Raw genomic sequence first — 52,139 nt, forward strand, 5'->3', positions numbered from 1 at the left:
TTTTAAATACATATTTTATAAAGGAAACATTTATTTATCAAAAGATGTAATAGTGAACATATATAATTTGGCAGCCATTTGTCTTTTAGGAGCTTTGCAAATTTGCACTATTTGCTAATAATGTTAATAAATCTGTCATCAATACATGAAGCAACTGAAATAAGAAAAAAAAGGTTCGAATCTTTAAGAATCGTTAGATTCAACGAATGATAAACTATATTATGATGTTGTCATATTTTCTTGATCGCAAATAACCTTCTTAGAATATAAAGAGTAATTTGGAATTGAAAGTTGAATATGACTTTTTACATACAATTTATTCTCTTTATTATATTATTTAGGAATTAAATTTGACTAAGAATCAATATTAATGTTAAGAAATCTACATGAATCATTTTAAATGAGACCAACAAACACCCGAATCTTTAGATTCAACGAATGGTAAAATATGGCATTTGTACCAAATTTGAAGTGGTAAACAATTTTCTTAGACAAGAGTATTAAAGGGTTTGACAGTTTTATCGTAGTATTCGGTTGTGAATCGTAGTGGTGTTTTACAATAATCACAAAAAAATGTAAACTGCTTTAAATTGTTTAAAACTTTTCAAAATAAAAATTAATTAGTTTACGTTAATGTTTGCAGTTAAAAGCGATTACATATAAATAATAAAATAAAATTATGTTTAAAATATTTAAATATTAGAGCAAAAAATTTAAAGTCAAAATTTATAAATAAAAATATAGAAAATATTTCATATTTTAATTTATATCCACTAAAACTATCATAATTTATATTAAAAACTTTAAACCAAAGCTATTCACTATAACTTTTTAGACACTAATGTATATACATATATAAATATATATCCATATATACATATATTAATAAATTTAAAAAAAAAATCTAATATAAATGTTCACAATTTCATTGAGATTATCTTTTATCTAATAAAAATAACAATAAAAATAAAAGAAACATAAGATTGTTATTAATTATATTAAATGAATAATTTTATATATTATCATAATAATATGATTTTAATATTTTATAATATATTAATATTATTAATTTATTATTAAACTACTACATCATCTTATATTTAATGAGTCATACGTATTTTACAAATGTACCAATTTATAACTAAGTTTCAGTCTTACAAATCATTTAATAATACTTGAAATAACATTCTGTTACATCCGCAAACTTCTACAACCGAAACTCATAATTGATGCATTAAAACCAGTCAGATCCTAAAATCAACATAGAGGTTCAATTGGAGTTACAACATACAGTATATTATAATGTTCATTTATTTGGAAAGTATTTTTGAATAAAAATCAGTTTTAGGTTGGGTGATTACTATCATTAATAAAATGATTTATTAAAAAAATCAAAATACAAAAATAATTATTTAAACAAATAAGTCAAATAAAAGAATAAATATAATATATTAAAAAGAATATTTTAGACTAAAATATGCAAATTGTTTTGAAACTTATACAGTGATTTAATAGTAGATTACTTGATAATAAAACGATTTTATTTTTTAATTTTTTTATCAAGGTAATCAAATTAAAAATAAAGAAAAATAAAAATAGAATATTATAATTTTTCAGAAACCCATTTTAGTTTTTTTAATATTTTTATTTTCACAATTCTTATAAATGTGAGAGTCTTATAGTTTCTTATAAATGACTACATTTTTTAATATGCTTATATATACTATCTGTACACTAACACTTTATTTTACCTTTTAATAAACTAAAAAGAGTAAATAATATTTTTTTATAAATATATGTTTTTCAAATTCTAATATTTCACGCATGTGTCCTTCTTGAAACTTTTAGATATATGCATCTTAAACATTAAATTATTTAAATAAACATAACCTAATTTCAAATAAATGTGAATTTTTTAAAAAAATAATATAACATGCTTTACATAATTTTTTTTATTTTTACTTATGTGATCAGTATAATCATATTTAAACTATTTTGAATGAACTAAATAAACCATAAAAGAAACTTAAAAAGTTATTCACAAATTAAGAAATTCTTCTGCTATCCCTGCAAACGGTATGTTCGCGAATATTAACTGTTGTTGGCATTTTATATCAATTACAAAAACTGTCAGAAATATCTTCAAGTTGCTCAAATATTTTCATAATTAGAAGATGGCTTCCACTAATGTTTGCGATTGCAGACGGTTTCGAATAAATAAATAAAAATAAAACTAATATTTCAAATTATTAAATTAAAATTGAAATATTATGAATGAAATATATAAATATATTTTATATTTTAATTTATATTCACTACAAATATCATAATTTATATTATACTTTTTTTAAACCAACTGTATTCATATAGAAACTATATTTTTAATAAAAAAAAAAATCTAATAGAAATCTGCACAAAAATAATTTTTCATTGAAATTATAACTTGCATCTAAATTATATAAGATAAAACCAAATCTTATATCTTTTACTGAAACTAACTTTAATTTAATCCATAAAATTATTTTGTTCACCGAAAATTTGCAAAGTATGTTAATGGCTTGTTATTCATAAAACACAATTGTTTTTCAATCATTTATTTTAGATGCTAAACGATGATGGATTCGGTTTATATGATATGCATATCCGGATAACTTATTCAACAGCCGGATAATACACAGATAATCCGGACTGTAACAATAATAAGAGAAAAAGACAAAAATAACACTAAATAAAGTTTTTGTTCTCAAACTAGCACTCAAAGTTAAAAGTCACAAAAATAACATTTAATGTTTTATCAAAAGTCACAAACTTAGGGTTCAGAGTTAAAGGGTGGGGTTTAGGATTTAGGGTTTAGGGTTTAGAGTTTAGGGTTTAGGGTTTAGGGTTTAAGGTTTAGAATTTAGGGTTTAGGGTTTAGAGTTGAGAAATGAAGTTTTGGAGATAAGATTTCAAATTTTGAAAAATAAAAAAATTAAAATATTCAAAGGATAAACTTAGAAAGGTGTTATTTTAGTCATTTTAGTTTTTGAGTGCTATTTTTGTGATATAAACTTAGAAATGTGCTATTTTGGAGATTTGCCCCAATAATAACGAGGAAATGATTTTTGTTTATATTAATATGAATGTGCATTATTACCGGCTAATGCATCGTGGGTTTGAATTAGGTTATTGTAAGATATAAAGTAATATGTACGCGTGAACCTTAACTGGATATTTGAATTTTAATCCAGATAAATCTTGTAATAACCATAAATATGATTTTTTTAGCCGATATTTAAAATGTTGAGTGCTTCTAAATAAACTGGTATCTGCATCATGGGTTTGAATTCTGTTATTATAAGAGATAGAGTAATATGTATGCATGTGCCTTAACCGTATATTAGAAAGTTAAACCGGGTAAATCTCGTAATAGCCATCAATATCATTTTGTTTGCCGAGATTTAAAATGTTTAGTGCCTCCAAATAAACCGGTATTAATTTGGAACATGAATGTGTATTAAAACAGGATAGTAAATCATAAGTTCGAGTTGAGTTATAATAAAAAATGAAGTAATATGTACACATGATTTTTAAACTGAAATTACAAAGTATTACAGATAAATTAATGGACATTAAACCTCATAAAAAGGCTTCTTAGAGGCCAAAATCAATAACTGAAAAAAATCAAACATCGTCTCCACCATGACTGTTATGAAAAAACCTTCGTCGAGCTTAAACTTGGATCTGCACGCGAATGATGTTAAAATCAAAACTATGGGTATTCAAATTCGAATCTTCATATTTCAAAGAGATATTTCACCATAACTTTGTTGGATCAAGCTCCTCATTTCACCAAACAAACCACAAAATGAAATCATAGGTGGTAAAAATGGTACCACAGTATTGTATGCAATCCGAGGTGGTGAAAATCATACCACTGTTGTGATTCAAGAGATATGTTCGCGAGTATACATTGTTTAATCTACGGTTATGAGTTCCAGGCGTGTATACAATAGATTTTCTTTTATGTACATATAGATCTGAAGCTAAATCTTCTTTTTCTTCAATGAAATATGTTTTTCGATGAAACCAGTGTGAGAGAAGGCAAATTAAAAATGAAAAAATGAAAAATGATCACAATAAAGAGAATATGAAAAAATGTAAAAGGAGAATCTTTAATAAAAAAAAAACATTTAAGACGATATTTATGAGAAGAAAGAGATATCTAAAAAAAGCATCGTACTCCACAATCTTGTCTTTTTTCATAGACTTATCGCTAGAGAAATAAGTCTTAGGCATCTGTCTTCAACAAAAAAAAACAGGAAGGAGCGAAGGAAAAACAGGAAAAAGAAAGAGTGACGAAGTGAGAGAGCCATTAGGGTCGTAGTTTTTTTCCATAAATCAGTGAAAAAATTATTAATTGAATACTTTTTTAACTATGAACCCTTCACCATGTTTAGTTGGTAATGACTAATGCCTCTTTGGCATTACTCGAACACCTAGAATAATTTTGAGGTTTTATAACAATTAATGCAGTCTGCTCTTGTTGCTCACAATCATGCAACCTTTTGTGTTGTACACATTTTTTTTCTTTGCCACATGTGTAAGAAGGATTGGAAACTAAGATGGAACAGAAAATAATTAAGTAAATTAAGTCATGTAATAATGTAATAGCAAGTATCCAGTAACATTTAGGGAGTGTTATTCAATTAGTGATTTAAAATTAATTATTAATGTTTTGTAATCTATCAAATTTAATTTCTTTAAGATATTTTGAGTTGATGGATTCTAAAATCTATTCAGTGTGCATTGAATTTTGAGTTCAATCATTTATTCATGAGACTCCATAAAAAATGATTTGAAATCAATCCAAAATATAAAAAATTTTAAAATTCTTAGTAGTTGAATAACACTAGATTTCAAAGACTGGATTTAAATCATTCATTGAATAACACTAGATTTTAATATTGAATGTATAATTATCATTTGAATAACAATGGATTGTCTTTAGATTTAAACTCTATTAAAATACATGATTGAATGACACCACTTTGAGATTTCTTGTTAATTCCATCTATTCAACTTTTTCAATTATTTTTAACTATAAGATTTAAGGTTTCTGATTTATTTATAAATTGACTAACTTGAAATTTCCGCTTATGCTTCAAGCGAATGAAAGTCTCAAATACTTTTTCCAAGAGTTCTGTAACTTGGCACTAATTGTTAATGTCGATAAATTCATTCAGGAAGCATTCTAACTAATAAAAATAAGTATTTAGGTTCGGTGAATTGTAAATAATATATGTTAAATTCTTTGAGTCAAGACAATATTCTTAGCAAATAAATAAGTTTTAAAATCAATGAGTTGAATGGAAACCATCTATTATATTATTTTGAAAATAATTTTTGATTAAGAATAAATTTTAAATGAATGATTACAAATTTTTATAATAATATTATTTATTTATTTTAAATACATATTTTATAAAGGAAACCGTTATTTATCAAAAGATGTAATAGTGAGCATATATAATTTGGCCGCCATTTGTCTTTTAGGAGCTTTGCAAATTTGCACTATTTGCTAATAATGTTAATAAATCTGTCATCAATGCATGAAACAACTGAAATAAGAAAAAAAAGGTTTGAATCTTTAAGAATCGTTAGATTCAACGAATGATAAACTATATTATGATGTTGTCATATTTTTTGGATCGCAAATAACCTTCTTAGAATATAAAGAGTAATTTGGAATTGAAAGTTGAATATGACTTTTTACATACAATTTATTCTCTTTATTATACGATTTAGGAATTAATTTTGACTAAGAATCAATATTAATGTTAAGAAATCTACATGAATCATTTTAAATGAGACCAACAAACACCCGGATCTTTAGATTCAACTAATGGTAAAATATGGCATTTGTACCAAATTGGAAGTGGTAAACAATTTTCTTAGACAAGAGTATTAAAGAATTTGACAGTTTTATCGTAGTATTCGGTTGTGAATCGTAGTGGTGTTTTACAATAATCACAAAAGACTGTAAACCGCTTTAAATTGTTTAAAACTTTTCAAAATAAAAATTAATTAGTTTACGTTAATGTTTGCAGTTAAAAGCGATTACATATAAATAATAAAATAAAATTATGTTTAAAATATTTAAATATTAAAGCAAAAAATTTAAAGTCAAAATTTATAAATAAAAATATAGAAAATATTTCATATTTTAATTTATATCCACTAAAACTATCATAATTTATATTAAAAACTTTAAACCAAAGCTATTCACTATAACTTTTTAGACACTAATGTATATACATATATAAATATATATCCATATATACATATATTAATAAATTTAAAAAAAAAATCTAATATAAATGTTCACAATTTCATTGAGATTATCTTTTATCTAATAAAAATAACAATAAAAATAAAAGAAACATAAGATTGTTATTAATTATATTAAATGAATAATTTTATATATTATCATAATAATATGATTTTAATATTTTATAATATATTAATATTATTAATTTATTATTAAACTGCTACATCATCTTATATTTAATGAGTCATAAGTATTTTACAAATGTACCAATTTATAACTAAGTATCAGTCTTACAAATCGTTTAATAATACTTGAAATAACATTTTCTTACATCCGCAAACTTCTACAACCGAACTCATAATTGATGCGTTAAAACCAGTCAGATCCTAAAATCAACATAGAGGTTCAATTGGAATTACAACATACAGTATATTATAAAGTTCATTTATTTGGAAAGTAATTTTGAATAAAAATCAGTTTTAGATTGGGTGATTACTAAGTTATCATTAATAAAATGATTTATTAAAAAATCAAATTACAAAAATAATTATTTAAACAAATAAGTCATATAAAAGAATAAATATAATATATTCAAAAAAAATATTTTAGACTAAAATATGCAAATTGTTTTGAAACCTATACAGTGATTTAATAGTAGATTACTTTATAATAAAACTATTTTATTTTTAATTTTTTTATCAAGGTAATCAATTTAAAAATAAAGAAAAATAAAAATAGAATATTATAATTTTTCAGAAACCCATTTTAGTTTTTTTAATATTTTTATTTTCACAATTCTTATAAATGTGAGAGTCTTATAGTTTCTTATAAATGACTACATTTTTTAATATGCTTATATATACTATCTGTACACTAACACTTTATTTTACCTTTTAATAAACTAAAAAGAGTAAATAATATTTTTTTATAAATATATGTTTTTCAAATGCTAATATTTCACGCATGTGTCATTCTTGAAACTTTTAGATATATGCATCTTAAAAATTAAATTATTTAAATAAATATAACCTAATTTCAAATAAATGTGATTTAAAAAAAAAACTAAGATAACATGCTTTATATAATTTTTTTTGTTTTTACTTATGTGATCAGTATAATCATATTTAAACTATTTTGAATAAACTAAATAAACCATAAAAGAAAATTAAAAAGTTATTCACAAATTAAGAAATTCTTCTGCTATCCCTGCAAACGGTTTGTTCGCGAATATTAGTGGTTGTTGGCATTTTATATCAATTACAAAAACTGTCAGAAACTGCTTCAAGTTGCTCAAAATTTTTCATAATTAGAAGATGGCTTTCACTAATGTTTGCGATTGCAGACGGTTTCGAATAAATAAATAAAAATAAAACTAATATTTCAAATTATTAAATTAAAATTGAAATATTATGAATAAAATATATATAAATATATTTTATATTTTAATTTATATTCACTACAAATATCATAATTTATATTATACTTTTTTTAAACCACCTGTATTCATATAGAAACTATATAATTTTTTTAAAAAAATAAGATAAAACCAAATCTTATATCTTTTACTGAAACTAACTTTAATTTAATCCATAAAATTATTTTGTTCACCGAAAATTTGCAAAGTATGTTAATGGCTTGTTATTCATAAAACACAATTGTTTTTCAATCATTTATTTTAGATGCTAAACGATGATGGATTCGGTTTATATGATATGCATATCCGGATAACTTATTCAACAGCCGGTAATACATAGATAATCCGGACTGTAACAATAATAGCGAGGAAATGATTTTTTATATATTAATATGAATGTGCATTATAACCGGCTAATGCATCATGGGTTTGAATTAGGTTATTACAAGATATAAAGTAATATGTACGCGTGAACCTTAACCGGATATTTGAATTTTAATCCAGATAAATCTTGTAATAGCCATAAATATGATTTTGTTAGCCGATATTTAAAATGCTGAGTGCTTTTAAATAAACTGGTATCTGCATCATGGATTTGAATTATGTTATTATAAGAGATAGAGTAATATGTTTGCATGTGCCTTAACCGTATATTAGTTAGTTAAACCGGGTAAATCTTGTAATAGCCATCAATATCACTTTGTTTGCCGAGATTTAAAATGTTTAGTGCCTCCAAATAAACCAGTATTTGGAACATGAATGTGTATTAAAACAGGATAGTAAATCATAAGTTCGAGTTAAGTTATAATAAAAAATGAAGTAATATGTACACATGATTTTTAACCTGAAATTACAAAGTATTACAGATAAATTAATGTACATTAAACCTCATAAAAAGGCTTCTTAGAGGCCAAAATCAATAACTGAAAAAAATCAAACATCGTCTCCACCATGACTGTTATGAAAAAACCTTCGTCGAGCTTAAACTTGGATCTGCACGCGAATGATGTTAAAATCAAAACTATGGGTATTCAAATTCGAATCTTCATATTTCAAAGAGATATTTCACCATAACTTTGTTGGATCAAGCTCCTCATTTCACCAAACAAAAACCACAAAATGAAAACATAGGTGGTAAAAATGGTACCACAATATTGTATGCAATCCGAGGTGGTGAAAATCATACCACTGCTGTGATTCAAGAGATATGTTCGCGAGTATACACTGTTTAATCTACGGTTATGAGTTCCTGGCGTGTATACAATAGATTTTCTCTTATGTACATATAGATCTGAAGCTAAATCTTCTTTTTCTTCAATGAAATATGTTTTTCGATGAAACCAGTGTGAGAAAAGGCAAACTAAAAATGAAAAAAATGAAAAATGAACACAGTAAAGAGAAAATGAAAAAATGTAAAGGAGAATCTGAAAAATAAAAAAATATTTAAGACGATATTTATGAGAAGAAAGAGATATCTAAATAAAGCATCGTACTCTACAATCTTGTCTTTTTTTTCATAGACTTATCGCTAGAGAAATAAGTCTTAGGCATCTGTCTTCAACAAAAAAAACAGGAAGGAGCGAAGAAAAAACATGAAAAAGAAAGAGTGACGAAGTGAGAGAGCCATTAGGGTCGTAGTTGTTCCCGTACATGTAGGGGCAACAATTGGTCCGGTCAGCTCTATCTACATGCTTAAGAGTAGGGTCACTTTTGGGATAAGTTTCAACAGTATCTTATCCGATTACCAAATTATATTTCTTATTATGGTTATCTACTGCAAATTCCTATTATATAATGTTTTTGTATTATTATTTTGTTATTATATAGGTGTTGCATTTGGTAGTCAACTAATCATAAATATCCTCTAAATTCACTAATTTCTTATAGTTGTGTCATTTGCACAAACAGATAAATAACCTTATGTGTTGCTTGTCTTCAGTTTAATCTAGAAAATTGATATTGTTTTTTTTTTTTAACTTAGAAAATTGATATTGTTCTCATATATATATATTTTTTTTTTGTAAAAACGTAAAGAATATTCTTTTGTTCTGTACTGTAAAATATGCTGTTTATTTCAAGAGAGTTTCGCGGTTAGAGGAGATAATCCCAACACTAGAGACCTCTGACGTGCTAGCTCACCCAGTGGCGGAGGCAGGAAAACATTTTACCGGGGTCAATTTCATAACTTGTATATTTAAAAGGGGTCAACAAACCAATTACAACATATTTTCTTTAGAAAGTACAAGTAAAATATTTTTTAACAGGAATCCACATGGGTCACTTGACCACCGTGGTATAACGGTAGTTCCGCCACTGAGCTCACCTCGAGAAGCTATGTCCGACGTTACCAAACGGAACCAGAGTCGTATTGAACTTCATTGGAAGAGGAGATGAAGATGTTGAAACGTTGGCTAAATGTCTTTTTTTTTCTGTTTTCTTATTTTTTGTCACCTTCTGTTTTCTACTGAAACACAATTTGCATATACAGGCAAGCATGATATAATTGTCTGCTATTGTCATGTGTAGCTTGTGATCTTGACTAATTTAAAACAAAATGGTGGCGACTTTGATGCATAAATATTACAAAGATAAGCGAAATTAACCGAGTGGTCTTGGTTTAGTGTAACCAAGTAGTCTTGCAATAGTTGTAAAAGTCTCACAGCTCTGAGTAGCGTTTTGGGTTCGATTCTTTTTGGTCATTCGGGGCGTCTTAAGTGGTAAGGTCATGTTTATCCTTAAGAAACCTATTTTTTTTTTAAAAAAAAGTTAAAAAGTAAACCAATCGCGGATCGCCACGAGTCAGTGGAGCCCGTGAACAGTGTAAGAAACTCACTAAAATCGATTTTTAATTAGTAGTTTTTGTAACCGATCCTTAAGGGTTTTGTGGAGGCTCACGCACTAAGAACTTCACTAAGGACCCCGGATAATCATACTCTAAAAAAACGCAGATCCTACGGGTCTCGTAGTGATTAGTCATTGGACCTAGAAACCCTCTGGGATACACCGTGGTTATAAAAAAAAAAAAAGAAGAAGCTAAATGCGAATTCAGATAGAGAGTTCTTTTAGTATAATTCTTTTCTGAAATCCTAAGAGACATCTTTTTTTTTTCTTTCTATCTCTGCCATCGAACCAAATCTAAAATATCTAAAGCCTCTGCTTTATTCCCAAGCGTCAACATAAAACAAAATACGTCACTAATAATTATTGTTTCTTTGGATTTCTTTCTTTTGGAATTTTCCTTTTTACAAATGAAAATTATACTTATACGGTAACTTCGGAAGAACTAACAAGCTACTTAAATAAAATTATGGTGCTTATTCATGTAACTTCAACGGATAAGATCAAGAACCAGGAAGATTTTTTTTTTTTTTTTTTTTCGCCATCTGAAATTTCCATTTATCTTAAAAGTATCACAACAAAAAGATACAACACCATAAGGATCTAAGCCCAGCATAAAGCCCAAACGTATTAAACAGAAAGCCCAAAACACAAGGACAATTAAGTTCAAAAAAGAAAACCCGATCGGCGCCATACGTTACCACGCATCGGGAAATTCACTTGGACGTACACGTGTTGAGACCTCGCCATCAAGGGACACGCGTCACTAGGTCACCACATCTTGACTCAAACTACGAGTCATCACCGGAGAAAGACGAAACGAACACGTGTTTCACCGGAATACACCGTAACCACCGCACACCGAACCCATCGAACCACCGAACGGATGAAGAAAAACCAGAGACTACAACATCTCCTCCTTCATCGCTTTAGCACATCATCGGAGAGTTTCATCGCCTATCGAGATCTCATCCGATTATCAAGCCATCAAACGTGAAGACAAGAGAACATTCACCAAGCACCCATTCAAAGGAAACACCGCGACCAATCTCTCCAAACTGAAAGACGTCGACGGATCCTAATCATCAACCACCGGGGCTTTCGAGAAACAGAACCACAAGCAAAGAAACCCACTAGCTTCAAGCATACACAACGATGCCTAAGCTCCACCAACAGAGATCGTCCTCGACCCAGTCGAGATCTCCTCCGACTCCCAGAGAATCAAAGCTATAGACCCATCGATCGCATCACAAAGGAAAATAAATTTCTATTGTCGGCGGCGCAGAGCTTCGGAAGCCTCTACTTCTCCGAGATCAAAAGCCGACGACGACGAAGCTGAAATAGCCTCCGCCTCCCGGAATCAAAACACCCTGGTAGAGCACCAGAGAAAGCTTCGTCTCATCTCAGAACCAGGAAGATATATGAGCTCGAATAAAATTATTATTCTATATATATATATATTTGAAATAGTTCTCTTATATTTTGAAATAGTCTTATTCTCTCTCTCAAGGGGTAATTGATGTCCCGCTTTAGTTACAAAGAGGCAATCTTTCTCGTTTCCCCTAAATTCAAACAATTAAACCCAAGAAGCTCAATTTAAGAAACTGCCTAACACACTAACATTGTCGTCTCCAGTCTCATCATTATTGAGGACAAATATCTACATCTTCCCCCCTGGTTAAAACCGAAATCACGAGTTCAGCATCGGACCGGAACACTCCATGCATTGCCCAATCAAAGTTTTGCCTGCAAGACGCGCAAAAAACCGTGATAAAGTAACATGAGGATGACATTTAAGATATTGATTCATGATGATGATGAACAAGCCAAGAAGTGAAGCCAAGAGACGCTTATTTATCATAGTGGAATATGGATAACATGGGTATATTGGTCATTTCACAGACTATGTGCGGTGTGGTTTACCTGGGAATACAAGAAGGTTCCGAGGATAGCAATGGCAGCTCCAAGAGCGTTAACGGGCTGCACTGGAGTGCGGAAGATAATAATGGAGGAGACTATTACTGAGATACGCTTCATGGTGTTACCCACACTAAACGTCAAGGGAGAGATTTGGTCTAAAGACATGTAAGACACTTGGTTGTAGAGATGATAAAACACACTCTGCGCAGCCACCCACCTACAAAATTTGATAGAAACAATGTATTCATTGACATAATCACTAAAGGCGTCTTAATAATTCGGATAAAAACAGATATTCTGAGAGATAAAGACAAGAACTTGATAAATGGGTCTTTTCACAACGGAGTATAGGAACAGGACAAGGATACATCTAACAGGACCAAAACATTACCAGACAAACTGAGGTCCGATGTCGGAGAGAGCCTTTTGCCAGCCATCGATCCACATCTGAGGTCCTTCAACCGCAAATGCAAAGGGAGTGAGGATCAAGAGTGATAACATTGAGAGACAAGCGTAGTAGTTCATTCCGCTCACAGACTTTCCCTTCATTCCCTTCTTTGAGAATATGTTACGGAACACGAATGCCAAATTCGAAATCATCGCTCCCATGAAACCTAAGAGACGAAACAGAAACATTATTATAGAAAAATACACAATGGCTTATAGAAGCTAGCTAACCAGAACTGCAATACATTACCAATCATGTTGAAGTTAAGCTCAGTAAGGGCAGAGAGAGCACAACCACCGATGATGGGAATGAGGGAGAGGTAAACCGAAGAAGGGAACGTTTCGCCTAATAGGAACCTGGAGACAAGAACGCTAAACGCTGGCTCGCCACTCTTGATGATGTGTGTGAATGAAACAGCAACCTTTGACATGCTCACCGTTGCGGCCACATGACCAATTGTGTGCGCCACAGCAACCTATAATCAACCCAACCAACAAAAAAAAAAACACTTTAGTACAACCAATTATTAAAAAAAAAAAGTATACTTTAAATCTGTATTCTCGTATTCCAACTCTTGAATTCTCAGAATTTAGCTATAAAAGTTAATATATTATAACAAAATAACAAAATTCAGCAGCTTATGAACAAACACAGCCAAAAAGAAACATCACTTTCTTCTCTCTCTCTCTACTTGGTAACAAACAAAACTATGCATATCGCTCAGGTAACAAAACAACAATCAATTTGACCATAAACTTCAATACCCATCACCGTATACATCGATATCTAACCTAAAGTTTCCACCTTTACTTACACCCAAAAAAAAAAAAGTTTCCACCTTTACATCTCTAAGCAAAGACCCACCAACCCACTTACCGGGAAAAGAGTTTTCCAGAAATCGAAATCCGTTTTGGGAGTCTCAACGATGCCAACAGCCCAAGAGATGAGCATCATCAACGAACCGGCGGCGAGAGAGAGCGTGGAGGTAAGCCATGGATAAGGGTAAGCGTTCAAGACCTTCTTGTTGTAGATGTTGAAGACAACGTTCAAAGCCCACCAAGTAGCGAAGTATACTCCGATCTTCAGTTTCTTCGCCGCCTCGGACTTCGTGTCGTCGATCGGCTGAGGAGGCTCTGACTTGTCGGCTTCGTAGGCCGAGCGTCTCACTGGAGACTTTGCTCTCAGAGAAGAGAGGTGCAAGGGCTTAGAGAGGGTTAAAACGGTGCGTTTTGGAAGCGCCGGCGACGGAAAGGAGAGGGAGAGAGGAAGTCGTTGGAGTGAGGAAGACGGGTTCCGTCGGGGAAGTGGAGCGGAGAATCCGATCTTAGCGGAGAGAGTCTGCTTCGCAGCTAAAACCATCGCCGGAATATTAGAAAAAAAGAAGCTTTTCGTCGAATTAAAATAAAAAGAATATAAAACGCTTAGCTGTCGGAGAACTTTGTTAAGTAGGAAGAGGATCAAAGTGTTTGACCTGGAAAGATCTTGTTCGCAATGTTTATAGAAACTATGCAGTATATTAGTACACGAATGCTACTGTCTTTTTCTTTTATTATTTGATTTCCTACTTTTTTGAGGAAATTTGTTATTTGTTGACAAATACAATTCAAAAAAAAAGTTATTTGCTTATATTTCAAATTACTACAGTTCTACGATTTGTTTTCTTTTAATTTGCGTCAATCTTACGATTAGGTTAGGGGCGGCTTTGAACTATATCAGTAACGTGGAATTTACACATTAAAAAATAGACATCGAATCTAAAAATTTGAAGGGGAATATGCTATTTTTTCAACAACTAATTATTGAATTAATAAGAAGTTTAAATAACAAAAAATATCACTAATGGATCAGAAATCACATTAATGGTTTGTTGATGGAGAATAGCATAGCACTAATGCTCCCTCATTTTAAGTGGTATTCGGAGAGAAATTTTTTTATTTCATTTTAAGTGATGTTTTCAAGTTTTCATGTAAAAAATAAATACAATTTTATGTTTTTTACTATTTGTATTTTGTAGTATAATTTTTTATTGGTTGAATTATCTGTATTTATTGTTGTTTTATACAAACGAGTAAAATTGAATAAAATTTTGTAATTCCTTAACAGATATGCAAAAACCTTAAGATCCATTTATTTTGATACAGAGAAGGAGTACTATTCAATTTAATATTTGAAATAATTTAATTTTATTGAGATTTAATACGCAACTAAAAACAAATTTAACGTGTTTAGAGTTTATGAAAGAAAAAGGGAAACCAGAAATAAAAATAGTTTTCTCTTCTACTTCGATCAACTTAACTATTCTTTAAGAAAACAAAAAAAAAAGAATAAGAGAGAATTAGAATTCGTGACAAAAAAAGAAGAAGAGAGAATTAGAATATCAAGTTTGGTCTAAACCAAATTAAACCGACTCAAATAAAACCAAAATCAACTTTGGGTTGGGCCTAACATTTAACGGTACGTCAACAAACAACACAAACTCCTCTCTCTTGTCTCGAACTCGTTTACTAATTAGGGATGATTAGAAGATAATTAAAGATAGAGATCAACGAGCTTTGACCAAACGATCCAACCTCATATCCACCATCAAAAGTCATTGCTTCTCCAAACACCACCCAATTGAAAAAACCAAAAAATAATGTAAAGAGGAAACAAATGATTACGTAACACATTGCAACCCAAACAAGAAAAGTTATTTTGTCTTTGATCTTTTCTCCAAAACTGGAACCTCCCTCTTAAGATCTCTCATTTGTTTTCTTCTGAGAGAATCGATCTTTTGAGAGGGTGCCAGTTTTTTCTTTTCTTCCAAACTTATTTTCTTGATTTTTTCTCTGTTTTTCATATTTTCAATATCTTTTGGGATTGAAAAACTTGCACAAAAATGTGGGGAGCCCCGGCAGAACCAGCAGATTCTTATTACCAGATTCGCCCTGAGAGCACTGATGTCCCCAATACCAGATTCAAGATCAAAGTATCTTCCTTTCCCCTAATGTCTCATCTTATTAAATGTTGTTTAGCATTTGGATTGGTTTCTGTTATCTTTGAGATTGGCGATTGCAGTTTCAGAATCTTTGCTGACTTTATTTTATTTTATTTTATATCATTAGGACATTCTGGTGTTGTTTTATGTTTCATTCCCTTCTCCTGTGTGTGTTAATATTGTATCAGTGTTTTATTTTTATGTTGGAAAATTTTACCATTATTAAGTGTTGTCATGTGTTTGATGATGAAACAAGCAAATTGAGCATTACATGTTCTTATTTGTGCTTGTTAATTAAGTTGATCTTCTCATGATTGTGTTTAGAGAAATGTAGATTCCTCATTGTATTTGGAGTGTGCTCTTAATTTTTTTTTTTTAATAACAAGAAAGGATGATAGCATTCATTACTAGTTATGTAGTTTCGTAATCAATAATGCTATGTTATGCTATTTTAATTAATTTTGAACCAAACTAAACATAGGTAGATTCTTCGTTGTATTTGGTGATTTTGTTTGCCTTTGTTAGGTTTATGCAGGTGGGAATGTGCTCTTAATTTATTTATTTTTAATAACAAGAGAGGATAGCATTCATTACTATATTATTGATGTCAGTGCTATTTTAGTTTCACTTACACATGATTAGGTTTAGAGAATGGCAGAGTCTCATTGCTGACAGTACTTTTCTTTTTCTTTAATTATGTTTGTTGCAGCCTGGTAAAACTCTAAGTGTAAGAAAATGGCAAGCTGCATTTACACAGGAAGGGTTCCTAGATATGGGAAAGACTCTAAATCGAATCCAACAAGGGGTAAAGTCTCAAAAAAACATTGTTTGCAAACACAAATGAATACCTGATAGTTAGCTTATATACCAGAACACCATTTGCTTGCTTTCTTGACTGGGTATCTAGGGGATCCATCCAACGATTAGAGGAGAAGTCTGGGAGTTCTTACTTGGTTGTTATGATCCAAAGAGCACATTTGAAGAAAGAGAGCAAATCCGACAACGTAGAAGGTATATTGTCTTCTTGCATTCTCTTTGCTACTGTTATATCTTTCTACTTAAAAATCATTAGTACTTTCCCTTTTCAGAACCCAGTATGCCTCTTGGAAACAGGAATGCAAACAAATGTTTCCAGTCATCGGAAGTGGTGGTTTCATTACCGCACCTGTCATCACCGAGAAGGGTCAACCCATTCTCGATCCTCTTGTACTCCAAGAAACAAACTTAGGTAACACAAGTCTGTAGGACGTAGTTGAGCATCATGATATGGTAAAACTAAGCATTTTAAGATGATTATTGATAGGTGAAGATTCTGATTTCTTCAAAGAGCTTGAAAGCAGAGGACCTTTAGACAAGAAAGTTATCCAATGGATGCTTACACTTCACCAGATAGGTCTTGATGTAAACCGCACGGATAGGACGTTGGTATTCTACGAGAAGAAGGAGAATTTGTCTAAGCTTTGGGACATTCTAGCTCTTTACGCCTGGATAGACGATGACGTTGGGTATTGCCAAGGTAAAAAGCCTTTAGATTTAGAGACCGAACAGAGTATAAGTTGGTTGGTTCTAATGTTTTCTTGTGAGCAGGAATGAGTGATCTTTGTTCTCCTATGATTATGCTTCTTGAAGATGAAGCTGATGCTTTTTGGTGTTTTGAAAGATTGATGCGAAGATTGGTACGTTTACATATGTTGTTTTGCGGTTCATGTATGTTTTGTCTTGAGTCTTGACTCTCTCTCTCTGTCTGTGTAAAGAGAGGAAACTTCAGGAGCACGGGAAGATCAGTTGGAGTTGAAGCACAGCTTACTCATTTGGCTTCAATCACTCAGATCATTGACCCCAAACTTCACCACCACTTAGGTAAAAGCTTTCTCACCCTCACTTGTTGCATATAATTAGGCCTGGGATTTTGAACCGAACCAAACCCGCCGAATTTTTGATTAGTTGGGTTCAGTTCAGCAGGTTTATAAAAAAGATTTGGTTTTCGGTTCGGTAATTGGTTAGTTCAGTTTTCCAAACAAAAAAAAATTGTTAACAAAATTTCGAATCAAACTAAACGAATTAACTAAAATTTCGAACCAAACTAACCAAAACTACCTGAATTTAACCGAATTTTTAACCGAAATATAACTGAAACAAAAAATTCCGGTTAATTTCGGTAAAAAACTTAAATACCGAATACCGAACCAAACTACCAGAATTCCGAACTATCCGACCTGAACTACCCGAACCCCATGCCTATATATAATAATCGTAATATGTTGAGCTTAAAGAGATCTTATTTTGAAATGCAGAGAACTTGGGAGGAGGTGACTATCTCTTTGCTATCCGTATGATAATGGTACAGTTCAGAAGAGAATTCTCTTTCTGCGACTCCTTGTATCTCTGGGAGGTAACGGTTTAGTTCCTCTTTCTATAAGCTCAGAATCATCTATCTTGGACCGCACGCTAATATAGACTGATATTATTTCTGAGCAGATGATGTGGGCATTAGAGTATGATCCGGAGATGTATTCTCTCTACGAGGAGCCTGAGTTCGAGGGAGAGAAAACTGAAGGCTCCTCCAAAGGCAAACCGAAGTCGATAAAACAATGTGGGAAGTACGAGAGGGAGAACATTAAGAACGGTGGGAATAGCGCAGAAGGTCCTTTGCCTATTTCGGTTTTCTTAGTGGCTAGTGTTTTGAAAGACAAGAGTTCTAAGCTTATGACCGAAGCTCGAGGACTTGATGATGTTGTTAAGGTAATGATCAGAGATCTTACTGTGTTTTTGTCTCTTTTAACACCTAATCTGTTTGTTTTGCTTAGATCTTAAATGACATAACGGGAAACTTGGATGCTAAGAAAGCTTGTACTGGTGCAATGAAACTTCACAAGAAATATCTAAAAAAGGTTTTAAAGTTTTTCCCTTGTCTCTTAGACTCTTAGATTTGTTTCTGTCACAAGTTTGTACTGATCTTACTCACAATGTAAATTCTTTAGCTGTATTTTAAGTCTCTCTAATCGTTTTCCATTTTGTTATTATAGCAGGCCAAGAAATAGCATTGGAGAAGATTCATGAGTGGAGCCTTTTTTGTATATTGTTTTTTTACGTATCTGATAACTCACAAAACCCGGCGACAAAAAGTTATTTACTGGTCAGAGATATATGATCCCTTGGGTGGCAAGCATTCCCTAACTTACACAGCACACAACAACTTTTCGTTCTAAAGTCTTCATACAATGATACAAACCCATGTTGTAATATTTGATGTGACAAATCCTGTGTTCTTTTTTGATTTTGTATTAACAACACAAAGGGAAAAGGTAAAAGCACAGCAAATTTATCTTCCTCCTGGATAACCTCTTTGTATTTATAAGTCGGATTATGTAAATAAAGATGATTTTTTGTCGTCTTCAGAGAGAACGCTTGAGCCGTCACGTTTTTGTCAGTTATGAGTGAGCTGCTTGTACTAACAAAACCAATAAAGGATCGGAGAAGAACACAACATAACGAGTGAACATAATTAACGCAATTTGACACCAAAGAAACATTTTCATTACAAAGAAGCAAAGACACCAGAAAAGTTCAAAAACATAAATAAGTTTTTAAAACATCTAAACTCCTCCTTTATTGCAACCCCTTCCACATCAGAAGGATCAAGGGAAATTTTCTTACCTTGCACTTAAGCATCTACGGTTTCAGCTGAATCAGCAGCTGCTAACACCAGCTCCGGGCTTAGGTCTCCGACATAGGTTCCATCCAAAGCATTGGGCTGTCCCAAAGCTTTCAGTGCGAGGTGTCCCGCCTTCTGTCCCGATATCATCATAGCTCCAAAGGTTGGTCCCTGCATCACCAATTCATCAACTCAGAACATGATCTTAAAATTATGGATATTACTATTATTATTATTATTTTATTATTATTTTTTTGAACTAATTATTTAACATCCATTATTTTTATTTTTTTAAACTATGGATATTAGATCATAAATTAGTCAAGGAAAGGGACAAACTCACCATTCTTGGTGCGCCATCAATCTCTGCAACTTCCATACCGGTCACAATCATACCAGGAACAACCTCCCTGGTCAATCTCACAATCGCATCTTCAGCCGTGTTCATGTCGAGAGCTTTCATCCCAGGAACATGGTCGATCAACCCAATGCTCTTCAGCCTCTTCACACCAGTGGCTCCAAAGGGACCGTCGTGACCGCACGAGCTGACAACAATCTTGGCTTCCATGACGTTTGGGTCCATGCAAGACTGTGTGTCGTGGTTCATCGACACAAGAGCCCAGTTAGTCACCACACCACCGACTCTGTTTCCTTTCACAATCAGATCCTCGGCTGCGACGGCGTTGAAGAGCTTGACGTTGGGACGAGCCAAAAGCTTGCTCATGATGGTGGACGTGAAGAGAGCAGCGTGCTTGATAACGACGTAGTTGTCTTGCTCATCGTAAGGTACACCAATCTCATCAAGGAACAAGTGAGCTGGTTTGCGCACAATCTGTCAAATACGAATACACAATTTTCAGAAAATCTGGCATTTTGAGTTTTGGTTTTCAATTCTAGAGATATACGATCCATCCATCCATTCGTTCTTTATAAAATTCGGTGGTTTTAATTTGATTATTTTTGTTTTCGGTCCGGATTTGAGAACGGTTAATATCCGAGAAAATTTTCAGGTTTAATTTGGTTTTCTGGATAATTTCGGTTAATTGGATAAATTTTATGGATAATTTTTAATTTCTTAAAAAAAAATTGGGTAATTCAAAATTTTCGAATAAAATATAGTTTGGATCATTTGAAATATTTTGGACAAAAAAACATTTGGATAATTCATTTTTGGAATAAATAATTATTATTAGGATATTTGGTTATTGCAAAACTAAATATAATTAGTATTTTTAGATATGTAAACTATATTCTAAAATTTGGATATCTATTGTTCGGTTCTGGTTCAAAAAAGTTCTGGTTCGGCTTTTCGGTTCCAGAAATAAAAGATCCATGCATAAAATTCTGTTCGGTTTGGATTCCCATTTTTCGGTTTGATACAGTACGGCTCATTGTTCCAAGTTAATGTGTTAACTCTTAAGAGAGAGAGAGAGCATTACCATGGCGGAGAAAAGCTGACCACCGAGCCACGCGCCACCACCGGGACTGACAGATTGTTCGATGATTGCGACCTGAACGTTAGGGTTCTTGCTGATCTCGTAAGCGCATGATAAACCAGCGGACCCAGCGCCAACAACGACAACATCAGTCTCGGCGTATGTGATCATATCCGTCATGTACCTCCTCGTCATCTCGCGAGACACGATCGACTCCTTGATCGGAGCGAAAGTGAAGGCGTTCAGATCGTAACCAGCAGTGGCGCGAACAGAGACGGTAGAGAAAGATCGTGGTTTGAGACCGACGGAGACAGGTGAGGCGGAGATGGATGAGCCATGGAAAGAGGAGTCGAAAAGTCTCTGAGGCTTGGTGGAAGAGAGGGAGAGAGTAGAAGTAACAGCCGCCATTTGAGAGAGTGTTTAGGTTTTGTGTGATGATGATGGCTTTAAATTAGAAGAAGAGATATCTGGAGAGTCAGAGATAAGGAATGAATGGTCCGCGTGGTTTTTGTATTCAAGTACAGTTTATGGTTATAAAATATCAGGAAGCTTTTGTCTGGACGTACGTGTTACCATTTGCTATGAGTGTGTGGTGACACGAACACAAGAAAGTGAAATATCTTTGTACGATAGATATGGATTTGGATTTTACTTGTGGAAAAGACAGTTCGTTATTTATGGTGTCCATGTAAGGAATGTGATTTCAATATATTCTTTACATGACAAGGAAGAGTATATATACTAGAACACATGCGCTACTAGGTTAAGCTATTAACAATAGTTTCCTATATTACAGGGATTGAGATCCGAAACTTAAATGGAAGAGATATCATATTCTTAACACGCCCCTCAAGATGGAGGGGCTGAAGCAACTCCAATCTTGTCTCTTAGTTCAAGGAATCGAGCGCGAGGTAGTGGCTTTGTCAAGACATCAGCGAGTTGGTCTCTTGTGTTGACATGAGAGACACGCAGAGCTCCTTGTTGTACCTGTCCTCTTACGAAGTGATAGTCGAGGGCAATGTGCTTCATACGAGAGTGAAAAACTGGGTTCGCACAAAGGAATGTCGCACCAATATTGTCGCACTAGAGGAATGGAGGGGTTGGGACTTGGACGCCAAGGTTAGTGAGCACATTACAAATCCAAGCGAGCTCAGCCGCAGCGTTTGCAACAGCCCTATACTCGGCCTCGGTAGAGGAACGCGCGACTCCATTTTGTTTCTTGGAGCTCCATGAAATGGGATGTTTCCCAAGGTATACTATGTAAGAGTTTGTTGAGACGTAGTCATCGGCATCCCCAGCCCAATCAGCGTCTGAGTACGCTTGCAGAAGAGGTTTGTTGTTGGCGCTGTAGTAGACTACATGAGTAGGGGTACCTGCAAGGTATCTTAACACTCTCTTGGCGGCTTGCCAGTGATCTTCTGTCGGACAGTGCATAAACGGAGATAGCCGGTTGACTGCAAAGGCAATGTCCAGACGTGTGAACTGAAGATATTGCAGACCTCCAATGAGCTGGCGATATTTTGTGGGGTTGGTTAGCGGTGTGCCGGTTTTGAGCGTAAGCTTTGTCGACGACGCCATAGGGGTGCTTACCGGTTTCGCATTGATCATATCGTGTTTATGGAGCAGGTCAAGGATGTATTTGCGCTGAGAGAGGTGGAGGCCATGTGGTGTCCGGTTTTGCTTTGTGAGATACTTCTCAATCTTCCCACGAAGGATATGATCAAGGCTAGCCTGTTATGTCGCAGATGGAGAGATCTTTGGCAATCTGTTCTTGGATTGGATTTGGAGTTTAATAGCTCCACAGATTTTGATAAATACGGTTTCTTCAACAGATTTATAGATGTGAAGAGGGACGTGTGCTTACAAAGAATTAAGCTACGGTATGCTAGATGTAAGGAATGTAATTTCAATCTGTGCTTTACATGACAAGGAAGAGTATATATACTAGAGCACATGCGCTACTAGGTTAAGCTATTAATAATAGTTTCCTATATTACAGGGATTGAGATCCGAAACTTAAATGGAAGAGATATCATATTCTTAACACGCCCCCTCAAGATGGAGGGGCTGAAGCAACTCCAATCTTGTCTCTTAGTTCAAGGAATCGAGCGCGAGGTAGTGGCTTTGTCAAGGCATCAGCGAGTTGATCTCTTGTGTTGACATGAGAGACACGCAGAGCTCCTTGTTGTACCTGTCCTCTTACGAAGTGATAGTCGAGGGCAATGTGCTTCATACGAGAGTGGAAAACTGGGTTCGCACAAAGGAATGTCGCACCAATATTGTCGCAGTAGAGGAATGGAGGGGTTGGGACTTGGACGCCAAGGTCAGTGAGCACATTACAAATCCAAGCGAGTTCAGCCGCAGCGTTTGCAACAGCCCTATACTCGGCCTCGGTAGAGGAACGCGCGACTCCATTTTGTTTCTTGGAGCTCCATGAAATGGGATGTTTCCCAAGGTATACTATGTAAGAGTTTGTTGAGACGTAGTCATCGGCATCCCCAGCCCAATCAGCGTCTGAGTACGCTTGCAGAAGAGGTTTGTTGTTGGCGCTGTAGTAGACTACATGAGTAGGGGTACCTGCAAGGTATCTTAACACTCTTTTGGCGGCTTGCCAGTGATCTTCTGTCGGACAGTGCATAAACGGAGATAGCCGGTTGACTGCAAAGGCAATGTCCAGACGTGTGAACTGAAGATATTGCAGACCTCCAATGAGCTGGCGATATTTTGTGGGGTTGGTTAGCGGTGTGCCGGTTTTGAGCGTAAGCTTTGTCGACGACGCCATAGGGGTGCTTACCGGTTTCGCATTGATCATATCGTGTTTATGGAGCAGGTCAAGGATGTATTTGCGCTGAGAGAGGTGGAGGCCATGTGGTGTCCGGTGTGCCTCGGGTTAATCATGGTCTTAAATACGTATACTTCAAAATAAATCCGTTGTCAGCTCGTATACTTCAAAATGAGTCATGAAAGGACAAGAATACTTATAAATAAAATAAATCCGTTGTCAGCTGCTCATAAAATTCTGGAAAAGATGACAACATTCTGCAATTGATGGCGTTCCTTAGGAAATGATCATATGAGAGAGCTTATGTTTAGTTTTCTTTCTTTCTTTAAGCTAACGAAAATAGTTACATTATTACATATATTGCTTCCAAGTGATGAATTTTTATGTGATATTATATTTGCTTCATGTAGTTTTTAGTGACTTCTTATGTCAAATGATGTAATTTATTGTTCCCTACGTTCTTGTTTAATCGTTGTTTCGCATTGAATTTGAATGGAGAAGAATCGCAAACAGTAGGCAGGGGCAATGACAAATATCTTTTTGGTACACACAACTATACATATATGGCTTGAGATTGCGAAAACCAACCATATGCAATCATGGCTTAGACACAAGACAGAGATTTCTTCCTTCCCTTCATTCCCATACGACCCCAAACCTCTTTACATAAGAATACTTCTAAAACGTAAAATTAAGAGAATGACTAGAGACATTGTGTGAAAGACATCAACTCAAGTTTAAAAAAAGAAAACAACAAGCTCAAGAATGAGAAAGTTAGAGGGAAGCCAGACCAAGAGTAACCTTGTGGATCATTTCCGCAATATCTTTTGAGGTAAAACACAGCTCTGATATAAGTGACTTGAAGTTGTGGAAATCAAACCAAAACACAGAGAGTAACGCCTATTCGGAAGAGATTTCCTCTTTCTCTTCATGCCAGATACTTGAACCAGAGACACTTGTATTTCTCTACATTAAGATACATCTAATACGTAATTATCTTTAAACCGAGTTGTGAATCTTAAATATTTAACCCATACAACTAGTTTAAAATATAGAAATAGAAAAAGTAAAGTAATGAAATTCTTCATGTAAGACTAGCGCACGTCACGGAAAATAAAATAATAAAAAGAATAGCCCACGTCGTAGCAGCTTTGGTGGATTTTGATTGGGTTAGCATTTAGGGTAGAATGAAATGATGAATTTAAAAATAAGCTAACTTGGTTCAGACTCGGTTAAACCAACAAAACATAAACACCAAAAGTCTCTGTTGAGTTTCAATGAATATATGGAAGGTTTGTTTGGTTTAATTATTGGTATAACAAACATTTAACAATTATTAATTCTATATAAATAAATAACAGGGAAAGAGACGTGCAAGGTGAGAGTCGCTGTCCCTCTCTGTAGTAAATACAAAGACGATACGTAAAAGACATGTTAATCCTCTTGATATTGGGTTTTTCATTTTTTTTAAAAAAAAAGAAGAAGAAAAAACCAATTAAATGAAAATAGAAAGAGGTTTGGTCTCTTCTCCTAAAATATTTTCCCCTTTCTTGTTCCTAAACGTTTCCTAATTTGATTCCTCCATCCGGACACGCTAAATCCTTTTCTTTCTGGGTTTCTCAATTTCATTTTCTTTCTCAATTTTCCATTAAAAAAACACAAAATTTCTGCTTCCTTAACGATTCAGCTTAACTACTCACAGTTCGATCGCTGATTCTTTCCTCAGGGTTTTTCAAAAATTCAATTTCTTTGCTTTGATCAAAGCTTTAATCTTCACAAAAATCAGAAAATTGGAAGCAATCTCAGGCGTATAGATATTGAATTGGACAAGGGTAACGAGTTATGAGGAAAAACGGCGACGTTTCTCCGAAGCCGACAACTTCCGACGGAGGAGTTGTGTCTCGATCAGCTCGGACCTCGTTCCGTGCTCTGTTTCGTGTCATTTCCTCTGGCGCCTCCACCGTCGCTCGCTCCGCCGCATCCGCCGCTTCTTCCGCCGTTAACCGTGACGTTGAATCTCTTCACGATCAGGTTAAAAAAAATAAATTGCAAATTAAGCAACTTTATCTGTGTTGTTATCCAAAGTTATATAATGGGTTTGCTTCATTTGTTTTAAAAGCTTTTAAAAGATTGGACCTTTTAGGTTGTGGGCTATTTTGCTTTCTCGAAATCTTGGTACTTTTTTTTTGATGCAAAAATTGGAACTTTACCTGTGATGTTTGTCAAAGTTAGGAGCTTTCTATAATGGGTTTGTTTCATTTGTTTTAAAAGCTTTAAAAAGATCGAACCTTTATAAGGTTGTGGAGTGTTCTGTTTTATTGAAAAGTTGGATTTTTTATTTAGGTACTATGGGCGGGTTTTGATAAGCTGGAGAAAGAAGACGGCGACACACGGAGAGTTCTCTTACTTGCGTTTCACTCCGGTTTCCAAATTTGGGATGTTGAAGAAACGGATAACGTTCATGTTATTGTCTCTTCCCACGATGGACAAGCGTCATTCATGCAAATGCTACCAAACCCTATAACATCGGAGGAGTTTGACGATAGGTTCTCCGAGAGCCGTCCGCTTTTGGCTGTCTGTGGTGACAGTTCTTGGGAAGAGCAGAGCGTTTCCGACAGCCCTGGAAGCGAAGCCGTAGTGGTTCCTACGAACGTGCATGTGTACTCGTTAAAGTCTCAGTCTTATGTCCATACGTTGAGGTTCCGGTCTGTTATCTATACCGTTAGGTGTAGTTCTCGGATTGTTGCTGTCCTACAAGCATCTCAGGTTCGAGTTTTGTCCTATTCTGTCTGATTCTGTTTTTTGTGATTTGTAACTAACAAGTGCCATTGAACTTTGTTAGATACATTGTTTTGACGCTAAGACATTGGTGAAGGAGTACATGATTGTCACTAACTCAATAGCCTATGGCTCCTTGGGTGTTGGATACGGTCCTCTCGCCGTTGGTCCACGGTGGATTGCTTATAGCGGAAGCCGTGTCGCTGACTCAACTTCCACGCTTTTCAATCCGGAACTCATCACACTGTCATCGTCACCGAGTGTTGCGCAGTTTGCAAGAGAATCTAGCAGGCAGATCGCTTCTGGGATCGTGACTCTTGGTGACAAAGGGTACAAGTCGTTCTCTAGGTACTGCTCGGAGGTTCTGCCTAATCCGTATATTCCTGGTTTGAAAGGCATTGGTGTTGCTAATGACAATGTGGTAGACGCAGATAGCGTAGGAATGGTATATACTCCAAATCCTCCTCTATTTAATATTACATTGATCTGTGCTTTATATATGTTGTGGTGTGTATGCAGGTTATAATCAAAGATATTATAAGCAAAAGCGTTATAACGCAGTTTAAGGCACACAAGAGTCCTATTTCAGCTTTGAGCTTTGATCCAAGCGGCATGCTTTTGGTGACTGCTTCCATTCAGGGACACAATATTAATGTCTTCAGGATAATGCCGAGAGCCTCTACAAGTGCAAGTAGTGATGCGTCTTTTGTGCATCTGTTCAGACTCCAGCGTGGATTTACTAATGCGGTAAGTAAGACATCAGTTTGAGATTAGACCTTACCTATTGATTAGGATTAGGATTAATCTGAAGGAGGTTTCTATTTCAGGTGATTCAAGACATCAGTTTCAGCAATGACAGCAGTTTGATAGCCATTAGCTCTTCAAGAGGGACAAGTCATCTGTTTGAGATTAATCCCGACGGAGAAGTAAACGCTCCTATTCCTCTATCAGCGGTTAATAGGATAAGAAGTGGAAACATCAGCGGATGGATGGGAACAATGAGCGGTGCTGCAGCTGCAGCAGCTGGAATGGTTGGAGGCTCTCTTCCTGGTGCAACCGCATCAGCTTTCTGTTACTCCGTTGAACAGAATAAGAACAACCTCCTCTATGGCTCTTCTCCTGCTTCTGATAATAGCTTAAAGAGGAATCTTCTGGTGTTTGCTCCTTCTGGATGTATGACTCAGTATGCGTTAAAGGCAAATCAGGTTGGGGATGGTGGTCATGAGATGGCAGGGTTTGATTTTGAGTCTGGTTCAGAGACTGAAGGGAAAGTGGCGGTTGAGCCAATAAGAAGGTGGTCCATGATCCAGAACCAATCTAGAAGAGAGATGCAAGATCAACACAGTGATGTATATGGAGGTGGGGCAAGTTCGGATTCTAAGAGTAAAGTGTTTCCGGAGATCGTTAGGAAGCAGAGTGCTGATGAGTCTTGGAAAGTTACTAAGAGAGGAAAGGCTCGTGTGGAGGATAAGCATCAGATGTACATGTCTGAAGCAGAACTGCAAATGTATGAGCCAACTCAGTTACCATTATGGGGAAGGAGAAATGTAAAACTCTCTTCCTTTTGTTTCTTGAGAGAGATAATGATCTTAATGTGTTGTGTGTGGATGTGTCTAATTCTTTGTGTTTTGCACAAAACAGTTTAGGTTTAAAGAGTGGGTGTTGGATGTGGATGAAGAGAGTAATGGCGGTGGAGGAGGGGAGATGGAGATTGAAGGAATCCAAACAAGAACGGTTGAAGCAAGGACAAGAGGTTTGGTTCCAGTGTGGGGTTATCTCCAGTCTTCAAAACCCCAACAAGTGATGAGAGAGTGAGTTTCTGGAATCTACTTACTCTCACTACTACTATTTTCTCTTGACGCTAACACTATGCCACAGATCATTCCAGAGTTCAAGGAACACTACACAAGGTGATCAGGTGACTCCTCTAGAGGGTCATGGAACAGAGACCGAGTTCGGAGTTGTACATGGCAAGGAAGAGAACTTGAGATCAGAAGAAGAGAGCGTGAGGTCTGAAGAAGGGAGCTCGATATCAGAAGAAGAGACCTAAAGCACGCCTGGAGATAATGAAGGTATTGCAAAGGAGTTGGAATAGAAGGTGATGTTGTTATTCGTTTATTTATTTCACCACAAATTCAGCTTCAAGTTCAACATACAGATTTTAGCAAAAAAAAAAAGTTCAACATACAGAAAGACCAAACATAACTGTGGAAAAATTGTATAGAAAAAGGAAAAGAAAAAAAAATTGACATATTGTTTAGATGTAAATAGGAATATACTTTTCTTTTTGTTACGGATGCCCTACACTGTTTACTGCACACTGGAACAAGTTTGAACATAAAGAAAAGTTTCTACCACTTACAAATGTGTTCAAAACATGTTTTAGAGAAAATCTACATTATATTATGCAATTTAACTCAATTTTGGAGAATAATCTTCTTTCAATTGTATGCATGTGACTTATTAGATTTTATTAGGTAGGTAACCTAAGAGTTTTACTGATACGTCCAGGGCCGGCTTAACTTTTCGTTGGGTCCAAGGACAATGTTTTTTCTGTATGAATTATAGATGATAAAAAAAATTATGGGCCCTTGTTAAAAAAATAATTGGCAGACCCTTTTATAGTTAAATTTTATTAGTTTTAGGGTGGGTCCCGGCCGGATGCACTGTTTGCCCTCCCTCCTAAACCGGCCCTGATTACGCCCAAGGAATGGTACAATGAATTATTTTTAAAGAACAGAATTGCAGATTTTCAAAATGACATAGAAGCTAGGCGGACATGTTTGTTTATCAACGGTTTAAGCTGCCTAAATGAGTGTTAAGGAAGGTTAATCTTCTTAAAATGATTGTCTAATGCGCCAGTACGCAAGAATAGGTCCGTAAACATGGAGCAATATTGTTGCGTTACTTTTTGGTCAGAAACGCGACTGTTGGCACGCTCGTCTCGGGATGGGGTTTGGAATAGTACAGACTATACAGTAGAATCTTTGTCAACTTTTTCATTAATAAATTTAGACACCGGTATTAAAACCCTAACCACATGAAAAACTAACTGGGAGATGTTCTTTGGACAGGATAGATTCATTGCTTCGAGCAAAAGGTATTTGTCAATGTTATTCGAGTGAATATTGCAACTACACACACTAAGAGTTGTTGATTCCTTTTTTTTTTTGTGCAACAAGAGTTGTTGATTCCTATAAAGATACTTCTTGGGGTTGTAGACCTACTCAATTTACGTTGAAAATGTCAATTTGTTCAATATTGGTTTCGTACTGAGAGTTGTTTTTGGTTTTTCTGTAGATTGAGGTTGATATAGATGACTACATCATATATAGGCGTGGGAATATTATCCGATATCTAATCCGTACCTGAACCAAGAACAGAAAATTCCAAACCGAATTAATAAAATAGGCAAACTGATATTAAATTAGGAGAGTGGATATCCGAACCCAAACGGATATCCACAGATAACCAAACATATGTATAATTAACCTTATTTTTTCTTGTTTACTTATCTCATTTTATTTAAATATTTATATTGATACTATGCATACTTTGAAATCATATAAGATACATATAATTATGGACAAAATAATTTGAAACTCACCTAAAATGCATGTCAAGATTTTTGTTTCATGCATTAACAAAATTACATCTAAAATTAAAAAACAACCGAATTAATGTTTTTTATTTTTAAAATGTTATCTCCAAATCTATTATTCATTTAATCTATTAAAAATATAAGTTATATTTTTAAATACAAGAAACTTAAGAAATAAAGAATTTAATTATTTTTTAAAATATCTAAATATCCGAATCTGATTCGAAATAACGAATCCGAACTAAAAATAATCAATCTGAAGTACATGAATACCCGAACGGATTCTGTACTCCTATACCGAGATACTTGAAAATTTGAAATACCGATGCGAACCCAAACGTGTATCTGAACTTCCACTCCTAATCATATCCGTCGGAAAGAAACCATCGTAGATCTTAAGTTTGAAACTCAAGATCATGAGCTGGTTTCAAGAACTCAAGCTTGATTATGCATTTTTGTTGGTTGTTAAAAAAAACAGTTTTTAATGGAAGAAAAACGAAAGATTCCTATCAAGGTATTTGATAATAATAATAAAGCGTTTGAAATGATCTTTGGCATATGGCAATATGGCATGGCCCCTTTCTTCAACATGCATATCGTGAGAAAATCTCCAAAACGTACATTTTTTTCGAAACATGTGAGTAAACAAATTCTTTAATTCCAACATTCCTTTCCTATTCGCATTGGCTTAATGTGACAAACAGCAAAAGATTCTGTTTTCCTCATCCCGGGAAATAACAATTGAAGAAATATCCAACAAAGAAAGTACCACCGCCATGACCAATTCTGCTGTGAGACCACATGTTCTTGAAAGAAAAATACGATCAAGTAGAACTTCTTAGGATAATCATTTTTCACGTTTTAATTACCAGTAGCTAATAACTAAGTTAAGAAGAACATTAATACTAGCACGTTTAGACACATTTGCAAATTAGGAGATAGTAAAAGGGCAAGAGCATTCCGATAGGCTATCTGCCAGGATGGCTCTTTTCACGGTTCTCTTATGAGTTTATTCTTCACTTTGCGAAAGTTGGCTCTCACAAGGCTGACTTCCACGATGGTTTACACCAGGGTGGGGACGCATTGTTTCTCATGGGTCGCTTAGAAAGAACATTCTTCTTCATTGACAAGAGTCCTGACACATCAGTTTTCAACATCTGCATGGATAGATAGAGAGAGAATTATGTTCGGTCTTTTGCATTGAAATTTAGATGTAATTAGAAAAAGAAAAAAAGAATTTCCACAGCCTTTACCTCATCAGGTAGTGGAACAGAGGTGTGTGCTCCATGCTCCAATATAGCAAGCACAAGTTTCATTGAAGCTACAGCTTCATGAACACATCTGCCACGAGATTTCGGTATTTCGTATCCCAAAACAGACTTGCACAGATGATCTAAAGAGGGCCTTGGAAGCTTTCCGATACAAGGAGAGATATCATACTTGAACAGTAGAGAGGTATCGATAACTCTTGCATGATCCATCTTTAAAGCTGATTTGAGTAAAGTCACAAGTCAGTACACACTAATAAAAGGTGGAAAAGAAGAGAAGAAAGATGTATTGTACCTTTGAGATCCTTGTTCAAAAGGTGACCGACCATTATAGTTCCCGTGGGTAATAATCCCAGCAATTTTTCCTGAGCAAAATGATACACAAGATGATGATGACCGGCAAAAAAAAAAAAAAACGAAAAAAACTAACAAAAAACTGGAAAAAAGTCTACTACCTACCTGTATATCTGACAAAGGAGTAGCATTTGATAAATGAAGAACACGAGAATCGAGTCCGGTAATGCTAGTCCTGTAGTTGATAACAGGCTGATTTGGTTCGACAAGCACATCAAGAATCACCTAGTTGATTTGATGAATTATTATTAGTACTATCTGATTAGAGGAAGGAAAGGATTCTCAAGAATAATAATAATTAAAAAAAAAAAAAAAAAACTGAAGAAACCTTGAGATTGCGGTCAACAGCAGCAACTCTAACAGCAGCTTCAGTGTTATCTAGACAGAGAACCTTCTCGCAACAAACGGCAATCATCTCGGTTTTGGTAATATCAAAAGGCTTCCCTGAGCGGAAAGAATAGGAAATAATTGGTGCGAAACGGCTAATAGGTACACGAAGTGGGCTCCCTATGATCCCCGTAAGGACCCAGTCCTTGGAGTTATACGGGATCAAAAAGTCGAATGGGTACTCGTCATGTGTAAGAGTCTTTCGAACTAATCTCTGCAAGTAAATATAAATAGAGAGAGAGAGAGAGAGAGAGAGAGAGAGAGTTGATGAAAACGAATTCAAAAAAGGAAAAAAAAAAAAACTCCAGAACAAAGAAGACAACAAACCTGCTCAGCTGTCTCGTTCGGGTATTTGTATGAGTAGTCGCAAACCTGGGGACGGCTGGGATTCAAAAGCAAAGCCAATTTCTGGAAACAAAGAAAAAGAAAAACAATTTCAAGTCGGTCCACACAACAAAAAAAAGGAGTAATTTGAATAAACAATTGTACCCTGGAATCGTCTTTCTTGTTGATTGAAGTAAGGAACTGGATCAAGGCAGGGTCTGGTCGTGAATTGGGATCAAAGCATATATCTGCGCTTCTTGGGTCGTAAAATTTTAGAAATTCATTCCATGTTCCGTGCTCCCCTGACAAACCCATACGTATAGCTGTCAAATGGTCCGTCCATGGTCCAAATGGGCATGACCAGTTGGACCATTTCACTTTTGGGCACTAATGGGTGGTCCATAACAATGGTCCAAACAAATGTCCAAAACCAATAGAGACCATGTCCAAATGGGCATGTCCATGGACACCCAATAAAATTTATAATTATTAGTCAAGATCTTATTTCTAAAATTTTGAAATTATGTTTACTTTCCAAAATTATAAAAATATTTTTTTCTCTGTCAAAAATGTAAAACTATGTTTTTCTTTCAAATTCGAGAATTTTCATTTTTCAGTCGAAACCGAGAAATTACGTTTTCCCGCCAAAACCAGAAATTCTTTTTCCCGCCAAAACCGAAAATTACGTTTTCCCGCAAAAACCGAGAAATTACGCTTTTCCACCGAAACCGAAAAATTGTGTTTTCCCGCCAAAACCGAAAATTGTGTTTCTCCGCCAAAACCGAAAAATTGCGATTTCCCACCGAAACCGAGAAATTGCGTTTTCCCGCCCAAACCGAGAAATTGCGATTTCCCGCCAAAACCGAAAAATTGCGATTTCCCACCGAAACCGAAAAATTGCGTTTTCCCGCCCAAACCGAGAAATTGCGTTTTCCCGCCAAACTAATGAAATACATTTTTCCATCAAAATTGTGAAATTATGTTTTCCGTCAAAATCGTAAATTTTTTTACTTTAACGATAAAACTATTGTTTTGGGTTAAATTGCAAAGTTATGTTTTCTTTTGTTAAACTCATAAACATGTTTTAGGAAGTCCATGGACACCCATTGTCCATTTAGTCTTTGCCCAATTGGACCATGTACCAATTGGTCTTTTGTCCAGTTGGACCATTTATTAATTGGACACGTCCATAGCCCGTCCAAAATGAATTGGACTGGGCTAGCCCATGGTCAGCCCGCCCAATTGACACCTCTACAAGAATAGGTCCGTAAACATGGAACAATATTGTTGCATTACTTTTTGGTCAGAAACGCGACTGTTGACACGCTCGTTTCGGGATGGGCTTTGGAATAATACAGACTATACAGTGGAATCTTTTTGTCAACTTTTTCATTAATAAATTTAAACACCGGTATTAAGACCCTAACCACATGAAAAACTAATCGGGAGATGCTCTTTGGAAACGATAGATTCATTGATTCGAGCAAACAGTATTTGTCAATGTCATTCGAGTAAATCTTGCAACTACACACATGGAGAGTTGTTGATTCCTATAAAGCTACTTTTTGGGGGTTATAATCCTACTCAATTAACATTGAAAAAACCTACTCAATTACTCTCTCCGTTTCATAATACTTGATGTTTTGTAATAGTACACAAAGATTAAGAAAATTATATTTTCCTAGAAAAATATTTTAAAGATATAATTTTAAAATCAGTTAACCAATTATAAAAAAGACGGTAAAATCTAATTGGTTGAACAGTTTTCAATAAAGTTAAAGTTAATCTTAAAATCTCAAAACTTCCTTAAAATCTCAAAACTTCATGTAAATTGAAACAAAACAAACCTTCTAAAACATCATTTATATTGAAACGGAGGGAGTATCTTATTCATTATATTATATTCCTTTTTATTTCATTGCATTATTGTAATTGTTTTTCTGTCAGCTTTATTTTCTTTTATCAGGTCATTGTTGTACTTTTTTTGCGTTAGATTTTCATGTTTATTAAATATTGTTACGAATGCCCTTTGATTCATGAACATCTTAGCATGTAAGAACTAGAAAGATTTAACACTGTTTACTGCACACTAGAACAAATTTGAACATAAAGAAAAGTTCATCCCACATAAAAATATGTTCAAAACATGAAAAATGCTTTTTAAATGAATATTAAAATATTTTGAGTTTATAGACCCGTACATATTTTAGACAAAATCTACATTATATCATGTAATTTAACTCAGTTTTTAGAATAATTTTTTTCCAATTGGATGCATGTAACTTCTTGGATTTTTACTAGGTAGGTAAACCCAAGAGTTTTACTGATTACGTTGATACGTAGCTATCACGCTCATCATCATGTTTGTTTTCCCCCAAAGCTTTGCTTAATTTTAATTATTTAACATTAAGAAAGAGCTTTATGGTTACTTGTTATCTCTAGAAGATGATGTATTTTCTAAACAAGAATAATAGAACTATATGTGATTAAATTACGAAACAATCTTAAACATGATTCTTGACTAAACTTATTAAGAGTTTGCACAATCAAGTGATTTTTGTCCTAATTGGTGCCTCCATGAATGTTTGAGTTAAACATTATACCACTAATATTATACTTAGGGAAATGAATTACACATTTGTTTCTTTGCTTGTTTCATTTCATACTTTCATCTTTGAGTTTTATCTAAAATCCAACAAGTCAAACCAAAACCATAAACAAATTTAACATTCAATCTTGCACAACAGGACAAACCTACACTACCATACTTTACTGAAAATGATCACATTCCTCTTTTTTCCTAAAAGAAAAATATCATAAAGGATTTAAGTAATCATACAAACTTCATTTTTACTGCAGAAGCCATCAAATGGAGAAAGACAATAAACTCCAAATAACCCCCAGAAATTCCTCAACATCATGATAGATAAACATAGAACACACACACTCTTCTGACAATTGCGCTAAAACTCCTATTGTGTACCTTTTCAATTCCAAAGACACACAAAAAAACATTAAAAAAATACACTAATGTTTTGATAAAAGTTCTAAAAGATAGTTGATGCAAATTTTTATAGTTACCTAGAGTGTGAACCTGACCAAGATCCCAAGAAGCGTTACTCATCTACGATAGAAACACAGGAAAATGAGGAACAATACAATGTTAGTTGTTCTTGATCATAGTACAAAGAGGAGCCATTGAATTGACCAATCAGATAATGTATTGTGATTCATATTGCAGCATGATGAAAATAACAAATCTATCCTACATAATTTTAGTCATTTTTAACTAATCCTATTATACATTTAGATTTCTCCTATATGTTTAATCTTGTGATATGCTGTAATGCGAATTGTTCTAGGACTAACACCAACCGAAGAAGTACTTATCAAACACACAGATTATCTAGGATACCACCTAGCACAATAGCTTTTAGAATAACTTTTATACCAAAAGTAAGATGATAATGATACATTTCAATTAAATTTAACATCTATACAATACTACGATGAATAGAATTATCGATACAGAACCAAGTTTTTTATATGTGATCCATGCTTCTATTGTTTTATTTTCTGTCAAAATTATCTCTGGCTATTGTAGCATTTAGGTAAGAATCAGAGCAAAACAACAACACAAAAAATTATATCACCAAGAGATATGACCAGCATAAAATATTTATGAATATCCACTTTACTAGAACAATTTCACTAATATAATCTTCGACTAGAAGTATGGTACTTGGATAGCATGCTAGCTACAATTATTTTCTGCCTCTTAATAAACCCAACGGAAGAAAAACAAAAAAAAATCCAAAATTACTTAAAAAAAAGCACACATAATGCTCCAAGAAGTACAATAATATGCTTGAGACATGTGATGGTGAAAGAGTTCATAAAAGCAAAGGCAAAGAATAATGCACATCTAAGAAGGTACACATAATCGAGCTGAATGGTGCACATCCTATAATGTACACATAATGAAGCTCAATGGTATCATCGTAGAAGGTACAATGAGACTTGACTACTCAAAACTCACGGTACACATAATGAAAGTAGAAAAAGATGATATAAAAAAGAAATTACGGGACATTGATTTTTCTTTGTATGCCTATATAAATACACACATAGGTCATTACAATTTTACAAACCAACAACATAGTTTTGTTCATATCTCATAATCTTCTCCATATTCTTGCCCACTATTTTTACCATTTATCTTTCAATAAACATAGAATCATATCATGTTTCCCTTTAGGATACATATACTCAGATACTCTTAAAGAGAGAATCAGCTTTTTTTAGATTATCCATTAGATTAAAATATAGAACACAACTGTCAAATACAAATAAACTATCTAATATTCTAACCAACAATACACAAAAAATACAATTAAACTGAAATTACAAAAAATACACATTCAAATAATAATAACGTGTAGTTAATATGGATGAAGATTTGAATTTGAAAAAATAACAAAAACCCATGTCACAAGAAACATTGAAAGAGACGACTTGTCAAATACAAATTTATGACATTTTGGAGTGGAAACCTAACTATTCTCCCAATAATAGAAAACTTTTCATGCTAATAAGATCAAACTACCTAAATTGAGATTAAATCAGTTTTCATGGACAAATTGAAATTTTTGTCAAGAAATCGTAGATTATGTAGCTATTTTTATTACAAAGATTGGATACATGTTTTTCCACAAAAAAATACAATATTGATATGATCTCGATGATAGTAAATAACCAAACAAACTATATGAAACTACAATCTATATAATGATTATTTTGAAAGTTATGAATAGAAAAAACAAGCGGTCAAATCCATCCTGTTTGATCCATCAACCCGTGGATTAAATTATTATTTTTATGTAAATATTTACATTTAATTCGCGGCGGTTAGATTGCAGGATTCACAGAGAATATTAATTATAATAAAATAAATATTTTAATTAGCAATTAACTATTATTATTTTTAAATAAAGAAGAATGTAGATTGTTTATATAAGTTTTGAGTGGTTTAACGAGTAGGCTAATACTATTATTGTTGTCCAAAGGTACACATACCGTGTTCCAAGAAAGTGGACTGAAATTTTTAAAAAGAAAAAAATGTAGAAAAAGATGATGGTTGAAAGAATTTGAGTTTGAAAAAAACAACGGGTTATGAATTTTTTTGGTACACCTCCATAAATACATACATACACCACTTCAATTTACAAACCAAAAACATTAATTCCATTCATCTCTCATCATCATTCTCTCATTATATGTAAGACTGATGTTTAGAGTATGGTGTGCAATTTGTTTAATTTATTTGTGGTATTCAGCAGTCATTATTTAAAAACTGCAGATGACAAATCATTTGAACCACAAATAGTTACATTCAATTAATCATGTTATTAAAAAAACTCAGAAAAGTCATTAAATAATAATAAAAAATTGAACCAACCAATTCCAAGAAAAAAAGTTTTGAGTGGCTGCTAAAAAGTACACATAATGCTCCAAGAATGTACACATAATGCTTGAGACATGTATACGTAATGAGAGTTGATTACTCCTACCAGTGCTCCCAAAATTTACACATAATGCTCCAGGAAAGTGGTTTGAAAATGAAAAATAACGTGGAAAAAGATGACGGCTGAAACAAAAGAATTCATGGGTCATGAAATTATTTTAGTATGTCTATATATATACACACATAGGCCACTACAATTTTACAAACCAACAACAAACTTTTCATATCTAATCATCTTTTCCATAATCTTGTTCATAATATGGACACAGTTGATGAGATTGAAAAAGTAACCGAAATTCTCAGCACAAACTTCATTAAAAAATGACTTTTCAAATCAAAATTATGTCATTAGAGAATAGATGTAATCAAGGATATTGAGACAATTTAGAAGGTAATGTTAATATTTTGAGTGTTTTAACAATTTGATCAATGATTTTATTACTGCTAAAGGTACACATATCATGCGTCAAGAAAGTGGGTTGAAATTTTTAAAAAGAGAAAAAGTGTGGAAAAAGATGATGGTTGAAAGAATTTGATTTTGAAAAGAAATCATAGATTATGAATTTTTTTGTACACCTCTATAAATTCATACATACACTACTTCAATTTACAAACCAACAACATAAATTTCATTCTTATCTGATCATCATTCCCTCATTCTTATTCATTATATGGAAGGAAGTTTGAATTTGAGAAAATAACAGAAATCCATGCCACAAGAATCACTAAAAGACACGACTTGCCAAACTTAAATTTATGCTATTTTAGAGTGGAAGCAAGCTATTTTCCCCATTCTAGAAAACATTTCATGGTAATTAAGATCAAACTACCCAAATTGAGATCAAATCAGTTTTCATTAACAAATTGAGATTCATAGCGAGAAATCGTAGATAATGTAAATATTTACGGTACAAAGATTACATACAAACTTTTTCCAAAAAAAGTTACAATGTTGATATGACCTCGATGATGTTAAATAACCAGAAAACCATATAAACCTACAATATGTAATGTAATAATTATTACGAAAGTAATGAATAGTATAAGGAAGCGGGTTAAATCTGTCCCGCTTGATTCGTCAATCTGTTGATTGAATTATTATATTAAATATGTGATCCACATAAACCACAAATAAAATCACATTTACTTCGCCGCAGTTAACTTGTGGGATTTACAAATATTAATTATAATAAAAATTAATATTTTAATTATAAATTAACTTTTATTTTTTTTAAATAAATGGGAGTACAATAATATGTTTGAGACATGTGATGGTGAGAGAGTTAATAAAATCAAAGGCAAAGAATTGTGCATATACAAGCAGGTACACATAATGAAGCTAAATGATCCACATCATGTAAGGTACACATAATAGAAGGTACACTGAGACTTGATTATTCAAAACTCACGGTACACACTGTGGAAAATGATGATATACAAAATAAATTACGGGACATTGATTTTTTTTGTATGCCTCCATTTCAATTTTACAAAACAACAACATATTTTTGTTCATATCTCATCATCTTCTCCACATTCTTGTTCATTCATGGATGCAGATGATGATATTGTGAAAAGTAACTGAAATTCACGGCATAAACTTCATTAGAAAAAACGTCTTGTCAAACAAAAATTTATGCTATCTTAACATGGAAACAAAATTTTTCTAGGCCAAGTTTATAATAACAATGATAACAACAGTTATTGCTTTTGTCCAAGTTGCGATAGACTTATATGTTGAGATAAATATTGTGGCTTACTAGCATTTATGTGATAGTTAAGTATTGTGTAGTTTAATTTGAGTGTGCTTATGATTATTAAGTATTGTTTGTGTTATTGTGTTAATTTTAGTTATGTGTGTTGTTAGATAATATGATTATGTATTGTAAGGCTATATATGTTTTGTGTATGGATATAGTTCTTATATATATATATATATATATATAAGAATGTGTTTCTTATAATTATGCTAGGCCAAATGTCCAACTTGTAATCGTATGATTCATACATCAACAACATAAATGAGAATAGATTATTTTTGGATATTTACACATGAATCAAATGAGAATAAACGTAACATTAGATCATCTTTCAATTTAGAATGTATAAACTCATATACTCCTAATGAACAAATCAACTTTAAAAAAATCAACTTTTTGAAGATCATCCATTAGATTGAAATATATAACACATGCATTCAAACACAAATAAACCATAAAATATACTAACCAAGAAAGTGGGTTGAAAATTTTGAAAAGAGAAAAAGTGTGAAAAAGATGATGGTTGAAAGAATTTGATTTTGAAAAGAAATCACGGATTATGGATTTTTTTTTTGTACACCTCTACAAATTCATGCATACAACATTTCAATTATAAAAACCAATAACATAAATTTCATTCTTAACTGATCATTTTTCCCTCATTCTTATTCATAATATGGATAGAAGTTTGAATTGGAGAAAGTAACAGAAATCCATGCCACAAGAATCATTAAAAGAGTCGAGTTGCCAAACTTAAATTTATGATATTTTGGAGTGGAAGCCAAGCTATTCTATCAATTCTAGAAAAACTTTCATGATAGTTAATATCAAACTACCCAAATTGAGATCAAATCAGTATTCATTAACAAATTGACATTTTTGGCGAGAAATTGTAGATTATGTAAATATTCTCGGTACAAATATTACATACAACCTTTTTCTGAAAAAATACAATTTTGATATGATCTTGATGATGTTAAATAAACAAAAAACCACATAAACCTACAATATATAATGGTTATTATGAAAGCAATGAATATTATAAGGAAGCGGGTCAAATATGTCTCGCTTGATCTGGAGAGATGATATGTCAAATTCTAATTAAATTTACATGTGAATAGATAACACTGCGCCATGTTTTTGGAGTTTACAATGTCATATCATTGTTCAACAGGATAACACAAAAACAACGGTAAGAAGCAAAAACAGTTGGCATCATAGGTGGGGCTGAGAAGAAGCTTGATTGAGAAGGAAAAGAATGGTGCACTTCCAAGAAGTATAATAATATGCTTGAGACATGTGATAGTGAGACAGTTCAAAAAAGCAAAACCAAATAATGGTGCACATCCAAAAATGTACACATAATGGAGCTAAATGGTGCACATCCTATAAGGTGCACATATTAGAAGGTACATTGAGATTTGACTACCCAAAACTCACGGTACACATAATGAAAGTGGAAAATGATGATATACAAAATAAATTACGGGACATTGATTTTTTTTGTATGCCTCTATAAATACACACATATGCCATTAAAATTATACAAAATAACAACACACCTTTGTTCATATCTCATCATCTTCTCCACATTCTTGTTCATTTATGGATGCAGATGATGGTATTATGAAAAGTAACCAAAATTCACGGCACAAACTTCATTAGATTAAATTGAAATATAGAACACATGTGTTCAAATACAAATACACCATAAAATATACTAACCATTAAAGTAGGTTGAAATTTTTGAAAAGAGAAAAAGTTTGGAAAAAGATAATGGTTGAAAGAATTTGATTTTGAAAAGAAATCACAGTATCTGAATTTTTTTTTTGTAAACCTCTATAAATTCATACATATATCACTTCAATTTACAAACCAACAACATAAATTTCATTCTTATCTGATCATTATTCACTCATTCTTATTCATAATATGGATGAAAGTTTGAATTTGAGAAAGTAACACTTCTATTGGGTGTTGTACTCTTCTTTTGAATCAATTAACTTATCTCATTCGTTATTGTATTTTTTTTGTTTCATTTCATTATTGAACTTGTTTTTGTCTCATTGCATTATTGTACTTGTTTTTGTCTTATTACATTATTGTACTTGATTTTGTTTAATTTATTCTATTCTCATGTTCTATTTTTAATGGATTCTCATGTCCAAGTACTCGTAAAAATCTATTTCAAAAGCTATGAATTTCTTAGATTTATATATGATGTAGAGTATTGTATTTTTCTTTTGAATCAATTAAATTATCTCCATTAATGTATTTGTTTTTTTCTATATCTTCAATGGGTGTGTTGAATAAAAAAATCAACATTTGAATCTGTACAATGAGCTTGTTAAAAAATTAAATTTGATGAGATTACCTGGTGTTGAAAATATTAAATATATATAATTTAAGAATATTAATTTGTTGGAGAGTTCGATAGATCTGAATGTAAACAAGACGGCATCCCCACTATTGTTTCCATTTATCTATCAACAAACGTGAATGAGATCAAGTTTCTCTTTAGGATACATATACTGAGATATTATTGAAGAGAGAATTAGATTTTAAAGATTTTCCATTAGATTAAAATATAGAACACAAGTGTTCAAATACAAATAAACCATATAATATTCTAACTAACAATAGACAAAAAAAAAATTAACTGAAATTTCATTAAAAAAACATTCAAATAATAATAACATGGAGTTTATATGGATGGAGATTTGAATTTGAGAAAATAACATAAATCCATGTCACAAGAACTACTAAAAGAGACAACTTTTCAAATACAAATTTATGATATTTTGGAGTGGAAAACTATAGCTGTCAAATGGTCCGTCCATGGTCCAAATGGGCATGACCAGTTGGACCATTTCAGTTTTGGGCACTAATGGGTGGTCCATATTAGACAATGGTCCAAACAAATGTCCAAAACCAATAGAGACCATGTCCAAATGGGCATGCCCATGGACACCCAATAAAATTTATAATTATTAGTCAAGATCTTATTTCTAAAATTTTGAAATTATGTTTACTTTCCAAAATTATAAAAATATTTTTTTCTCTGTCAAAAATGTAAAACTATGTTTTTCTTTCAAATTCGAGAATTTTCATTTTTCAGTCGAAACCGAGAAATTACGTTTTCCCGCCAAAACCAGAAATTCGTTTTCCCGCCAAAACCGAAAATTACGTTTTCCCGCAAAAACCGAGAAATTACGCTTTTCCACCGAAACCGAAAAATTGTGTTTTCCCGCCAAAACCGAAAATTGTGTTTCTCCGCCAAAACCGAAAAATTGCGATTTCCCACCGAAACCGAGAAATTGCGTTTTCCCGCTGAAACCGAGAAATTGCGTTTTCCCGCTGAAACCGAGAAATTGCGTTTTCCCGCTGAAACCGAGAAATTGCGTTTTCCCGCTGAAACCGAGAAATTGCGTTTTCCCGCTGAAACCGAGAAATTGCGTTTTCCCGCTGAAACCGAGAAATTGCGTTTTCCCGCTGAAACCGAGAAATTGCGTTTTCCCGCTGAAACCGAGAAATTGCGTTTTCCCGCTGAAACCGAGAAATTGCGTTTTCCCGCTGAAACCGAGAAATTGCGTTTTCCCGCTGAAACCGAGAAATTGCGTTTTCCCGCTGAAACCAAGAAATTGCGTTTTCCCGCCAAACTAATGAAATACATTTTTCCATCAAAATTGTGAAATTATGTTTTCCGTCAAAATCGTAAATTTTTTTACTTTAACGATAAAACTATTGTTTTGGGTTAAATTGCAAAGTTATGTTTTCTTTTGTTAAACTCATAAACATGTTTTAGGAAGCCCATGGACACCCATTGTCCATTTAGTCTTTGCCCAATTGGACCATGTACCAATTGGTCTTTTGTCCAGTTGGACCATTTATTAATTGGACACGTCCATAGCCCGTCCAAAATGAATTGGACTGGGCTAGCCCATGGTCAGCCCGCCCAATTGACACCTCTATGGAAAACTAAATATTCTCACAATTGTACATAACTTTTCATGGTAATCAAGATCAAAACTACCCAAATTGAGATTAAATCATGAACAAATTGAGATTCTTGTCGAGAAATTGTAGATTATGTAGCTATTTTTATTAAAAAGATTACATACATGTTTTTCCACAAAAATTTACAATATTGATATTATCTTGATGATAGTAAATAACCAGACAATCCATATGAAACTACAATCTATATAATGATTATTTTGAAAGTTATGAATTGAACAAGGAAGTGGATCAAATCCGTCCCGCTAGATCCATCAACCCGTTGATTAAATTATTATATTTAATTAAATATCTATTGATATTGCTAGTCACTCTAGCCCATATTCCTTCATTCACCAAACTATTGTGTACCAGTTTTTGAACAGTCATGTTATCCAACTCTTGATGTGCAGACGCGCTATCTGAAATGAACTACCAAAACGCCCCTCTGGACTGTATAACTGGAAGACCGAAGGAAGGTTATAATAAAATTTTCTACCACTCTGCATAACTTGGTTTACCAGGATGTCAGGCCCATCGTTCGGACGAAAAAAGTGTTGGACTGAACTTTTTACCTTTAACTACAACTGCAGAGATCCTTTCACGGCGTGTTCTCATCTCGTCAGCATTAAAAGAATGACGCCTATAGAGTTCACAATGTTTTCCGGGACGTTCATTTTAATCTCCAAGAAAGGAAAACAATTAGTACTCATATAAAAATAATTGGGATGCAAATTTAAGAAACGAATGTACAGAAATTAGAAAAAGCAACAAGTATTTTTAGAATATAATGATTAGAAATAATGTTTGTCCTTGCTATCACTCTTTGGCACACAACCAAAATACATTATGGGACATTGATTTTTTTGTATGTCTCTAATACACATAGGCCATTAGAATTTTACAAAACAACAACATACCTTTGTCATATCTCATCATCTTCTCCACATTCTTGTTCATTTATGGATGCAGATGATGATATTGTGAAAGTAACCAAAATTCACAGCACAAACTTCATTAGATTAAATTGAAATATAGAACACATGCGTTCAAATAAAAATAAACCATAAAATACACTAACCAAAAAAGTGGGTTGAAATTTTTGAAAAGAGAAAAAGTTTGGAAAAAGATAATGGTTGAAAGAACTTGATTTTGGAAAGAAATCACAGTATATGTATTTTTTTTTGTAAAGCTCTATAAATTCATACATACACGACTTCAATTTACAAATCAACAACATAAATTTCATTCTTATCTGATCATCCTTCCCTCATTCTTATTCATAATATGGATGAAAGTTTGAATTAGAGAAACTAACACCTCTATTGGGTGTTGTACTCTTCTTTTGAATCAATTAACTTATCACAATCATTTTTGTACTTTTTTTGTTTCATTTCATTATTGTACTTGTTTTTGTCTCATTGCATTATTGTACTTGTTTTTGTCTTATTACATTATTGTACTTGATTTTGTTTAATTTATTCGATTCTCATGTTCTATTTTTAATGGATTCTCACGTCCAATTACTCGTAAAAATCTATTTCAAAAGCTATGAATTTCTTTGATTTATATATGATGATGAGTATTGCATTTTTCTTTTGAATCAATTAAATTATCTCCTAATATATTTGTGTTTTTTCCCTATATTTTCAATGGAGGTGTTGAATAAAAAAATCAATATTTGAACTGTACAACGAGCTTGTTAAAAAATGAAATTTGATTAGATTACCTTGTGTTGAAAATATTAAATATATAATATTTAAGAATATTAAATTGTTGGAGAGTTTGATAGATGTGAATGTAAATAAGACGGCATCCCCACTATTTTTTCATTTATCTATCAATAAACATGAATCAGATCAAGTTTCTCTTTATGATACATATACTCAGATATTATTAAAGAGAGAATTAAATTTTAAAGATTTTCCATTAGATTAAAATATAGAACACAAGTGTTCAAATACAAATAAACGATATAATATTCTAACTAACAATAGACAAAAAAACACAATTAATTGAAATTTCATAAAAAAACATTCAAATAATAATAACATGGAGTTTATAAGGATTGAGATTTGAATTTGAGAAAATAAGAGAAATCTTTGTCACAAGAACTATTGAAAGAGACGACTTTTCAAATACAAATTTATGATATTTTGGAGTGGAAAGCTAACTATTTTCACAATTGTACAAAACTTTTCATGGTAATTAAGATCAAAACTACCCAAATTGAGATTAAATCATGAACAAATTGAGATTCTTATCGAGAAATTATAGATTATGTAGCTATTTTTATTAAAAAATTACATACATGTTTTTCCACAAAAATTTTCAATATTGATATGATCTTGATGATAGTAAATAACCAGACAATCCATATGAAACTACAATCTATATAATGATTATTTGAAAGTTATGAATAGAATAAGGAAGTGAATCAAATCCGTCCCGCTTGATCCGTCAACCCGTGGATTAAATTATTATTTTTAATTAAATATCTATAGATATTGCTAGTCACTCTGGCCTAGCTACATTCATTCACCAAAATATTGTGTACCGGTCTTTGAGGAGTCATGTTATCCAACTTTTGATGTGCCGACGCGCTTTCTGTAATGAACTGCCAAAACGCCCTTCTGGGCTGTATAACCAGAAGACCAAAGATTATAGTAAAATGTTCTACCACTCTGCACAACTTGGTTTACCAGGATGTCAGGCCCATCGTTCGGACGAAAAAGTGTTCGACTAAACTTTTTACCTTCAACTACAACTGCATAGCTCTTTTCACTGCGTGTTCTCATCTCGCTAATGACGCCTATAAAGTTCCACAATGTTTTCCGGAACGTTCATTTTAATCTGCAAGAAAAGAAAACAATTGGTACTCATATAAAAATAATTGGGATGCAAATTTAAGCAACGAATGTACAGAGATTAGAAAGAGCAACAAATATTTTTAGAAAATAACGATTAGAAATAATGTTTGTCCTTGCTATCACTCTCTGGCACACAACCAAATAAAGTCTAAACTGAAGTCATCCTTGTGAATATATAACCAATACTAGTGTTTAAGCCCGTACTAAGTACGAGTAAAGAATTCATTAATTCAAATATATATTAACATACCACTACATTTTTTGGTTAAAAATGTCTTTTTTTTTTGTAACACATATTTTGGTTAAAATGTCTAACACCACATAAATGTAACACATATTTATGGGCGCTACACTGAAGAGTGTTAATTTGTATTTGCAAAACTACAGATTGTGGATAGTATATCTAGAAAATTAATTACAGGGACAATAAGATAAAAAAAACCTCTATTAACGATATACATTATTTTCGTCCACACGGCACCCCTGATTTACCATCTTCACGTTTCTTAATAGCAAAATGAGCTAGTCTTTTTTGGCCTTATATCCATAATAAACCAAAAGATTAATCCAAAATAACTCAGTAACATTAAAACTTTCCATGTTAACAGAAAGAAAAGTGCAGAAATATTTAACATGGTCAATCTATTGCAGCCTCTTTGTCCTTTCTTCTACCTACAAATAATTTATATAAAAAAAACTTCAAGCTGAATGATACAAAGAATAAGAGAGTATTACTTTCAGAAGCATAAATGAATGAATTTTAATAAAAAGTAGTCACAAAGCTATATCGATCTTTGTTGGGAGATGACAAAACTTTACACGATAAATCATCTTTGATTGATATAAATATTATGGAAACAATTTCAGATATATATCTATTTCTGAAAGAATTTTTTTAGATATATATCATATATGAGAAATTGATTTCGAAAGAAACCCGTGACTGAATTTGTACGTATGCATATAAGAAGTGATTCTGAGAGAAACAAACAGCCGAAGAACATATTTGTTTGCTTAGTAAAAAAAAAAAGAAAGAAAGAACATATTTGTAGAAATATGTACACTTTACCAGCGAAAACCTATTGATTTCTGATCTGGACATCGACAATTTTTATTCTCGTCGTTGAAGTGTTATTGCTTATAAAACAACTGATTGCGTAGAGATACTAAGAATATATGGTTTATGAAAAACACATAAATTGTTTGAAAGAGTTAAACTGAAAAAGATGGTGATTTTAAATGAGAGAAATCCAGATCAAAATGATTGTGGTTTGGGGAGTTAATTATACGGTCATTCGATTAACTAAACATTTAGAAATTCTAACAGTTATCTTTGAACGTGTGAACGATAATCTGCAAGTTTTTAGGAGTTGAAATGTTTTCTATATTCTTTTTCATAAATCAAATACCAATGTCATGTGTCAGATTTTGATTCGCCAGGTGACTTGTGATTTAGTATACAAGGGATAAAAATTCTGCCAAAGTTAGTCATACACCAACTAATATCACTTCCATACACTCTCATCGACCAAAGCATCAACTTTAAAAGCACCCATAATCAAAACCAAACACATAATCAACCCTAAAATCACAAGAATGATCAAACGAAAACATCCAGATCATAAACAAGAGATGCATCTTCTGTTGGCAGAAAAAGAAATAGATAAAGTCTGATTATGTTTTGATACCTCAGTCAAGGCAAAAGCAAGAGCTCTATCTGATCACTCTGCTCAGCAAAAAGCCTACAAACAAAATTAAATATTTATTTTATACATTTTTGTTTCATTGCATTATTGTATTTGTTTTTTTGTTAGTTTTATTTTCTTTTGTCAGCTTATTATTGTACTTATGATTTACAACTCTTTTAAAACTCTTGTGTGTGGTCTGTAGTATTTATGAGATCTCTATCATTGTTAGTATATAAATATGGGTGTATTTTCTTACATTATGTAAAAAAAAATTAATCTGTGAAGTTAGGATGAAAATATGAATGAATCTATTACTTTTATATATTAATTTGAGCTGTTGGAATCGGAAGATTTACTGTAAATCACATGGTCTATCCTTTTTTTATATGGAACATGTTCGATTAATAAATTGCAGATTAAAAAGGATACAAATCAAAATCATTAAATATATGCATTTTAAGTCGTACTGATGACGTAAAAACACAAAGGAAACACTACTATCAATTCTTTTGTCAATCGAACAAGAAAATTACATACATGAAGAGGTTGGAATATAGACAATGTTGGGAGATTTAAAAAGAAAACTATCTAAAAATAGTTATATAATATTTTGAATTATAGACGAATCTCTACGAGACTGATTGGTAAAAATAGAGTAACTAGGAAGAATAAAAAGGAGAGTAAATGACTGAAAAGAAATGTAGAGAAAAAAGGTAAACATGAGTAAAACTTTTACTCTATAGAAACAAGAGAAAAAGTTTACTCTACAAATCCACAAAAAGACAAAAGAAATTACTCTTTATCCACTGTTATACTTTTATCTTGATTGGCATTAAGCCAGCGCAACTCAGCTTACTCTGATATTTTACTATGAATATCCAATCACACTCGACGTTTATGTCAATGTCATTACCGAGTGGCAAACAGATTAACTACAAAAATAAACACGGACTACTATTTTATTTCTCAGGTAATACTTTTCTTTTCATTTCAAAAGTATAGTTTTACATGAATCTAAACATACATTTCACTTCATCAGTAATTTTCACAAAAGAAAATTAATTAAGGATTAGAACAGTAGTAATACAAGTTAAAGACTTACCAAACAGAGAAATTAAACGAGGACTTTGAGTCGCCGTTTTGGAGAAAGTGTGCGTTTTGGAGAAAGTGTGTGACATGGATGATAAAGTAATTGAACGCGTTTGACAAAAATAGCAAAGGAAACGTTTCGTGAAAAGTTTGGTTTATTTCTGGTTTTTTTGTCAACAGATGTTTTTTTTTTAAAAGCTCACAGGGCTTTAACCCCAACTATTACAAACAGAATTAAACCAATTTATAAATCTTATATATTAAAACAGAATTCACAATATTGATTCATGTGTGATTTAAAAAAAAATAGATTAATGGATATATTCCTAAAAAATCATGTTATATTTAATCTCTAATCTTATCATTTAAATTTTGGGTCTACCATAAATTTTTATTGGACTATCAATAATTGGAATTGGATTTGAAGAATAGATGATCCATTGGGTTTATAGATAATATAAATTAAATAGATATAATTTAATGTTGTAATACAAAACTTCCATATGTTAAATATTTAAATATTTGTCGATGTTAACTTTTAAAATTATAAAGATTTTTTTTTAAAATAACAAAAAAATCATATTATCTAACAATGATTAATCTTTACTACCTTAAACCAATGAAAACAAATTTTAAACTATATAATTTATTTTAAAAATTAAACAAAAAAACTAAATGTTTAATTATCTACTCGATAATATAAATCTACGAAGAGAAAATTTTAATTTTTTAAATTTTTTTTAAATTTGTGAAATGTTAAAATATCTTTGAATATGACAATAAAACAATATTTTACTAATATTAATATCTTATATATTAAAATAAAATTCATGATTTCTTTCATGTGTAATTTTTTTTAACTTGGACCATCACTTAGAAATCTTACTAAATGTATTTTATTAAGACTAATAATACACAGAATCTTTAAAATACTTTAATCATAATATCTTTTGATATCTTTTTATTTTAAATATAAATATATTTATTTTAAAATTCTAACATATCTGTTTTAAAATATTTTTACAAGATCTTCATTTTCGAAATTATATTTAAATATTTTCACTAATTTCGAAATTAGTTTGAAAGATTATTATACATTAATATATTCAATTATCATTTATAAAACAAAAAATAAAAAAATTCTATAATATTTAATCTATTATATAATCATAATCAATCATATTAAAAGAAATTATAATATTGAGCTAAATATTATAAAATTATATTAAATTTATAAATTTATATATTTATAAATTTTATGTTCGTAAGTATAAAATATTTATGTTCAAAAATAAAATCTAATACGTTGGTAAGAAGGGTTAACATTAGCAAACTATATAATACATGTATAAAAATTAACATGTATTTCTTTAAAGCTAATAATATAAAATATTTGTAACAACTTTAATCATAATATATTTTCATTTTAAATATAATATATATTTATATATTATATTTTAAAAAATCTTATAAATCTGTGTAAAAATATTTTAACAATAACTTAATTTATTTTAAGTTATTGTTTATAAAATGAAAATAAATAAATTATATCATATTTTATATACTTTATAGTCATGATCATGCGAAAATATTATACTTAAATAAATATGATAAAAGTATATTCAATCGATAAATTTATGAATTTTATTTTCATAAATATTAATTATTTTGTTGTAAAAATATAATATGATGATAGAACGGCTTAAAATTAGCAAACTATATAATACATGTCTAAACAGAAACATATCTTAGACTTTTGTATATACAATAATATATTATCTAAAATGAATAAGCATAAAAAATATTAGTAAAAAGAAATCCAGCTTTGAAAGATAGGTCAGAATTTAGCATAAATTAAATACAAATAATTTTCAAATATGTTTTCTCATGAATGTATTAATTTGATTAATATCTAAATGCAAATACAATAAGATAAATATATAATAAAAATGACAAATACATACGGTTTTAAAAAATTGATTAATAACATATAAATTATAAAATTATTATTTTTGAAATAGTTATATAAACATTTAAGTATACGATTAACGTTAAAAATATATACCACTTATGTTTTAAAACAATAATTCATGTATAGAAAAATGAAAACAAACACCCGCGCGGTTCAAAATCTAGTCTATACTATTAAATTAGAATAACTAGGGGTATAGCCTCCGCGCAAGCGCGGAGCCGAATAAGTTATTGATCGTTGTGTAGTTTTGTGTACGGGATTTTGTCATTTATTTTTTTCATTTTTTTCCGTGTTGTATATAATGGTGATGAACATAATATTTGGAAGTCACACAGTTTGATTAAGTTGATATAAGAATGATCGGCGAATTCATATGCATAATTTTCGTAATGATTTGATCGACCATTAGCGTTATTAGCGCTTTCATGTTCAAAAGATAAAGTTTATGAAGTTGTTTAGCATTTACTTAGGTAGTTGTTAGTATATAAAATAAATAGTGTAAGGAACAAAATATAAAATTTAATTCAAAAAATTAAACAATTTATCAAACAATAAATTAATTTTTTTCTTATTTTATCTAAATTAATTTCAAAATATAGAATTGTAATAAAATATTTTTTAAAAAAAATTAATAACTCTTGAAAAATTTATAAAATTATACGGTTGCAAAATTATTTATTTTTAGAGTTTTACTCGACTTTGTTAAAAATAGTTTATGGTGGACAAAAAAAAGTCAGAAATAGGTTAG

The 52,139-nt window shown here is 32.2% G+C and overlaps 5 protein-coding genes and 1 long non-coding RNA gene across 7 annotated transcripts; 2 read left to right on the forward strand and 4 right to left on the reverse strand.

The window, feature by feature from the left end:
• Positions 1-8,539: 8,539 nt before the first annotated feature.
• Positions 8,540-9,365, reverse strand: LOC106333130. Its single transcript, XR_001268287.1, has 2 exons — positions 8,794-9,365; positions 8,540-8,717 (listed from the first exon to the last, which is right to left on the reverse strand). It is a non-coding gene; the product is annotated as an uncharacterized LOC106333130 (long non-coding RNA).
• A 2,626-nt stretch (positions 9,366-11,991) lies between these two features.
• On the reverse strand, positions 11,992-14,456 carry LOC106329249 (glucose-6-phosphate/phosphate translocator 1, chloroplastic-like). The gene is made up of 5 exons (XM_013767877.1): positions 13,807-14,456; positions 13,180-13,405; positions 12,874-13,096; positions 12,486-12,699; positions 11,992-12,308 (listed from the first exon to the last, which is right to left on the reverse strand). Exons 1-5 carry the CDS (start codon positions 14,287-14,289, stop codon positions 12,297-12,299), a joined length of 1,158 nt encoding a protein of 385 aa, XP_013623331.1. The 5' UTR covers positions 14,290-14,456; the 3' UTR covers positions 11,992-12,296.
• A 1,047-nt stretch (positions 14,457-15,503) lies between these two features.
• LOC106335238 (TBC1 domain family member 15-like) lies at positions 15,504-19,237 on the forward strand. 2 transcript variants are annotated; one of them, XM_013773707.1, is made up of 11 exons: positions 15,504-15,898; positions 16,617-16,712; positions 16,815-16,918; positions 16,996-17,135; positions 17,211-17,423; positions 17,495-17,583; positions 17,662-17,767; positions 18,202-18,299; positions 18,386-18,649; positions 18,715-18,798; positions 18,937-19,237. In XM_013773707.1, the coding sequence occupies exons 1-11, from the start codon at positions 15,809-15,811 to the stop codon at positions 18,946-18,948; spliced, it is 1,296 nt and encodes a 431-aa protein (XP_013629161.1). In that variant the 5' UTR covers positions 15,504-15,808; the 3' UTR covers positions 18,949-19,237. The 2 variants fall into 2 exon arrangements, with proteins under 2 accessions (XP_013629161.1, XP_013629160.1); XM_013773706.1 differs by having other exon boundaries at positions 15,506-15,898; positions 18,934-19,237.
• A 150-nt stretch (positions 19,238-19,387) lies between these two features.
• Positions 19,388-21,449, reverse strand: LOC106335239 (thiamine thiazole synthase, chloroplastic). The gene is made up of 3 exons (XM_013773708.1): positions 21,002-21,449; positions 19,906-20,394; positions 19,388-19,733 (listed from the first exon to the last, which is right to left on the reverse strand). The coding sequence occupies exons 1-3, from the start codon at positions 21,404-21,406 to the stop codon at positions 19,572-19,574; spliced, it is 1,056 nt and encodes a 351-aa protein (XP_013629162.1). The 5' UTR covers positions 21,407-21,449; the 3' UTR covers positions 19,388-19,571.
• Positions 21,450-25,289: 3,840 nt separating this feature from the next.
• Positions 25,290-28,851, forward strand: LOC106336460 (autophagy-related protein 18f-like). The gene is made up of 7 exons (XM_013775297.1): positions 25,290-25,811; positions 26,124-26,546; positions 26,623-27,003; positions 27,078-27,305; positions 27,386-28,105; positions 28,200-28,369; positions 28,437-28,851. The coding sequence occupies exons 1-7, from the start codon at positions 25,623-25,625 to the stop codon at positions 28,606-28,608; spliced, it is 2,283 nt and encodes a 760-aa protein (XP_013630751.1). The 5' UTR covers positions 25,290-25,622; the 3' UTR covers positions 28,609-28,851.
• A 2,127-nt stretch (positions 28,852-30,978) lies between these two features.
• Positions 30,979-32,834, reverse strand: LOC106332087 (small RNA degrading nuclease 2-like). Its single transcript, XM_013770559.1, has 7 exons — positions 32,658-32,834; positions 32,496-32,576; positions 32,110-32,382; positions 31,887-32,006; positions 31,723-31,792; positions 31,413-31,648; positions 30,979-31,316 (listed from the first exon to the last, which is right to left on the reverse strand). Exons 1-7 carry the CDS (start codon positions 32,805-32,807, stop codon positions 31,197-31,199), a joined length of 1,050 nt encoding a protein of 349 aa, XP_013626013.1. The 5' UTR covers positions 32,808-32,834; the 3' UTR covers positions 30,979-31,196.
• Positions 32,835-52,139: the final 19,305 nt, after the last annotated feature.

This window comes from Brassica oleracea, chromosome C3, assembly GCF_000695525.1.
Source record: "Brassica oleracea var. oleracea cultivar TO1000 chromosome C3, BOL, whole genome shotgun sequence".
Taxonomy (NCBI): Eukaryota; Viridiplantae; Streptophyta; class Magnoliopsida; order Brassicales; family Brassicaceae; genus Brassica; species Brassica oleracea.

Coding starts and splice junctions, on each gene's coding strand:
- LOC106335238 (XM_013773706.1), top strand. CDS start 15,809: ATGTGGGGAGCCCCGGCAGAACCAGCAGATTCTTATTACCAGATTCGC. Junction 17,136..17,210: donor ACTCCAAGAAACAAACTTAG/GTAACACAAGTC, acceptor GATTATTGATAG/GTGAAGATTCTGATTTCTTC. Junction 18,300..18,385: donor ACTCCTTGTATCTCTGGGAG/GTAACGGTTTAG, acceptor ATTTCTGAGCAG/ATGATGTGGGCATTAGAGTA.
- LOC106336460 (XM_013775297.1), top strand. CDS start 25,623: ATGAGGAAAAACGGCGACGTTTCTCCGAAGCCGACAACTTCCGACGGA. Junction 27,004..27,077: donor ACGCAGATAGCGTAGGAATG/GTATATACTCCA, acceptor GTGTGTATGCAG/GTTATAATCAAAGATATTAT. Junction 28,106..28,199: donor CATTATGGGGAAGGAGAAAT/GTAAAACTCTCT, acceptor TGCACAAAACAG/TTTAGGTTTAAAGAGTGGGT.
- LOC106335239 (XM_013773708.1), bottom strand. CDS start 21,406: ATGGCGGCTGTTACTTCTACTCTCTCCCTCTCTTCCACCAAGCCTCAG. Junction 20,395..21,001: donor GTCAGCTTTTCTCCGCCATG/GTAATGCTCTCT, acceptor CGTATTTGACAG/ATTGTGCGCAAACCAGCTCA. Junction 19,734..19,905: donor TTGATGGCGCACCAAGAATG/GTGAGTTTGTCC, acceptor TTGGTGATGCAG/GGACCAACCTTTGGAGCTAT.
- LOC106332087 (XM_013770559.1), bottom strand. CDS start 32,807: ATGGGTTTGTCAGGGGAGCACGGAACATGGAATGAATTTCTAAAATTT. Junction 32,383..32,495: donor CGAACGAGACAGCTGAGCAG/GTTTGTTGTCTT, acceptor ATTTACTTGCAG/AGATTAGTTCGAAAGACTCT. Junction 32,007..32,109: donor CTGTTGACCGCAATCTCAAG/GTTTCTTCAGTT, acceptor CAAATCAACTAG/GTGATTCTTGATGTGCTTGT.
- LOC106329249 (XM_013767877.1), bottom strand. CDS start 14,289: ATGGTTTTAGCTGCGAAGCAGACTCTCTCCGCTAAGATCGGATTCTCC. Junction 13,406..13,806: donor TCTGGAAAACTCTTTTCCCG/GTAAGTGGGTTG, acceptor GGTTGATTATAG/GTTGCTGTGGCGCACACAAT. Junction 13,097..13,179: donor GCTTAACTTCAACATGATTG/GTAATGTATTGC, acceptor TTCGTCTCTTAG/GTTTCATGGGAGCGATGATT.